Genomic DNA, 72089 nt, shown 5'->3' with positions numbered 1-72089 from the left:
GCTGGAGAGAGTCTGGATGCTATAATAATAAGAAACAGAACTCATCAATCATTAACAACACATAGAAGTCACCATCCCTGTTAAAGGTAGACCTGCTCTCATAAGACTACTGGGGGTGGGGCAGGAGTCCCAGCTTAAAAAACAACAACACCATTTCTAGTTAGCTATGAGTGTAGGAAAGAGGGGAATGAGCATCAGGTATCAAAATTCAAACTACGGTAAGTGTCGAGGTCTGCTACAGACAGTGGGTGAAGAATGCCCCAGATCTTATTTTATGTACTACAGTAACATGGGTCTGGTAGTGCAGTAGTACCAACACTCCCATACACAGCTAAAGTGGCACAGGCATGTGGAAGAGGAATGTGTTATTCATTATTGGCAATGTCAAAGACTACCCTGTAGGAGTCCATAAAACTTGATACAACTATATTACATTAAGTAATGTGGGTGTACTAGTTGGAGGGTTCTCAAGGTGGGGCTGGTGGACTTTGTCACTGTTTGGATTCTGAGAACTACTTTGAATCAAGATGGCAGATCAAAACATGTTGTGACTTCACATTTTTTGGCATATAGGTATTTGTCCACCTTTCAGTATATTGGTACCAAACTTGGCACAAGGTTCTTGAAGTGAGGTGGCAAAGGATGATGATGTTTGGTCAACAGCCACCATTCTGAATTAAGCTGGTGCACTGAAAAATCACTTTGGCGTGGCTTTGCCCATTTTTCAGCATAGGTTCAATTTGTCTCATTGCCAAACTCAATACGAAGGTTGCTAAGGTAGGGGCAGTGAATTCTGATACCATTTAGATTCCACATGCCATTTTGAATCAAGATGGCAGACTGAAGTGGAGACTTTGCCTGGTTTTTTGCCATCGGTTCAGCTGCCTCTCAAGATACTAGGCAAGGGGTGGGGGTTTGGGTGTTGGACTTCACTGACATTTGGATGCCAGGCACAAATTTGATTCAAGATGGTAGACTGAAATGTGACTTTGGCATGACTTTGCCCGTTTTTAGGCATAGGTTTGATCACTTCTCGATATATTGTTACCAAACGCAACACAGGTTTTCCTGCCTGCAACAGCCATGGTAACTGAAGTAAACATACCTTGTAAGCTACCTTATAAACAGTAAGCTACCTTATAAACAGTTGGGCCATTGGGCCATCTAACTCAATATTGTCTACACTGATTGGCAGCAGCTCCCCAGGGTTTCAGTCAAGAGTCTTTCCCAGCCCTACCTGTTTGCATGGAAAGCAGATGCTCTACCACTGATGGAAAAGCAGATGCTCTACCACTGACTTACAGCCTAAAAGTAAACTAAAGACTGACATCTCACAACAACTGACAATTTTGCATTCATAATGTATTAAAAATATTTTTTTTGGCAAGACTCTCACTGAGCAATGCAGTGCAAAGCACAGGCAGTTTTTAGCTAGCATACTGAAATTTAATCTCAAATTTATATTAATTGGGATTATATTAGAATTTTATGCACAACTGAATTTATAAAGCAGTAAAATAAGAGCACATACCAATATTAACTGGGCATGATCCATTAATGACTATAGTGACTATAAAGTGACTATAAAGAATTTTACATTAAAGAATATTCTGAGCCTTCAAAGGAATGTACCAAACACTTTGAAGAATATATACCAAGAATGCAGATCTTTTCCCTACCTCTGTCTCCCTTTCTTCTCCCATACATACCAATAATTAAACTTTACTTAACTCTACTTAACTCACTTTTTATTAGATTGGAATCTAAAAAAGTTTCATATAATTAATTTAATTCCCCCCCCCCCTTCAGCATAGGTTCTATGGTAAAGTGTTGCATTTATTTTAACTTTAACTTTTAATGAACATATGAAGATGCCTTATGTTGGCACTTTATCTTCCACACATGTACATCTTTAAACACCCATGTATCTTTTTAGCTACAGCTGAGCTAAAATGATTATCCCATTATTTTAAAGGCATTATTTTAATGGGGCAATATATAAGTATTCTATATAAATAAATTCACAGACCTAATTCTTTGAATGAACATTCAGTTGGAAATCTTCACATTTTCTTTACTTCTTTCTCAGAGGTCTGGAATGGCACTATATGAAATGAATTCAGGAAAGTTCAAAAGGGTTTCAGAAGCCACCTGTGTACTGGATTGAAACAGAAAATATTTGCATCATAATCAGCCTGTTTAACTGATACTTATCTCCCATTACATCTCATAGTTTTGTGCAGCTAAATTTTTTTTGCAGTTTTTCTAGATTCACAGACATTGATATTTAAAGAGAATGCCTTACATGTTTGCATTTTCTACCGGTATTATATTCAAATCAAATTTAGCACCATCCTACTACCTATTTGCACAAAATCACAAACATGTGTATGTCCCTTCCAACAATACTGTCAGATTTTTCTCCCCCAAATCCATGAAATAAATGCTGTCTTTACAAAGCCCTATAGGGAAGTCATGCCCTTACTGGCATGAAGTTTCAAGGGTTTGCCCAGCAGGTACTGCAGCCCATGGCCTGAATCAGGTCAGCCTCCACTACTTTAACTGGCTGCATAGTAGTGAGAATTTCCTCAGTTACTGCTTTTCGCAGCTTGGAGATACTGCACTAAATGAAAAAGCACCTAAGCGCATACAGCCAAATTACCATTTGAGCGAGTCCTGAGAAAGTACAGGTACTTCCAGGTGGCTGTTATTGTGGGGTTGGTGCTCCTCATGCATACAAGCTTGTCGCAGTGTGCACATGACATCATGGGTCTCAAAATGCCAAACTTCCCCCTATCCTCGTACCACTTTTGATACTTTTTGTGATATAGCAGTAAATAAATATTTTTAAGGTTTTCCCCTCCCTTCTGTATTCTCATTTTATTTTTCCGTTTGTATTTTTTTCCCATTCATTATTCTTTCTGCATTTTGTATGTGCTTGTGTCAATAACCATTCTGTGTGAAAAATGATGGTAATAATAAATAAATAAATAAATAATGTTTCTTACTGAATTAAAAAATAAATAAAATAATCGAATCCAGATTTGCCCCCCATAGAAAAACCCATCTATTCACAGAATCGTAGAATTGTAGAGCTGGAAGAGACCCTGAAGAGTCATCTAGCCCAGCATTTCTCAACCGCTGTTCCGCGGCACACTACTGTGCCGCGAGACGCTGGCTGGTGTGCCGCGACGTGAGGCGACGAGAAGGGCGATTTGCGGCCGCCAATAGGCAGCGCTGACCCGCCGGAAAGGAAGCCGGCCAGGTCAGTCTGGTGGGCGCGGGGGCGCGAAGGGTGTTTCTCCGGGTTAGCTGCGACGGAGCTGAAACAGGAATCAAAGAGGTGGGGTGAAAAAACCCTAAATTTGATTCTAAGCAGAGGGAAGAAAGGAATTCCTAAGGCAAAGGGTTCCTGAAACACCTACGAAGGAAATTTTCGAGGTTTATGGGCAAAGCGGCGCGGAAAAAGGGCTAAAAATCGTGCTGAGAGGTGCAGGAAGAGAACGGAGCCCTCGCGCTTTTGAGATACCCATCCCCCTGCTAGCTGCCTCAGGACGGGGCTCTGTATGTTGGCAGCTGCTACAGCGACAAGAAGCTAAACCTAGAGCAAGGTATAAAGAGGGACGTATACACGGAAAGTTTAAAATAACCTTGCTATACAAAAGAAGAGTCTAGTGGAGAAAATAAATAAAGAAGAGAAAAAGGAGCTTACTTCCACCTGGCGTACGCCGGAGCTGCGACCAAAAAAGGCCGTGGGGAGCGACAAGAGACACGGTAAGAACTTTGAAACTCAAGGGTTAGAGAAAGAAGAAAGCAGACCCCCCCTCCCCTCCCCTCATCTGGAGGGCCTAGCCTAGTCTGGAGGTACCCACACTTTTAGAAGGGGAAAGGACAAGGCGGTAAAACCAAAGCTTGCGGTAAAACACAACGGATAGAAGAAAGGAGGAGGAGGGGTGAGGAGAGCGGACACTTTCTTCCGATACGAACTATCCAACTTTGCTACACTTGGTGGAAAGGAGGCTACAAAGAAACAAAGCAAGCCCTGCTCAATAAAGCATAAGAGGGAAGTAGAAGGTTTTAAGAAACAAAAAGAACCACTGGATTTGCCCAGTCTTTTAATGGTGGTGTGCCGCGTGATTTTTTTCATGGAACAAGTGTGCCTTGGCCCCAAAAAGGTTGAGAAACACTGATCTAGCCCAACCTCATCATCATCTCAACACACCATCCCCAATCCAATTTGAAACCATATCAGGCCCCTGCTTAGCTTCGCAAGTTGCGCTTGCACTTTTATTACTGCAAAATACGGTTTCGTGTGCATGCACACTTCTTCAGATACCTGAATGCACACGAGAAGCTCATACCAATAACAAACTTTGTTGGTCTCAGGTGCTACTGGAAGGATTTTTTTAATTTTGTTTCGACTACAGACGACCAACATGGCTACCTAACTGTAGCTGATCAACATATTTCATTCATAAGCCTCTCTAGGGGGAAAAAAAACCTAGAAAATATATGAAAAAGAAATTCTCTCTGGGTGGGATTTGGTGGACCCACTCGAGGGAAAGAAATTTGAGAGGGGAGGGTTGGACTAGATGACCCTCGAAGTCCATATGAGTGTCTCCTCCCCCTCCCCCACCCCCGGCCACGGTTAATTTTAGGACGGCCTAAGCCCTAAGGGAAGATGTCGAGTGGCCGCGCCCATTTCTATAGCGCAGCCAAGGTCATGTCCTTCGCTGCTTGAGTCAAAGGATTTTATATCTGTATTATTATTGTCTGTATTGCATTAGGATAAAGTAACTGCCTTTTGGTTCCAGAGGGTACAGCTACTATTGGTTCATTTAAGCTGCTGTATTTGGATCCTCTATCTTATTGGTTTCCTCCAAAAGGCAGCACTGTGATTGCCTGATATTGTTCCCTCCAAAATGTATCCCTTTCTAGCTAGTTCCCTGTCCCTATAAATGTAGCCTTCCTGCCCTCAGAGTCAGTCTTGTTCACTTTAGTAAAGAGCTGTTACTAGAGAACTGTTTCCATCATGTTATGTCAAGAGAGCTGAAATCACAAACCCCACGTCACAACAGCCGCGCCCGTTTCTATAGCGCAGCCGAGGTCGTGTCCTTCGCTGCTTGTTCAGGGGGAACTGCAGGGGGCGGGTTGCTCTAGGCTAGGCAAAGCGCCCGGCCTCAGTCGGAAGTTCTCCTTCTCTTTCCACAAAAAAAGGCGCCGCTTCGCTTCCCACCCCCACCTCCCTCGGCGCTTTCTTTCCCTTTTCGCCCGCCCTTGCCAGGGCACCTGGGCAGGAAAAAAAAGGCGGGAAGCCTCGATGTGGCCTCTCCCTCACCTGGCCTACGCGCGGCGCTGGGCAAGGAAGGAAGGAGCGGCCCGCTCGTCTGCGCCGCGGGGGTGTGGGAGCTGAATCACAGCCAGCCAGCCATCGGGTGACTCACGAAGAACACACTCCAGCCAACCCTCCCCGTCTAACCTCGGACTTTCCCGAGGTGGGGGCCGGTACTATAAGAGAGAGAGGCGAAACTCGCTTCCGCGCCTGATTATTTCGCTCGCGCGCGATACGGACACCACACGCGCTTCGGTCGCGCAACGGTTTTTGTCCCCCCCCCCTCTCGCTGGACGTTCGAAGGGATGGCGGGAGCCACCAAGAGCAGCCGGGCGCTGCTTCTACTCTGCGCACTGCTCTACCTGGCGCACCTCAGCTCAGGTGAGTCGAGGAAGGCGCGAGACCGTCGCAGACTTCTCGCTCTTGCTCTCTCGCTCTCTCTCCTTTCTGGAACGCTTCGCCTCACCGGGTTGCGCGGGCGCGCAATCTTGCGCCGCCGGGGGAGCCAGCCGGGACGCCGCTGGATTTTTACGTGCATGGACTTGCATAAGCTCAGCCCTAGGCATGGGGAATAAATTTATTCGCCCTTTTTCCAGCCGAGCTTCTTCCCGCTTGCTTATAGTACCTGGGACAGAGGGGGTTGTGTATTAAAGGGGTGCGCTCTGTTGTCCTGGTTTGGGCAGACTGAGGCCGCAATCCTATATGCAATTGTAGAGTGGGAAGGTGCCCCGAGGGTCATCTAGTCCAACCCCCCTGTAATGGAGGAATCCAGGGGTGCCAGCTTGAATAAAAAATATTTGGGGCCCCAGGTAAGCTGCACCCCGCATAATTGATCACACGATAGGGCACAAACACAACCCCATTTGAATGGCAGTGCCCATTAACTTGGAAGGGGGCCTCCAATAATATATTGGGGCGGAAGGGACCTCAGCCCCTAGAGATGGCCCCTGTGCACAAATCTCAACTGAAGCATCCATGACATGATGGCCATCCAATCTCTTGCTTAAAAACCTCCAAGGAAGGAGAGTCCTTGTGGGAGTCCATTCTGCTGTCCAACAGCTCTTACTGTCAAAAAGTTGTTCTTGGTGTTTAGTCCAAATCTCCTTTCTTGCAACTTGAATCCATTGGTTTGGGTCCTAGCCTCCGGAGCTGGAGCTACCTGGGTACAAGCTTAGGTTTTGGCTAAAAGTTTACTCTTCCCAAAGTGGGAGGATGAAATAGCGTGAAAGGTATGGAGTGTGTTGGCTGTGTTTGGAAATAAGAGTCGCTTTAAGTTATTAAAGGGATGTTTATGATGCTCAAGGACAACATTTGTAGATATGCAAGCCTTTCCCGGTAGAACCTTTAAAAGAAAAATAACACAGAGACACAGGTTTTCAGGCATTTCCAACGGTGACTCAAAACAGATTATTCATACATTGTAAATGGGTCTCTGGCATCAGGTGTTTTTTATTTCATTGGATTTTGTGGAAAAGGTAAATCCAGTTGGAGTGGGGGAATAAGGGCTAGCAGTTTGATGCTAATGTCACGTATAAAATATGCATGCATTAGCAGCACTGATCCCACAATAAGCACCTGTCTAAACATTTTCCCCAACCCCATGTTTCAACTTTTTTCTACCTGAAATAATTTGGCAATTCTGTGGCTTAATGGCATTGTATTTGTCTAGTTCTATGTGATGTGTGACTTTGGTTCTTGTGGATATCATGTGAGTGGATATACTGGGGTACTGTCCTATACAATAAATGTATTGCTCAGAGCAGACAGTGGAATGTTGAATTTTTGGAAATTTCATGGAATCATTAATTGTACACATCATACATCACAGATACAGGCTGGAATTATGAACTGGTTGCTGGATGCATTTTGAGCTGCTTTTGTTATAATGGTTTTGTCTGAAAATGATTAGTGAAATCTTAATATTGTAGGGGTCTTGAAATAAATATTCAAGAACAATATTTTAAACAATTTGCACTGTTAGTTGCAACAATTTTATTGACAAAATGTCTGTGCAGTCTTGCCTCACTTTCTAAAGCTAGCAAATAGATCACTGTGTTATGGTTCTTAGCTGCATCTAATAAGGGTATTAGGATACTATTCCTGCCAGTTCGCTAAATCTGAGTTTTTTTGTTCTTAATTACATAGCAATGCACTACATAAAAAACCCAATACAAAACACTTAAACATAATCATTACCTCCTAATACCATCCTCTTCATTTTCTGAATAGTGTACAGTGGTACCTTGGGTTACAGACGCTTCAGGGTACAGACTCCACTAACCCAGAAATAGTACCTTGGGTTAAGAACTTTGCTTCAGGATGAGAACAGAAATTGCACGGTGGCGGCGTGGCGACATCAGGAGGCCCCATTAGCTAAAGTGGTACCTCAGGTTAAGAACAGTTTCAGGTTAAGAACGGACCTCCGGAACGAATTATGTTCTTAACCCAAGGTACCACTGTATATGTGTTTTTGTTTGTTTTTATATAATTTTCTAATTTGGGTATTGATACATCTACAGTATTCTATAAGTAATTATTGTTAAATGGATATACCAAGGAGTATATGATCATTGTAAACAGACACATTATAAGAAATTCTCACAATAATTGAGGGGAAATGCATGTTATCCTTGATAATTGGGTTAAGAATTCAGTTTATGTATAGTTTTAATTTGTAGAATTACTTTTCTTGCAATTTGTTTTTCAACAAGAATGGAAGCATGCATAACAAAAAAAAGATTGATGGCCCATATAGCTGAATGTAATCTGCCAGTTTTTAATGACCAAAATCTAAATTATTGCTTCTGAAGCTTGGGAACCCTCTTAATAAAACATTTTTGTCAAGCATTAGAATGGGTTTAAAGCTTGAGGGAAATCACAGACTGTTCCCAGAATAATAAACAATGTTGTGAAGCTGAGGCTGTGAGGAGCATATAAATGTCCCTGAATAGAAAAGAAATCTGACTGGAAGTGGAACATAAGTAAATGAACCTTCTCTGCTTATTCAGCATTGAAAAGGGGTTATTTTGCAAAGTCCATTGAGCCTACCATCCTGTTCCCCATAGTGGCCAATCCGATACTACAGAGAAGCTCACATGAAGCAGGGCATGAAGTCAATACCCTTCTCCCATTGTTTCTCCCCAACAGCTGGAGGCTCCATACATCCAGCCACTTATAAGACTAACTCTCCATGAATAAATACAATGAGAGTGTGAGTCCACATTTTCCTCTGCCAAAATCTCAGGTCAGAAATGAGAAAACTGTGGCCCTCCTGGTGTTGACTCCCAGTTCCCATCAGCCCAGCTAGAATGGCTAATGGCAAGGGACTATGGGTTCTTCTGGCACAGCAGCACACCCTTTTTCTCTTCTTCTCCCACATGCTCTCCAAAATCTTCTCCAGAGCTGATTTTGAGGGCATGGCAAGGTTGGGGCTTGGAGAGGAGGGGAGGTTCTCTTCTGCCAGCACAAATCTCTTCTGCCAGCGGTATGGAAGCATTGGACACTGCCCTGTGGAAGTTGTCGTCCAGCAAAAGGACTACGGCAATACTGCTTAGATATTTTGGGCATATCAACCATGCAGGTTTGGACTGACTTAACAGTCACTCCTGTCCAACCCTGGAAACTAGTTTTGCGATAGGAATTGGGGGTCTTGGTACCATCTATAAGCTTTGTGAATGGCCATGAAACTGATAAACTGATGCATTTTGAAGTTAAAACCCTTAGCCATTTGTCGCACACAAACAACTGCAGGCCATGGGGTAAGCCATATATTGCCTGACTAATCCTTGTTGTTTTTCTACTTTTAAAGGCAACTCTGAAGTAATGAAAGCAGTCAACATTACCTGGTCATCCACCAATTTTAAGACAATACTACAATGGGAGCCCAACCCAGTCAACTATTTTTATACAGTTGAAATAGATGGGTAAGTGGCAGACAAAAATGATGGACTATGCTGAATTAGCAAGACTTACAAGTGGGATCCGGAACCAGGGGGAAGCAAGGTTCCTAAAAGACTGGAGTAAATATGTGGACTACATGGAAAAGAACTGTAGAAGTTTAAAAACTCTTGCAGGGTTGAAGTAAATCCTGCGAATTGAGCTTAAGGGGAAGAAATAAAGAAACTGCGAGATAAGTTTTGGTTAGAAAACCTTATGAGGGGAAGGAGGGAAGTCACAATAGAGTATATGTTATTTGTTATTTGTAAATTTGATTGGATGTTTAAATGCATATTAAATGGAAAATTTAATAAAATGTTATTCAAAAAAAAGAAATAGATGGGTAAGTTGAAGATAAACATGGAGATTGCTACCACACGTCTAGCCTGGTCTTAGTGTAGTTATTTGAAAGCAAGAACAATTGGTTTCACTGACTTTGCATAAGGCTGCAATTTATTGCATACTCTCTTACCTCCCTTCACCCCCCTCCCAAAGGAAAGCCACAGTTGAGTGCAGATTTGAGATCTGAACCTTTCTAGTCCCCCGTTTAAAAAATATATCCAGCTACATAGGCTTGAATTGTGTCCCTCTTCTCGGTGAAAAAAAGTCCTTCTGATTACCACTAATTAGTCTGTTTGCATATTAAGTAGAATTTATTCCTAAGGAGACTGATAATTTCCTTTTCTCTCCACATCCTCCTTTTGCCTCCAAGGCAAAATAAAATAAAATAAAAAGTAGCAGTTTACATGTGATTAGCTTTAACATGGGTATTTGCACATGAATGTAAGTCACCATTTGGTAGTTGTAGTACCGTAGCTTTGTGCCAGTCTATCGCTGACCTGTGTAATATGCCCTGTGCTGTAAGTTGTGCATGTTCACCAGTGTCTAACCGAACTATGGAATCGCAGCAGCAGAACTTGGTACAATTGCTAATATTAGACCAGGAGTGGGAAACCTGTGGCCTGCCAGATGTTGCTGGACTAGAGTTGCCATCATCCCTGACTATTGGCCATGCTGGCTGTGGCTGGTGGGGAGTTGGAGTCAAACAACACTTGGAAGGCCACAGGTTCCCCAACCTTGCTCTAGTCTAGACTCTGCATGAGTTTCAAAGTGCCTTGGGGGACACTGTTTTTCTTCTCCACTAGATCAGCTAACACAGGGTTGTACTGTGGGTTAAACCACAGAGCCTAGGGCTTGCTGATCAGAAGGTCGGCGATTCAAATCCCCACGACGGGGTGAACTCCCGTTGCTCGGTCCCAGCTCCTGCCAACCTAGCAGTTCAAAAGCACATCAAAGTGCAAGTAGATAAATAGGTACCGCTACAGTGGGAAGGTAAATGGCGTTTCCATGTGCTGCTCTGGTTCGCCAGTAGCGGCTTTGTCATGCTGGCCACATGACCTGGAAGCTGTACATCAGCTCCCTCGGCCAATAAAGCGAGATGAGCGCCGCAACCCCAGAGTCGGTCACGACTGGACCTAATGGTCAGGGGTCCCTTTACCTTTACCTTTAGATCAGCTAAGCAAAGGGAGATGATAATCGTTAAGTTTTGAAATGATTACTTTTGGTGCTGCTTTTTTTTTGTTTTTAAGCAAAGAGAACTGGTCAGACAATACTGATGTAAATAGCATTGTACTTTGTATCTGACAAGGACTGTATGGTGGTGCTTTCTGCTAACTTTTGACAATGATGAGGTGTACATTCTGATATTACTGCAGTTAGCCAGGTATTGACACTTACCACACTGGTATATTCCCCACTGAAATAAATAAAAAAAGGTTGCCCGGAATTGTGCCTTATGTAAAATACTTACTGTTACTTTCATGATCAACATGGTATTTCTGGGGGGGAATCATCTAATTTTGTGCTGCACGGACCTTTGTAGTTAGCTGCTTGTCATTGCTAATATGAAATTTCATACTTAGTTATGTGTAATATCTAGGAATTACACTAAGGTTCTTAATGATTAACAATTCAGGAAGGGATGATAGCTCAGTGGAGAGTACACAGTTTGCATTTGAAAGCCAGATTCTGATATTTCCAGGTAGAACTGAGAATATGACCTGTCTGACACCCTGGAAAGCTGCTACCCATCATTGTCGACAAATACTGAGCTAGATGGACTGTTAGCCGGACTTGGTATAAGGCAGCTCCCTATGTTCCAGTATATCGACAAAGATATCAAAGCTATGCATTTTCTTGCTTCCTACTGTGTTTTAATTAACAAAGTTGCCCTATAAGTAAAGTTATTGGAAGTGGCTATTTCCTATTAATTCACAGGCGTGAAACTTTTATCTCCCTAATTATACTCTTCATTGCATATTAACAATCACAGACAAGCTCACAGCTGGTTTTGTTAATTTGATTGGGCCTGCTTACAAAACAGGCAAACTTCATTATAGTGAAATACTTTCATTGTATGAAATATTAACTAATGCAGTATGCTCTTGATCTTTACAGGGACCGATTAGTTCGGAAGAAGATATGCATTCACACTTCAGCAACCGAATGCGATGTTACAAAGGCGCTGAAGGATGTAAAAGATGTCTACGTTGCTCGCATATATTCTGAAGTGCCAAACAGGGACCCTGATGATTTTGATATCCCGCCTTATGAAGTATCTTCAGAGTTTATACCTTACGCCCAAAGTAAGAAGAAAAAAAATAGATCTTCTTTGTTTTTTTCACAGCATGGGGCTCTGCATACAGATTCTAAGTCTTACAAAGTGTTGAGATACTTGTCCATGCACCAGACCCGTATGAAAGTTTATATAGAGAAAGCATCCTATCTGTCCGCTATGCCGTCCTGAAATTGACAGTTAAGGAACAAAACATTAGTTGTGCAGGAAATCCATGCATTAAATGCAGCTGTAGGAAGGCAAGGGTAATTTGACTGGGAGAAGCAATGGTGAGAATACTTCCTCTGCACCATTCCTCCAGTCAAAATGGCCTTTTCCTTTGTTGCTGCTGCTGCTGCTTGCACCATGGTGAGAAAAACTGAGGACAACCCTGTACCTCTTTCCTATTGGTAGGAAAAATGGACCAGCTGAGGGAAAGATTAAACCTCTTCCCCCTCTTCCACTTCAATTAACCTGGCAATGCCCTCACAGCACACCCATATTGTATAAATAATGCTGAGATACTAACTCACATAAGTGGCTATATAAAGTGTGCTTTCTCACTAGACCATCCTACCTGGGATACTATTTTGGTCCTGCGTTTTGTACCATAGCTTGTAGAGTTTGTTTCGTAGGATTCTTGTTGATGTACATTGGTTCTTACGCAGACAGGCATGCCAACCAACATGCTGGGCCCATGGAGCAAGGAGACATAGCCAAGTTCTCCCTCCCATACAAAAGATGCCAAACAGTGTCGCCTTTCATTTCTCTCTTTCTGTTGTTACTAATAACATCATGATTTATGACACACTGTGGTGCACCGCATTGTAAGTGCTTGTACAGCAAGCAAATCAGTCTTCAGGTCAGGTTTGTGACAGGAGTGGGGAACCTCAGGCCCAGCGACCAAATGTCACCCTTTTAGACCTAACTGCAGATTCTCCCAGGCCCCACACCAGCTCTGCTATGTACCCTCAGGTGCTTTTGCCTGGTGAAAATGTGTCCTTCAATTGTAATCATGCTTCTCACTTTCCTGAATGGGAGAGATAGATATGTAGAAACCTTTTATTTTTGTGTAGCTGAAATGTAGCCTACTGTGAAAAGTGAACACTGTTTATATTGCTCTGCCTGCTCCACCGTCATGTGGCCCCTGGAAGGCTGCCTATGAGAAAGTGTGGCCCTCAAGCTGAAAAATGTTTTCCCCTTGCCCTTCTCTATGATGCCCTCTAAGTCAGGGCTGTCCAACTACCAAGAGACTGCGATCTACTCCCACTATATAAAAAAAACTGGCAGTGATCTACCCATTGGATTGACCAGAGTTAGGCCTCCCCTAAGTCATCTCCTTATTTATGCCATGAGAATATAGCGCAGCAAAGCTTTACAGCACAGTCCTAAAGGTTACTGTGGATGTTTGGTAATAAAACCTGCTAGGAAGTGCTTTCTGCTGGGGATAACCTGGACTGAATTTCCCAGGTGCCAGAAAAGGTTATTTATCCATGTATGCAACAATTGGGGCCCGTGTTTTCTTAGTCCCAAAATGTAAAGTGAGCGAAGTAACTAAAGAGGATTGGCAACTTAAGTTGACAGAATATGCACAACTTGCAGATCTAACATACATAAAAAGAGAGCAAGAAGAACATATGACTAAAGAAGATTGAAAAACATTTTTTGAGTATATGGAAAATAACTGTGTACAGCTGAAAACGCTGGCAGCATTAACATAAATTCAACAGAGTAAATAATCCTTGATGGATGTAAAAGTGGAAAATTGATTTGAATGTTTACAGTAAAATATGCAGGGGTGTATAATATGTAAAATGAACCATAGAAAGAGAAGAAAGGAAGTCATTGGATATTTTAAAGTTTGTAAAATGTTTATTTGAAATTGTAAAACAGAAAAATTAATAAAAATTATTAAATTTTTAAAAACCCTGCTCAGAGTTGATTTTTAATCGGTACAAAAACCACTTCTCTTCTAGCTGAGATTGGCGTGCCAACAATTAAAAGTTTTGAACAAAAAGAGAGAACTTTGAAAGTGGAGATAGCAGATCCTCTAACGCCTTACAGATTTGAAGGAAATGGAAGCTTTCGAAGTATTAGGGACATATTCAAAGATGATCTAGAATACACACTGTACTATTGGAAAGATCAAAGTACAGGAAAGGTGAGCATCTGTTTTCAATCTACCAAGTCTTTAATTTCCTTAATGTTTAGAATAAGTACAAAGGACAAGTTGGCAATCTAAACTAAATTTCTACTTAAAAGAAATGAACTATAGCCTTAAAAAGAGTTCAGTACTGTACATTAATATTCTCGTTGGAGGCTCGTCTCCAAGTCCCCCAGTCATCTGAAGTGTAGTGCTATTGAAGAGAGGGACTTTCAGTGGCAGCACTCTAATTTTTGGAATGCTGTCCCAAAAGAAGTTTTCCTGGTGCCTATTCTGGTGGAATTTGCTCCCACAAGAGATAGTGATGACCCCTGACTTGGATGGCTTTAAAATATGACCAGATAAATTCCAGGAGGATAAGGCTATGTTCTTCCTCTGCTGTTGGAGGCAGTATGTCTTTGAATGCCTATTGCTGGAAATCTCAAAGTGGGGGAGAGGTTCTGCTTTTGCGTTTCTCATAGATATAAGCTTAGAAAAGAATGCAGGACTAAATGGGATCTTTTTAGGTTATTATTATGCCTTTCTAGCCCTAAGTAAATACCTTCTTATCTTTACAGACTTTCAGATTAGTATTGGTCTGTTTTTATTTGGACGCAACTTTTGCAGAGCTGCTGCTTTTAGCTTATTTCTTATTTTATCGTCAATGTGCCCTCATATTATATTTCAATGGTATAATCCTGCAAACTCTATTATTTAATCCATAAAGTTTATGCCTTTGCATAAAAAGTTAAAGGAGACCAAAGTTAACATATATTTATCTTCTTTTGTTTTTGATGTTAAAAATTTAATCCGTATTAAGTACCGTATTAACCTTTGTCATATTGCAAAAAGGTTAATGTTAGGCACTTAAAAGTAGAGGCTGATGGTAATACTCTTCCTTAAATTTGTTATACATTTACAAACAGATCTATCTTTATCTTAACCTAGTATATTTAAGTATTTGAAATATGTCGAAAGCTGCTTTAAAGAAAATTGTGTTTCCAAGGTTACCTTCATTAGTAACAAATGCACAATTTTATGAACGTCAAACATTAAACATACAGTTCAATTTACAATGAAACAATCAGTTTAAACAAACCCAGTACAACGAAATTCAACAGTTACCAACCACCAGCAGCATACAACTATTAACTTCCTGTTCCTACAACCACTTTTTATTTATTTAATGATATGACTATTAAGATGAAAGTACCTTTTCTCCTTTGAGCCTTTAACTTACTATGTACTTTGGACTTGCATAAATCTGTATTCAGTGTGAAGAACTATATTACTTACAAATACATCTTCAAATACTTTTTTCTGACTATAGAAATCGGAAAAAACAAAAAGCAACCTCTTTGAAATCAGTATCGACAAAGAGAAGAACTACTGCTTCTATGTTCAAGCTACTGTTCCGTCACGCTCAACAAACCGTAGCAGTCAAAAAAGCAGTGTAAAATGTACTAGTGTTAGAAGAGACGAGCTGGATGGTATGTATCAAGACACCACAAACTTAGCCCTTGATATATAAATCATTCCTATCAAATTACTTTAAGCCCTTGCTGATGGATTTCAGTTTAGACTGCTTTCTGTGAAAGCTGTTGCACAGTGTAGGGCATTCACTGTTTTACCTATTTCTTGCTGCTGCAAAGTTGGCACTGCAGATAGTCAGAAGTAGTTTCCTTTCCCAAAATTATGTTTTCATCTGGTCACTTCCTTCCTTTCACAAGGATTGTCCACGTTTTCCCCCAAGAGCCAAATTCATATCCAGAAGTATCACCACCCCAGGAGAGCTTTATCACTCATATATGCCACAAAATTCCATACTATTTCCCAATGCAAAACATCTAAGGCAGGCATCCCCAAACTTCGACCCTCCAGATGTTTTGGACTACAATTCCCATCTTCCCCGACCACTGGTCCTGTTAGCTAGGGATCATGGGAGTTGTAGGCCAAAACATCTGGAGGGCCGCAGTTTGGGGATGCCTGATCTAAGGCATACATATGTTAAATACGTAGCACAATTCTTTGTAAGCTTTAATCAGAAGCAAATCCCAATGAAAGTTGGCTGCCATGTCAATTTGCATATGGTTAAAGCCTTAAATGTGGAGGACCTGAAAGTCCTAGAAGGGGTGTATCATGTTGTTCTGAACATGTACGCAGGTTCTAACCAACTTTTGAGTCCTGCATTGGAGCAAATCTATGTTGTTTGTTTGTTTAAGTATGAAGTGGTTTCATAAAAAATACATCCTGCTTGGCAGAAGGACTGATTCCACATTAAAGGGGTGTGGGCTTTTTTTTGAGGACTACAGACCAATAAGACGTCACAAGAATGATGCAGGCTGCTTGGTTTAAGCAACAAACATGGGGAGCTATGTTAGAGAAGGGTTCAGTTTCCATTGACCGCATTGTGTATCCCATGTTAAAACACCAACCCTGCTTATATATGATTGTTACAGACACATAATTAAACTAATGTGATGCCCTGCTTAGGACACTTAAGATGTTAGCATTCGAGAGAAACAGCTCCACATATTTCAGGTTTGGAATCCAGATTAGTTTTATTCTGAAAACACAGCCAATAGCTGTTGGGTGAAAAACATATCCTTGAACTGACTTTGTCTTTTTCTTCTTCTTCTCCTCCAGGTCTTGAATTAGAAGTAATTCTTATAATAGCAGCTGTTGCGGTTGGAGTCATTGCTCTAATTATTATTTTATCTGTGGTTGTATATAAATGCACAAGATCAAAGCCTGCAGCAACAAAAAAAGAGAGTGTGCCCCTAAATGCATAAGGGGGAGAAACACTAAAGACAAATCGGCGTTATTGCTACAAAGGTGACAGCTCAGTCAGTAGAGCATGGGACTTCTAATCTCAGGGTTGTGGGTTCAAGCCCCAAGTGGACAAAATATTCCTGCATTGCAAGGGGTTGAACTAGATGACCCTTGTGGGTTCCTTCCAATTCTACGATTTTATAACTCCATAAGAAATTCTACCCGTGGAAGCAATAAACACAGACCCTTCAATCAAGGGGCATTTGTTGTTTCTGTGAAACATTTATAGTTAAAACACTATTTTAAAAACCTGTTTTATTCGGCAGCAACTGTGATAACTTGTTTTAAAATGTGTTAGCTGACAGATATGGTGAAAATACTACTGTTTCTTTTGCACTTTGGGTGTATATTTAGATCGGTGGTTCTGGGTACATTAGCTGGTACGGGTTATAAGATGCTGTAAGTGTAAGGAAAGTGTTTTACACTCTTGCCAGACTTTATATAATGTGTTATGGTGCGAATAACATAGAACATTAGAATGTTCCAGATCCAGGTATGTGCTGTAAAGTTTGAAAGTTCTGAAACTGACCCCAAAGTTGATGACCAACATTATTGGCATCCGCCTTGAAATACCTGAATACGTACAGGATGTCATACCTGTTATGTATCAGGATTTAGCACTTTAAATTTATACTGATTATTAACTGCGGGACAGAGACAAAATTAACTATTTAAAATGCTGTATGTCTATAAACAAAGTTGATGTAATTTGAGATTCTTTGTGTTACTATGTACAATCAATGTTATATTTATGATTTTTATGAATGGGTGTTTATTTTTGTATATATTGCACTAACTTATTATATCTAATTTTTACAGAAATAAAGGTAAATGGGAATAATGGAAAATTCTTGTTTCTTGAATGGAGGGAGGGTTTTTCATCGCCAGATGCTAAATGATTATGGCTTAACGGCATGTTACTCATCACTGTACATTTAATCTCAACAAGGGCTCCACTTGCAGGCTTACTGCGGAAATGCATGGGTTGCATACAAGTCTATTTCTACTCTGGGTAGACCTACTGAAATTAATGAACTGAAGTTAGTCATGCCCATTAACTTCAAAGAGTAGGACTAGCATTGGATAGAACCACATATATAATTAAAATAGAGAATAGAACAGAACCAGAATAACAAACTTGGCTGTGATTTGATTACTGTAACAGATGGATTCTCCCTTTTTTAGTGGTATAATAAAAAAACTGCTGGCACATTTGTAAAGCTAAGCAGGGTCCAGTAAGGTTTCAAATTGGATGGGTGACTCTATGTTGAGATTCCTGCATTTCGGGGGGTTGAACTAGAGGACTCTTGTGGTCCCTTACAGGTCTATGATTCTATATCCTTGCACTATGAGCCAGCTCTGCTTTTGGCACTGAAGCAGTACCAACCTGAAGTGCAGCAGGGGACACCACAGAGATCAGGAGAAATCACGCACAGGCAAACAGATGTGTACATTTACAAAAAAGAGAGAGACCAAAGTGGAACAGCTCTTCCCCAGTTCCTCCCACTGACAATCCCTCCCCTTTTAAGCCTAGTACATCTGACCCAAAGGAACAGTTCCCCAAACCTTATTAACTACCCTGCAATAAAAATTTATAGAGCACCAACAATAAAATGCCAAAGGAAACTGCCTTCAACAAAGTCAGGCCAAGGTCAAAGTTCATCCAGCCGCAGATCTCTCCTTGACAAGGGACACCTCCAGTCCTACGCAGATTTTTTTAAAAGCAGATTTTCCAGCTGCACAAATAACCTGGCAGTCACCCCACACTAAAAACAAATGGACACAAACTTTGCTCCCTGCTTACACCCTGTATCAGTAGTGGTTTCTCCATAGGAGTCAGTAGTTATTCTCTACTAACTATACTGTCACCAACAGGACAATCCAATGGCCACTGCAGTTTACAGCATAGCTGTAAATATTGGTCATTGAGTGTATGTGCTCCATGCCTTGAGGAACAAAGTCAAATTCTTTGCAGGGTTGCCAAATTACAGGGTTGCCAAATTACAACACATAGCAGAACACTGCTATGATTCTTGCTACCATAGTGCCATTGACTGAATGGGACATCAGACCAACTGAGGCTTTGCACTAGTTGTAGAAGGAACACAGGGTGCAAGATTGGCCTAAGTTGCAAAACCAGGAGTAGTTTAAGGCTATTTACAGAGATGTGACAAAGCATTATGTGCCTGATGATGAAGTAGAAGCAGCAATGCATTAACAGCATATCCTTGCACCTGTTGATACAAAACACCCTAAACAAGCAAATTTTATACCTATGTTTTGCAATGTGGAACTTTATATTTCCTTGGGTGTGTTTAATAACTAATTGTTGCTGCCATGTTGGCATTCATATAAATCTAAAACCTTGTTTAGGAGCAGCAGTTTCATTAGTGTGTCACTAGCCACAGTAGATGACAGGCAGGCTGCTGCCAAAATGCATATAATGAAAAGAATGTGATTATGAGCTTAAGTTGGAACGTGGCTCATGTGACCATTTAGGACAAAGAGCTTATGACGTTGCACAAACCTCTCTCACACACAAACATTTCAAGATTACCAGGCTACTGCATTTCTGTGGCTTAAATCTCTCACCTACCTCATAATCCTGATGCTGAAGTGATGACCAGTTCAGCCGGCGCATGGTACAAAAAATGCTATTAGACCAAATAGTTTTGATTTGGTTGGGGGGGATTAAAGTTTCACAGATCCCTAATGACTTGGTACAACTGAACTGTTCCCTTGCATCAGTTGAATTGGCTTTGCAGACAGCTCTTTCCCAGGTTGAAGCTCTCAAGCTGCACACATAGTCTTCATAATAAAATGAAAAAAATCAAGGCAATCTCACCCACCTGGAAATTCAAGCCCTCTTCCTGCCACCTGAAGAGGGTCAGCCAAAACTGGAGACTTGGAGGTATAGCAACCCTGTTTCTTGTACTGTAACTTTTATGGGCATATTGGATCCCATTTTATTTCCTCAAAGTCCATCTAAAAACAGAGAGGGTGTTTGACAGATTTTCCAATAAGAGTTACACAGTCATGGACCACCACTAAGAAGACACTTTTTGGGGTGGGAAGTAGGTGCAAGGCAACACAGTCAATTGACCTGTAACTGCTCATGTTCTGTAACTGCTCATGTTGAAGCATTGAACATTAAAGCAAGAGCTGGGTTGGGAAGAAGAAGAAGAAGAAGAAGAAGAAGAAGAAGAAGAAGAAGAAGAAGAAGAAGAAGAAGAAGAAGAAGAAGAAGAAGAAGAAGAAGAAGAAGAAGAAGAAGAAGAAGAAGAAGAAGAGAGTAGTAGTAGTAGTAGTTTGGATTTGATATCCTTCTTTATCACTACCCGAAGGAGTCTCAAAGCAGCTAACAATCTCCTTTCCCTTCCTCCCCCACAACAAACACTCTGTGAGGTGAGTGGGGCTGAGAGACTTCAAAGAAGTGTGACTAGCCCAAGCTGCATGGGGAGGAGCGGAGACACAAACCCGATTCCCCAGATTACGAGTCTACCGCTCTTAACCAGTACACCACACTGGCTCTCAGTGTGGAGATGCCATGTGTTTCAGCCGCTTCTATTCCAATATGGCAACATACTGAGGCCCACCCATTGCTCTAAGACCAGGTGTTCTCACAGCAATGGTAGAGGGCAGATGCTGTGGTTGTGTTTTGTGACTGGTCAGGAACCCTTTGGGAGCCTCGTGGAAGCTACTTGGAATGCTCAAAGGGTGAGTGAGATACACGTAGTAACAAACAAACAAACAAACAAACAAACAAACATGTCAGTATCCGAAGCAACATCTCCTTGCTGCAAGAAGTGGAATAGATGTGTAAGTGCCATTCCTGCTGCTGCTTCCAGGAAAAATTATTTGATGAGTCTTGTATGCAGTTGTGTCAGAGCAAGATCCAGATCCAGAATTCTCCAGCGTTAAGATGGGTGGTGTGTGCTCACTGCAGTTACCCTTTGATATCTTTTATTTGTAGCTAGATGTGTGTTCAGCAATCATATTATCCTTTGACTGCAGCCATTCCATGCCTGAATCCTTGCTCCAGTAAAGTCTGAGTATACAAAGCATTGCCCCTTTTCCCTTCCTGGCCCCCTTTCTAGAATTTAGATTCTGGGAATGTAGGCTTCACTTTACAAGCCGGATGAACTTTGACGGGAGACGACAAAGAGTATATTAACATTCCTGTGGTCATTAGCAAAGATAATCTTGCCTTCATTTGCATGCCGAGGCTGATATCTGGAGAGAGAAAAGGCTTATTAAATCCCCTTTATAAACAAGGTATCTGGTTCCCGTCAATGCTTTAAACAAGGCAACCTTGTTGAAAAGGCAAATAATTGCATCATGACGCTGGTATTTCTTAAAACAGAACTCGTCTGCCTACAACTCTGCAGCACATCAAGGCACACTCCATCTTGGGTGTTTTAAAATATCAGGCTATTTTATCACTAGCTTTTGGAAATCAAAATAGCAACTTCAAATGAAAAAAGTACTACTGAGCTGTACTTTTGTGCAAGTATGATTGGATTGAACTGAACCAATAATAATAATAATAATAATAATAATAATAATAATAATGTTATTTATAACCTGCCCATCTGGCTGGGTTTCCCCAGCCACCCTAATATTCAGCAGTGGTGTGTGCATGTGGAAAGCAGAGTAGCAACAGCACACGTCCACCAACAGGACAGGACAGGATGAGATGGCAATGGGAGAGGTCCAAGTTTGAGACAGGCAAGCACCTGTGAAACAATGATGCTGGCTGCTGCCTCACCCCAGCACATCCTTGTCCTGGTGAGTGGGGATGCGGCTGTCATTCTGCTCATATCTAAGCCAAACCATGGTTAAGTGAGAAAGACTGGGTGTGTGGATAACACACTATAAAAATCACAGCACTCCGCTCCTCATCCCCCTCCCCATATCCTGCTGCTGCACTACTTGGAAGCAAGCTATGGTTTGGCTTAGCGCTACATCTGAACCAAGGTTCCTGGTTTCCCCTGTTCCAAACAAGCCATAAGCTGTTGCCAGTGTTTGTTCCTGGCTTGGAGCTCACTGTTCATTGGGAGTGAGACAAGCCACAAGCCCTGGTTTGTGCATAATGCTAAACCAAACCATGGTTTGGCTCCAGAGAGCACAGCAGCAGGATGATCATGTGAACAGCAAAGCAGTTGCAATTTTTACTGTGAGGACCTGCATGCTTGGTTAGCTGCTAAGCCAACCATAGCTAACTGGGCATTGTCTGATGTGTTGGGGGCGTTCTTTTAAAAAAATGCTTACAGGAGTAGCCAGCACAGTGCTTTACATATTCCAACTTCCATCATGCCTGGCCATTTGTCATGCTGGCTGGGGCTGATGGGAACTGGAATCAAACAGCATCTTGATGGGCTATGTTGATTTGGAAGAAATTAGTATTTCCTTATAATGACCATTTGAAAAATGAACTCTAAGGAAGTGGGAATGTTAAGAACCTCAGCTGGAGATGGAGTGAGGTGAAAGAGTACCAAGAGAGCAGGCCAGGCTTCTGCACAGCCTGTAACACCACAGACCAGGCCTACAAAATGATGAGGTAGCAAGGAGAACATTATTAGAATACTCTTCATCATCCAGCACCAATAGGGTCTATCTTAAAAGAGGTATCTCTTCCCTTTCATCTCGCTCACACCAATGAAGAAATGCCATCATGCTCAATCAGATTTCTGAAAATCTGCTGCTCATAAATTGCAACCTCTCTTCAAAGCGGGAGAAACCAAATTTGTCCTTGAAAAACCACAACTTGACAAACCAACTGTTTAGCCTTTGAGCCAACTTTGTGAAATGGGAGCTACCATCTTAATCACCACCACAGTAAAATGGCTGCACATTTCATTTGGTGGAACAACTCCTCTCAGAGATGACAAAAGGCAAAAACCTTTTGTTTTTAGAAAAGGTTCAGTAAAAACTTAGCCAGCCATCACTTTAGCGCCAGTATTTGAAGGCATTCTTTCAAATAATTTGGAAAGGACCGGTTGGTTTAGACAGCAGTTAGGCGATTTAGGGTAGGGTGGGGAGTATATGCAGAGATAAAGCATATAAATCTGAACTTCGTCAGGTGATAATTTCGTTCCAATGGGATGTAGCACATCCAAGTTACAAGCAGAACTACAGCTGGGTATCCTATGGAAGATTATAGGATGTCTGTCCTTTACAAATTACCTATTAAATGGAGGTCCTTTGTCCAATCTGTCTAAAATTTGGCAGATTCAATGCCTTGGAGCAGAATACTTGGATTAGAGATTTCAATGGCACCCAGACAACCCTCCCTCCATTAAATTACCAGCAACAGAAAACTGAAATCAACTGAAAAGCTAGAATACAATTATAACTGAAAAGACAAACATAAAAATGATTTGTTTAATTATTTATTTGCTCTAGTCTAGTACATCCCTACATAAGATTCTGAGGATCAATCACGACTTTACCAAATTTACAATTGACTTCAACAAATCCACTAGGATGTTTGCCAGCACAAGCCCCTTTTGAATGAACGGGGAACCTATTTGATGAGAAAACTACCATGTCATCCAATGTATGAGGATCTTTGAACAGCTGCAGCCCAAAGGAGATGACATGACTGGGAGAGTGTGTTACAAAGCTCAATTTTTACATACATTGTGGCTTCTGAAAATAACACCTCCTGGGCTAACAACTGACATGCGCAGGGAAGAAGCCCCCCACCCCCCGCCTTAGCTCTGCAAGCTGCCCTGTTTCTCCAGCTTGCGCAAGGAAGCAGAAGGGACAGGCCAGCTTGGAGAGCTGACACGCAAGGAATAAGCTTCTCTGAAGGTTGGCTCTGCCTGTCTATGGAGCTGCCCTGTCCCTCCTGCTTGTGCACAGAAGCAGGAGGGACAGGGCAGCAATCCTGCGCCTTTTTTTCTAGAAAAAAGCACTGATTCTCAGTACCCTGATGGCTTCATTTGGGTGTAGATAAGATACACAAGCACCCCTTTCATGTATAAATTTTCTTTCCACACACACACGGGATTTTAATTCCATGGTAGATTGAAGACATGCTTGCCCTAGTAACATGGTAGCAGTTCAGACTTGCGAGTAATAGTTTGATTTAAAAGTATGATTGTTTGTCATTGTACCGGGCATCAGCCTCTTGAAATATGAGCTACTGATCCCAAATTTGTTGGGATATAGACACCTATCTGTAAAGCTTTGGGTAGAGAACATGGTGTTCTCTAGAAGCTGTAGATTACAACTCCCAACCTTCCCAGCCAGTATGGCCAACCGTAAGGAATAATGTTGCAGTCCATAATATCTGAAGAGCTGGCTGGCTGGCTGGCCTTGCTATGAGCTTTTAAAATGTTCAGAATGAGACCAGTTTTTTCAAAAAAAGCCAAGGATCTTTGTCTCAGATTTATTATTCCAGAGGCACTTATATAGAAAAATCTTACATTTAGATAGTGTCTTTCCTCTCAAAGGGCTTTACAAGCTACAATATATTAAAGTACAGCAATTATGTCCCAATGAAATGGGAGCCATCTATGATCACCAGAGTACCAGATACCACCAGAAGGAAGACATGGAGGTGCTTCATTTGTGCTGACCTTCCCATCACCCCAACAATTCCTGTTCAAGCAATCATAAAATCAGCGATCAACATACAAGACTATAGCACAAATTCATAGCTGAACCATGTTTCTGAATGATTACTCACATCTCCAAAAAAATTCTTCAACTAAAAAGCATAATCTCAAACACTGCTTCCTTTGAGCACCGCTCTGGTTCATTTTGCATTTATATACTTACTATCTCAGGAGGTCAGACTACTTTTGATGACTTGATAAAAGTAGGGATATTGCAACTTGAGATGTCGCAAAAGCCAAGACAATTTCTGAATATGGAGTTCCCCTGGACTTTGTATCTGGTGTTTAATTCAAAGAATCAGTTTTATTGGTTAATGGTTACTGAAGTTAATTTTGTCTATCAAACAGATAAACAATGGTTGTGCTCAGTGTTAAGTCTCAAACTGCAACGCCTTTTGGCTATCTGCAAAAGATGTTCTATAAATAATGGATACTTTCTGCTAGTTAGTGACAAAAAATACAACATTCTTTAAAAAACCTCAAATCTACTACTACTCAATTTTAGTGCAGACGTTTCTGAAAAAAGAATACAAATATTGAAAAAGCTGCATTTTCCAGTCTAAAAAAATTATAGCAGTTCTTTAAAAAACAGATGCATTCAAGAAAACCATTCCCTCTCAAGAACAGTCACTACATAATATCAACTTGAAAGGCAGGTTTTATTTGGGAAAAGGAAGCTTCACTAGCAGCAGAGCTACCTGATTTTCATAGATTATATGTACCTCTGAATCAGATCACCACTAAGCTGAAACTGCTGGGCTAGACGATCTATCTGTGGAATCAGTTTAACATCAGCCTTTGCAATATGATCACCCTGCAGTAACCACATGTTGAATATCACAACCAGTATCGGAAGCAGTCTCCCCAAGTTGTTCAAACAAACAAAAGTGGGAGTACAGAAGGGCAACTCCTTGCCATACAAAATAAAGTCGTACCTTGGTTTTAAAACAGCTTAGTTCTTGAATGTTTTGGCTCCCGAATGCCGCAAAACCGGAAGTGACTTTCCGGTTTGCAAACTATTTTTGGAAGCCGAACATCCAATGGGACTTCAAAGGCTTCCGATTGGCTGCAGGAACTTCCTGCAGCCAATCGGAAGCCGCGCTTTGGTTTCCGAACATGTTGGAAGTCGAACGGACCTCCGGAACGGATTCCATTTGACTTCCAAGGTACGACTGTATGGAGAGAAAAAATTGAAATGATGACAGATAAAGTTAGTTTAATTTTTAAGCTGCTTCCAAGCTCGATCCTTCTGTAGCTCTCCACCGATTATTCATATAAAACACATGAAGAAAAATGGCATTTATAAACAGTGGACTGAAGCACCATATTGGAAGCAGGACGAGGAGAACAAAAAATTGGCAGGCGGTATCTTACTGTGAAAGGGGGATATTCAAGACTGGTGTGTGGTCACTAACAACATATGTTGATTTTACAGCAAAGGGGGGGGGAGACAGCAATCACATTTATTTGCATATGTAGTGCATGCCTTCATGTAGTGCATTTCTATGTTACATCACATGAACCCAGACACATACCTAGGCTGTGTCATACTCCATGGGGTTTCAGAAATTCCTATGGGCTTAATGGCAGATTATTGATCAGACAGACTAGTTAGGCACTGTCTTCCCAGCCCCATCTACGGGGCCACCTCTAAGGAATGCTCCCATAACATCATGTAGCAACAATAATCGCTTCACTTGGAAAACTGATACTCTTTAAAGCTTCAGTTATATGTGGTCTTGCCAGAATCTATAAGTTTGTGATTGGCTTATTATCAGTCTGGGAACTGCTTATGTAACATTAAGCATCAGAACGTGGTTGGCATGGAAGTTATTCCTAAGAGGCAAACACACACAAAAATGCTCACATAACAGGAAACAGTTCTGAAAGGCTTTGAGAACTGCTGTGTCTTAGGCAATGAATGTTGAACATATACACACACCCCAGAAAGAAAAGCATGTCACCCTGTAAAAGAAAATAAATCTGAATGGGGCAGGTGCCCTTGGCGTTTTATTAAGAACCTGTGCACAGCTTCCCAAAGCTATCAAATGGATCAGACCCACTTCTAAATGTGAACATCAGTGATCTCTGTTTTGAAATACAGAACGTGAGTTCCTATGTTTAACTTATTCTTTCTATTTGTTCTCCAACATTCCCAGCTTCCTCATTCCTCTTCATTTCCCCCCACTTCCCTTCCCAGAAGTGCATGAAGCACAGGCAACAACAGAATAGCTTTTTATTTTATTTTTTGAGCCGGATAGAAGACTGGGACCAAAAGAACAGTGGGAAGCTGTGGACAGAGACTGAGAAAGAGATCTTCACTGGAATAAGCTCAGATCTTTAGCACTTAGAAATGTAGGTCCAAGGTTCACTTCTCTCCCAACGCTGCTGCAGAGCCTCACCCACCCTTGGCCAAAGGAAAAGCTTGCTGCCCTACGTAATGATGCAATGGAACAGGCTAGTACTGCCCTGGAAAAAAGGTATGCTATTCAGTACAATGAAATGATGCATCCGGATAAGACATAGAAATTCACGTCTCTTTGCACTGGGAGCAGAGGAGGTAGTGACCCTAACTTTAATAAGGGTTCTTCCCCAGAGGAAGGCAAAGGTCAAACAGAAGTCGAATTACTTGACTTCAGAATGTTTACATCCCAGGATGAATCAAAGTTACAGTGATTTAAGCCCAATTTAATTTAGGCAGGTTTTAAAAACCACAAGAATAAGGACATTCTTAGTACATAGTAATATTTAAACCAACATATACACAAATTAGTAATATTCTACATTATAATAAATGCCTCGACAGCTTGTTTTGGACACTTTGTTATCCTACACTTAGTAATTGGTTTAAAGAATGAGCCATCTGTTAAATTACATTGTACTTTGTGTCTTTCTATGCCCCGTGCTGTTTTCGGTCGCTGAAGTAGGTTGTAGATTTATGCAGTATTGTTGTTTTTAAGAACCAAATTCAATTGTATCTTCAGTAATCCTCTTGAACTCATAGTTTCCTCTTCCGTCCATGTGAAGGTAGAACTGAGGAGAAGGAAAAATACATATTAGCTAACTTGATTTTAATATATACTCTCTGTTTAAATAAGGATTGTCTACAGAAACTCCTATCACCACATTTCTGCTTGGAAAGAACACTGTAAAATGTTGCATGTCTTATACCTCCATCTGGTGGCACTGCCAGGAGCTCGGACTATTTATTTTGTGATGATAGAGTCATCTGGTTGCTGAAGTTTGGTCTCATAACTCTGACTATGTGTTCAACTATCTACTACTGAAACATGCAGACAAATGGCTAAAAATAATGCTGAATTCTTCACATATTTAAAATTGGTTATGAAATCCTGGAGGAATCTGCTTTGGGAAATTAGGTATGGGATGGCTGTGCTTATTGCCTTTTAAACTATGGTTTCATTTTAGCTATGTGCAACTGCCGACTATCACAGGAAAATCATATAACAATTCCTCTGAGCAGCTGCTTACCTGATCACCCTTACTGTGTCTCAGCTTCCTGATCTGTGAGTGGGTTTATATAGCATACATGTATGTACTGAAGGTGAAGAAATTATCTGAAACACTTCAAGCACTTAGGAGATCCAGCATTTTATCAGCCTTGTAACTAAGCCAGGGAAGTTACTAGCCTGATTTGCCTTTTGAACTACCCTGCTGAAAGTTATCTTTTACCAGGCAGACTTGCACAACCTTTCTGTTCAGATTGGTTTTACCAGCCGAGTGTCTTCTTTTGCTGTCAGCATGGAAATGCAGCGGGCTTGCAAAGGATAAACAGAACCATTTGTCCCTCATCCACCTGTCTACACACTCACCTGCATAGAATTTCAATTAAGTTATAGTGAGCAAGACAAGTATCTGGAGATAAGGGCTGTGTTATATGAAGATTACTGTCAGGTGTGTGCTTTTTATCTTAATCATCAGGGTAGCCACAATGGAATGGGGATTCACTTTTCATTTGCAAGAAAGCTATCTGATTGGGATAGCGACAGCTCATCATTTTTTATGGCTGTTTTATGGTGTTTTTAAAAAAATTCTCTCTTCCCTCTTTTCATTTTTTAATGGCTTCCTTCATGTTTTTAAAATGGCTAATTACTGTTTTAACTTACGCTATTAACCACCTTGTGCTCACTGAGGAAAAGTGAGCTATAAATGTTTTAAACAATTAATATGCTTCAGCTGACACAATTATTCTGTAATTTTGCAAAAGTGCTGTGAAACTGTTCGTTTTATTATCGAAAACACTTGAGCTGGTAGGAACCCAAGGTATATCTTAATGAGCAAGGTATGGATTTCAGATATCAAAACATATAACTTATGTTTAAACAAGATAAATCTTACCTCATGGTGTTTCCAAAGTGATTTTCTGTGGGATACAGTGAAGAGGGTGATACCAACCTAGAGTGACAGAATATAAGATAAAGTAAGCTTTAAGCTTCATCCAAAGAAAATAAACTCTCAAAAGCTCCACATTACATGATACAGGAAAGCTGTGACTTGATACCCCAAAGTCTATTTCTGAAAGCAGCTGCTGGGGCAGGGCAGGGAAATGCAATTTGGAAGAGGGCTACGGTGTTGGGGGTCGGGGTGTGAACCCTTTGGTTCCATACCAGCTCGCCACTGCAGAGTGCCCCTGCCCAGGTTATAACTAATTTATTCCACTGCCTGTAAATTTTCAGCTCCACTGCTAGTAGCCGCTCTAGGAAGGGGTTTGGGGTGCCACATGGTTAATCTCCCCCTCCCTGTGACCCTAATGCAAAATGCATCCCCCCCCCAGCTGCTTTCAGAAAATGACTCTCTGTTCTAATCATGGCTCTCATGTGGTTTGGCTTTGCTATTAGACATATCACATCACATATATAGACTCAATTTTTAAGTCCCATTCATTACAACGGGGGGGGGATTAAAGATGCACACTATCTTTCTCATTGAGAATCAACAGAATTTGATTTTAAGAGAGTTAAACCTTGAGCTGCCTTCTAAGGAATTGTTTGCAACTCTATATATGTTGGCAAACTGACTTTTACTTATCACACAGTAAAGAATGTGCATCGTGAATGTGCATCCAATGCACCAAAAATGTGCAGAAAGTGCTAGGTAATAAATCTGCTAATTTGGATTCCCCCTTGCTCTGGGCATGTTTTGAGTATCCTGTGCTTTAGTCTAGGATATGGTTGACCCAATCTAGGTACAGTATATGAACATAGGGCCACTATAGTAATAAAATCTTATTGATACTTCTTGTTAGAATAGTTCAAAGTTAGAGCTTAACTGACAATGCAAACAATGGAATCTGAACAACAGAATGGATGAATGTATACATACTTTTCGACAATGGCTGTAGATGTAGCCTTCCACGTCGACGCTAACAGCGCTAGTACATTCGTCCAGAATTGCAAACTGAGGCTTATGATAAAACAATCTGGCCATCTGCAATGCAAGACCAAATGCAAAAGATCTAACACATATTTCTGAGACATATTTCTTGTTTACGTTTTTATTAAGCACTAGCTGGCCCTGCCACCCGTTGCCGTGGCTAATCCCTGTGACTGCCACCACCCTGTGTCGATCCATGACATATCCCGCCCCCTCCGCCCCGGGTTTTCCCTGTGATTCCCCCCAACCTGTCCCATCCCATGACGTATCACGCCCCCTCTTCCCCCCACCCCCCGGGGCATCCCTGTGACTGGTCCCACCATGTCCTGATCTATCCCGTCCCCTCCTACCCCCACCCAGGCGAGTCAGTACCTCCATTCGGCCTAATCTGTAAAGGCTTTGGCCTAGTATGTAAACGGCAGCTGAGGTGCTGTTGAGAGGGAAGGTTCTATAGATGTAGTACCAGCGCAGCCTCCACTAGAGGGCGCTGGTTTGGAAGCTGGTTCTTTTCCCAGCATGCACTTTTGGCTGAGTGGTGCGTTCTGGAACAGGTTTTTTTTGGGGGGGGTTCACCTGGCGGAGGTGTGGCATCTGTCTTTGAAAACCTTATAAGAGCCTTCGGACATTCGCTTTGGACGTTGTGTTCAAATTTGAACGCAATCGGTGAAGCGGTTTCGGAGAAAAATGGACACAAACCCACATGCCCTTTTTACATTTTTATCTGGTCCATGGGGTCACGAAGAGTCGGACACGACTAAACGACTAAACAACAACAACATATATAGATAGTACACCCAAACTAATGCATACAAGAAAACTTTTTAACTAGCCAAATCAATATGTCGTATTATATGGAAGAGATAATTCAAACTATAGCACTTGCATAGCAATACGAATTCATCCCACAATCCTCAAGAGGGCATCAGTGTCCTTAGGATTTTGGCATGTAGCACTCCAGTAAACACATTTTGCATGTAGAGCCAGGGTGGGGAACACATGACCCTCAATATGTTTCTGGACTACAGCTTCCATAATCCCTGACTACTGGCAGAGTTAACTGTGGCTGACAGGTACTGGAGTCCAACACCATCTGGAGAGCTGCAGGTTTTAGGTTTCTCCAGCCATTTAAAGGGTGAGAAAGCAGGTGATGGAGAGAACCTTGGTTGAGATCCTGGAGAGCCACTATCAGTCAGAGTAAATATTGGGCAAGATACTCAACTAGTCTCACCTGGAGAAATAAACCTTCCTAAGTCATCGTTCTTTCAGATACGCCAAAAGAACATGAGCACAAGAACACTTTCCCCTCCTGTGGTTTCCAGCAACTGTATTCAGAAGCACCGCTGCCTGCAACTGTACTCATATTTAATAATGGACAATTTTGCTCATATTTAATATTGGACAACAGCTTTGCTGTTGCCAGGCCTAAGGAATTCCCCCACTCCCCTCCTGATGGTTTCAAGGAGTCAGGAGGAAACAAGATAGCTTTAATTATGATTTATTTAGTCTCTATGATAACAGACAATAACTCACGTCTTGCCACCATAATGACGTTGCTCACTCTGACTCCTCCTCCTTCCCTTTTTCCCAGCAACATGTGTGCTCCTACAGAGTCTTCCCTTGGACAAATTCCTTTGCACGTGATGCTCTTGTACCCTTAAAGACCTTCATGTTTGAGGGGAATGTAGATCATCTATGCTGTCTAATGAAGTGCCTGCAGTCAGCCCCATTTCTGTTCCTGCTTCTGTTAAATCCTCGTAACTAGGCTGCTTGCTAGCCCTGCCTGATTATCTTGTTCATAGCTTGGCTGTAAATCAACACTCTCTCCCTCTTCCCTGTCACAGTGGCAGGAGAAGGGGGAGGCAATCTCACCCACTTTTCAGTCTCTGCATTCCAGTCCCTGACAGCTGTTCTTAAAACAATTAATGCCTAGTCCTCAGTCAAAAGGGGTGCTGGAAAATACAAACATTTTATAAAACGACAGTATAAAGACCACATACAGCCATCCTCTGTTTCTCTCCTCCACTGAGAACATCCATCCAGTCCTGAACACTATCCCAGCCTCCTTCACGGTCCAGGATCTGACCCAACTGGACGTTGTCCAAGTACTCCTTTAACACCTGGAAGCAAAACCGCATAGGTCAACAGGCTTGAAAATGTACTTGTTTTATGACTTCTTTCAGTTTTCTCCACTATCTCCACCTCCAAAGGATGCTGAGATGGTCAGGATCAAAATGTTTTATCACATACTGAACAATAACAAGCCCTGCCAGCAAACTGGAGCGAGTACACCACCACTTTCTCCCAAACCCGAGATGGGCAAAGCCATTTGCACTGTGGAGTGCCACCAAATCTCTCACCTTTCGGCCTTGAGATGGGACAGGAAGTAATCAGAACTTCTGCTTCCCATGCATTTGGGCTCCCCAATTAGGGACACAGCAGTGAGGAATCTGCCCTTTTGTGCATCTTGACTCCCATCTCAAGTGGAAAGCAGAGCACAGGGACCAGGAGATTAAAGGATGTAGCAGCAGCCATTATGCCACTACTAGGTTGGGCTGCATGTGGAGCTATCTTGCTTCATCTCCTTAAAGGCCCAGTAGCACTAAAGGAGATGTATTACACAAGCCAACTATTATAATGGAACTTGCCTATCCATCTTTCCCCCTTTCTCATGTACGCTGTGTTTAACTTCAGTGGTGCACAAGCCAGATGCTATAGCATTCACCACACTGCAACTACAACAAAATTGGTTGCATGAATTGGCCATGGCTTCAGTCAAATGAAGTTTACTTACGGAAAAGAAGCAACATACCTATGCTGTCAAACACTGTATGAAAGTGTTTTGCTGCTATTTCTAATGATTACCTAAGTTTACAGTGAACTTTCAGCTTTTACAGCAAAATAATCATAACTGGGACACTGTTTTACCTGGTCAGAGATTCCTTTCCTTCTCTGGTCATCTACGGTATCTGGATAGATGACTTGGTCTCTGAGCGTTCCAAGAGTCATATATGGTCTCTGAAAGTAAATTGCCAGGAATCAGGACAACTTGATGCACATTTTTTAAAACAACAAGAAATGCCAAAGGCTATGGCAGTTTGCTTTACCTGAGGAACATAAAACAGCTTTCCTCTCTCAGGCTTAGTCAGACAGCCACCAAACAGGGGCCACAACTGCAAAGATAAAATGAATAATAAAATTTAATGAATTGTGATTCTGTGCCTTTTGATGTCAAAGGTATACTTACTCCTGCATTTACTTACCTCACCAAGGACACGGAAGAGAGAACTCTTTCCACACCCATTTGGCCCACAAATCAGAACATTGGCACCGGACCGGACCTGGAATGCAAATCAGGCCAGCATGTATTTAAATATTTTGAAAAAAAGGACAATGAGCAATATGGGTATCTGCTTAGGTTTTATTTGTATGTCAGGTCAACCTACTGTATTAATCAGGTCTCCTTACCCTGTGAATCAATATTTCACTGAACAAAATTGTTGCTCCGCGATGTTCTTTCAAGCATGAGCACTCAATACGGAAAACTTCAAATGAGTTGCCAAAATTGTTTTTAAAACAAATTCTGAACCAACTGTGTTCCTTTAAGCCAAAAAGTCAAATTCCTCAATGTAACCTTTGCTCGGTTTCAACAATTGGATGTCTTTAGTTAAACTTTAAAAGCTAGCAACTACTTAACTAGGAATCTGAGGATACAAGAAATTACAGAAAGCTATCAAATGAAGACTGCTTCCCTAAGTGAACTTACTAAAAAGAAAATACCACTAAATTCAGATGACTACTGAGTAAACACGTTTTGCATTGATTCGTAAGAGGAGGCATATATGAAAGAATAAATTGGCTTGCTTTCCCATTTTATAATTAGTACAGCATCTCCTTATATCTAGGATTATTCTAGATGTTTAAGAAAATGCTTGAACTCCCACGTGATTATAATAGTTTCACTTTAGTGTCGCCCAACAGGGACACCTAGTGGTTTATAATTGGTTAAGATTATGATTCCAATGTACATATAATCCCTGTGATTTGGCTGGTGCAGCAGATTTGCGCACAGAGCTGCCAATAATACTTACGGTCAACAACAAAAAACTTGTTAACTGTACAGAAACACTGTTAAAAACCATATGAACTGGACTATTAGGCTAAAACTAAGGAAACCATGAGTTGTCCACATGGGTTCCTGATCAATATTGTTCCTATTCTCACATGTTCTGATGAGAAAGTTCAGATTTTTCTACCCACCTACTGAATGCTTGGAGTTAGAACCAAACTCTATGTGAACAGATGGCTCTGTCTATGGATCTTTACCGTTCCTTCTTGCCCTTCCACAGCCCCGGAAAAGCTTCTCTGGTGGGACGGGGACCCTCCTGAACAACATGGTTTATGTTATGTGGAAGACACTGGGAGAGGAGGAATCACCCCAAATCAGGCAAAGCTCTGCTAATGCAAAGTGCCTCCACCCAATTTTGGGTAACACTGGCACTCTGAAACTGTTTTAGGAGGCTCCCCTGACCTTCTAGAGAAGTTTTTCAGGAGTAGGGGATGGGAAATAAATTTGCTTCCCTCATACAGACAACGGACATATCCCATTCTTTCAAGACGATATCGCTCACGTCATGACATACCTCGAAATTAAGGTCTCTAATCAATATATCGCCATTGGGTGTTGCCAATGGAACATGATCAAACCTGCAAGGAAAAAAAACAGATACTTTGCTGTTAATACTAAGAGACCATACTTACTGAAGATGCACAGACACAGCCCTACCATGAAACAAACAAAGTAGCGGGTGATGTAAAGTCAAACTACTATGCTTTCAATCAGATGATCAATGTGGGCAAGCGTGAACCTAGTCCAAACCTGCCGTACACAAATAAGAATAAATAATAATAATAAAAAAATAATAACATTGGATTTATATACTGCCCTATACCCGGGGGTCTCAGGGCAGTTCACAGAATAAAATCTGTGATATAAAATCACAAAATACATAATAAAAATAAAAGCAACAACCAAATAGCACCCCCCCAAAAAAAACACATTTTAAAAGAGTATAGGATGTCAAACAGATCAAACAAAGGCCTAGTTAAAAAGAGGATATAATGATGGTGCCAGGCGAACCTCCCTGGGAAGAGCATTCCACAGACGGGGAGCCACCGCGGAGAAGGCCTGTTCCCGTGTTGCCACCCTCCGGACCTCTCGAGGTGGAGGTACACAAAGGAGGGCCTCAGAAGATGATCTCAGGGTCCGTGTAGGTTCATATGGAAAGAGGAAGTCCTTGAGGTACTGCGGTCCTGAGCCATTTAAGGCTTTACAGGTCAAAACCAGCACTCTGAATTGGGTCCAGAAACTAATTGGTAGCCAGTGCAGTCGGACCAGGATCGGTGTAATATGCTCAAACCGTCTTGCTCTGGTGAGCAACTTGGCTGCTAAATTCTGCACCAGCTGAAGTTTCCGAACCGTCTTCAGAGGCAGCCCTACGTATAACTCATTGCAGTAACCTTGAGGTTACCAGAGCATAGACAACAGTAGTTACGCTATCCCCTCCAGATAGGGGCATAGATGGGCCACCAGCCGAAGCTGATGGAAGGCACTCTGGGCCACTGAGCCTCGAGAAACAGCAAAGGGTCCAGGAGTACCACCAAGATACAAACCTGCTCCTTCAGAGGAAGTGTAACCCCATCAAGAGCAGGTGACTTCCCACTCATCTAGTCTAGGGAACCACCCACTAACAGTGCCTGGATTGAGCATCAGTTTGTGGGCTCTCATCCAGTCCATTACTGAGGCAAGGCACTGGTCCAACACTTCCACTGCCTCACCTGCAGATCATTGACTGACAATTGCCTGTGCTAACCGGCTGCAGCTCTCCAAGATCTCAGGCTATACAAATTATGTAAGTTATCTGCAAGCTTGTACAATTTGCATTCAAGTTCTCCTTTGGTATAATCTTACATGGTTAACGTCTCTCTCTCTCTCTCTTTTTGCTACAGCATGCCTGGTAATGACTGCCGAAATCTCTCCTTACGGAGGGGTTCTTTTTGCTCCCATGCCAAACTGAACTAGGACAAGGTCAGCTCAGAACAAACCTCGGCTGCACAGAGAGTAATCAACCACATGTCTGGGATTAGATAATTCCCTAAATCAAATATTGGTTTAGGTCACCATGGCCCGGAAATAAAAAATATAAAAAACAAGGGAAGAGCAAAGTGGTTTGGGGAGCTGCTGCAGAGCAGCATGCACATTCGCAGAGTCCTGCATTGTGGAAACAGACTGGTGAGCACTGAATTAGAAACAAAATTGTAAAAGTGTGGGTGCATAGAACTGAAGAAGGCTAATGAGAGAAAATCTAACAAGAGAATAGATACTTTACATACTTGATAATATTATCTGCGATGACTATTCGCCCGGATCCAGGTATCAGTGGCACAGCTTTTTCTAATTCTGAATCTTAAGTGAAAAAGAAACGCATGCATTAGAAAGTGCACAAGTCTGGCTATGAGTTTAAAGACACATCAAGTCCGCCATTTACCCTTTTCTTGGGCTAACATAGTCCGCTGATATTTGCCACTGTTCAACTCCTTCAGAACTTGCATTAATTCTGTAATTCGAGCTGTGAACCTAAAAGTTAAAAAAATGACACCTTATTAAACTGAAAAGGCATTACTAAATATTCTTCAAAAATTAAAATGTTTCAAAAAGCTAATTAAATAACCAAAACAACTTAAAATGAAGGTGCAATAATGCAAGCAAGTCTTATTTACATACTATATTCACAAATCACATTAAACTATTTTTTCCATTAACTATGATTTACACAGTGGACGAGGAATATGCTAATGCATGCTGTTAAAAAGTTCTCTCTCCCCTCCTCCCCAGCGCCCATTGGGAAACAAGCCAGATCCTGGTTTGTCACGATGTCTGAACCTCAGTTCCTGATTTGTTTCCCCCAAATAAACCACACGTGGTAAGCAAAAAAAACAACACCTTGGTTACCATTCATGGCTTGCATAGAAACAAACCATGAGTCCAGATTCATACGTCCCAACAAGCCATACCCTGACAGCTATACATTATTGGGAAGATAATGGCAATGGTACATATTAATGGTCTTACCCAGCCAACCGTGTCATTTCACGGCCTGCGAGAACTATCCTGCCAAGCGCTTGAGACATTCTCAGTAACATTCTTCCACTTTGGTAGTAATCCTTAAAGTGACAAAATGTGGGGTTGGTCATGAGGAAGCGAGCAAATTGCATGCTGTCCACTATAACTCAGCTCAGAAAATTATTGCTTACCTCCAAAAGTTCTGCATGGGTACTATTCTGATGGCGAGGATGAGACAGGTTCAAAAACGGACGGCTAACAACCAGATAGCCAACGACAGTCGCAAGGTCTGAAATATTTTTTTTAAAGTTTATTTCAAAGACAGCTATGAATACAAGGTTACAATGATTTTGAGGAAGATACATGAACCCAACACTAAGCAACAGCATGCAACTCTATTCTTTACTTCTCTTCAAACTCACCTGTTATACTCATTTCAGTTGGGTTTGCAGTTTTTTGGATCCAAGAAAGTGTGAGTGGAACTATGCTTGAGCAAGGCTACTTTTCCATCCCCCCCCCCTCCTGACTAAAGAACCCCGAACATTTGTTCTGAGGGTTGGAGAGGATCGTCTTTGATGTGACATGATAGAGGTGCTAAAAAGGAGTGGATTATCTGTGGAAATGAAATAATGGAGAAGTGCCCTTTGGCTTCTTCTACAAGGTGATTTTGGATATAAGCTAACCAGTAGTATTGTCAGGACAGGACTTTGGGGCAGAAGTTAAGGGGATCCACTACACAAAATGAGGAGGGCTCCCAAACACAGCAGAGTTGGCTGATGTAGTAAGCGAATTAATACATTACCATCTAATTGAGTACAGAGTCTAAAATTAGCTAAGTGCACCACTGAAGTCAACAAATTGAGAGTGAGGTTATTGTACTTATTATTATTATTATTATTTAATAAATTCATTAGTCGCTCTATCTTGCCCAGGACAACCTAAAGTGACTTCCAGCCAACTCCTCCCACCCCAACCACCAATGCAATTTCTTTTTCCTCTGGTAGCATTATCACACAAAACTCGGAGACAGGGCCGGGGGTGTTATGCACACTTACATTTGGATATGTTATGCACACTTACATTTGGCAACAATGGTATCTATGAAGCCCATAGTAAACCGGAACAAAATAAAATTGTGCAAGTGCTCTACCTATTGAAATGGAAAAAGGGGGAGAATTATTTCCAAGATATTCTATATATTTAAAGCACTGAATCAATAGCTTCTGAAACAGTCTAGTTCTCTGCCAAGTCAGCATTAAAATATATGTACGTTTGCAGGAGCAATAAGCAAATGAATGTTGAAACACACTACAGTGCACAAGAGGGAATTGTTCCACCAAGGTTGGGCACTCCATAGCCACTATCCCACTTTTGGTAAGCTTGAAATTCCCAACTTTCATTTGAAAAGGATGACTAGTCTTTTCACAAGTAATGCTAAGCAAGCACATGAGAAAGGGTAATATATATTTGCACACACAATAGTATATTAGGAATGTGCAGTGGATTATAAACAAACAAACCCAAGTCCTTGGCCAAAGCAGGGTGCTTCAGAGGGAAGTGAGAGCTGTAGGAGGTGCCTCAAAGTGAATAGGTAAACACCTCCCAAAGCACTTTCTGGTGCCTCAGCAACTTGGATGCCAAAAAAACCTGTTGCAGGCAACTTGTCTGCTAAAAGTAAAACTAATGAATCTAAGCATACCATCTCAGAAAAAGGTCAGGGTGGAGTGAGACAGTGCAGGCACCAAGGCGGGGAGAGAGCACTGAACAGCAGTGCAGCAGTGGGATGGCTGTGAGGAGTGTAATTTCCCATGGAGTTATGATGGGTGGGTGCTCAGCACTTCCTTAGCCTGCTTTCTTTCCAGCTAGGCTCACTTCCACTCTTAAAAAGCCCAGTTGGGAGAAAAACAGTTGGGGAAGAGGGAAGCAGCAAGCAGAAGAGCCCAGCACCCTGACTCACACCTTCATTGGAAATCTACTGTTGTTGGGTGGTAATACATGTTTGAAAGCACAGGTCTGCCACTGTCTTGTTCAGTTCTGCCCATATTCCAATATAATCCCCAAATTCCTGCAGTTTTTCTTTAAATCGAATACGTTTACACCAAGTCGAAGGCCATACCATCCAAATGATAAAGATACACTACCCCCACCCCCCACCCCATTTATTCTTTTGTGGAAAACTTAAATCCTCTTTCAAACCTTGCTAAATCCTTTGGTTACAAAGTCACTAAGCAACTTCTGTTTCACAACATTCATTTATCTAAGCAACCTTGGGGTGGCTCACTAAATCGAACAGGACGATACAAAATTAGTGCTTGGCAGATTGCATCCTTTTTAATGGTTACAGGGCTAGGACTTGAGGGATCAGAAATCAACCCCTCACTTAACCAAGAAGCTCACTCACTAGGAAACCTTGGGCAGATCACTATCTCTCAACCTAGCCTATCTCACAAGGCTGTTGCAAGGACAGAATGGGTAGGGGGACAACCATATGCCAAAGTGAATTCAAAGAAAAGTGGGCAATACGTGCAATAATGTAGTACAATATATAATAAGATAGCCTGTGGCAATACATTCCACGAAGTAATTTATGCACTGTGTTTGGGAAAAATATAGATTTTTTAAAAATGACATAATTTCATTAGATGATCATCTCATTAAGATATCCCTCTAGTTCTTCTGAAAAGAGCCATACACACATCATCATGCTAACTTACCAGTTTGTGGAAAGCTTTGTGAATTGTTTGTTTTTCCCTTTGATTCCCATTATAGAAAGCAATTTCTTCACTGCAGAAAGGGAAATTAAAAGAAGAATGATGATAATGCATGGACTACCTCCAACAAGAGTGACTAGAAATCAAACATGGGCTACCTGTACAGAAGAATGAGGTAGAAATCTGGTGAAAGAGTCAAGGGGTGGCAGAAGGGACTGGTCCCACCACTTTTGTCTGCAGGTAGGTGATCACAATTTTGAATGTCCCACCCCCACCCTGGTAAAAACACACACAAAAACACTCTCCCAAAATCCTTCTTGCTAGTCAAACATTAGAATAGAAAAGGGTGAACCTCTCTTCTTGCTAGGCTAAGTTTCTATGTGCAGGATTAAAGACACACACAAAATACCACATGGGAGAATTCAAAAGCATGATCCCCACCATTTGCAGAGTAAAGCACTACTCTACCCTAACACTTCGTTCTATGTGGACTATAGCATCTGTAGACCACACTTCAAAGCTGCTACAATATCAGTCCAGGAAAACGGTCCCTTCTTTGAAATGGCACAATAAGAAGCATTAAATAATTCAGAATTTTTTAGTTGTTTTAACTACAAGGAATTCAGGAGAACAGCTGATCTTGAGGATTGTGATAAGTGCAAGTTTACAAATTTTGAAAATAAAGAAACACAGAAAGGATCTTATTTCTTAGTTGGTCTTTATGACCCCCCCCCAAATTTTTTTTGCCTTGAAACAAATGCATACCTATTTGTAATGAGGCGGGAATTGACAAATCTGTACTCTCCTTCATATTTTTGTTCTGTGATAGTCATTTTACCAATGGGCCTTCTTAAACGTGTAAGGAAAAAGCCTGAAACAATCAAGTAGGCCATCATGGAAGCAGGGCCCTATAAATATGTAGGAAATATGACAAGAATTCCAGAACAAACTGGTTAGCAACCACAGTTTTTTAAATTAACATTTGCACATGTATGTGTGAAGAAGACATGTATAAGTTTGATTTTCCCTCAAGTATCTTAAGTAGGGGAGAACGCAAGGAAACCAAATAAGAGTTTTGAAAGTTTTAAAAGTATCTGTGTGTATGGCTCCCTGTAATAAAGAAGACTTTAGGAATGCTTGTACAGCATTGTTTTATATTGACAACAATATATTCAAATCCTTTCTAACCTAAAGCTGAAATCCTATCCACGCTTAACTGGGAATAAGTCCCACAAAACAATGTGAGATTTACTTCTGCATAAACACATAAGGGATTGCTCAACATAATTATTCAAGGGAAAAGTTAACTTTCTGGGGGGAAATGAACACTGCGGAAAACATTTCTCAAAGAAATATACTGATGAGACCAATAGATGTAGGACTGGTTGCAGGAGGCACGGGGAAAATTGGTAATACAATCCTATACAAATCTCTTCAGATGTTCCATTGAGCTTCAGTGGGATTTACCTCAAGGTAAATAATCTGCATAAAAACGTGGCCATAGTTAAATTTTACTGAGAGATTCACTGCAGTTCAGCATCCAGGTATACAACCGAGCAAGACTGTTACAATCCTCAGCTGCATGTATCGGAACAAAAAATTAGTATGGACAGCTCTGGCTTCTCTTTTAAGGTACCAATGAACCCATTAAGATGCAGGACCTTAGCCTGAGCTAATGGTATTTCTGTTGTGCTGAATTATGGGACAGATGCAGTGGAGTCTTATTACCAGAAAGGGATAATAATAGGCTGAAATGTGGTAAAATACACTCTTAGCACACAGCAAGCTGAACCACACACAGGAAAGAATGCAGACATGTGATAATTTCTTTTTTCACATGGTTGAATCTACCTCAGACTGGATAAGGGTTTTTAGGACAAACACTTCCACAAAAAGTGACGTTGAACTATTGGCAAACCATTACATTCACTCAGAAATGGAAGCCAATGAAAATTCAACAGATTGGCTATGATGCAATCACCTTCCAAGAGAGCATGGATTGTATACACTGGTGACTTGTTTGTCCATATATTATGAAATTAGCCTATAAAGTTTCAACTGTGGCTTCCCCTCATCTTTCAACATATTACCAGTGACATCAGCATTGACTTGAGAAATTTTCAAGAGCGGTTGTGGAATAAAATGGCCTGGAGTGTTTGTTCAATTTCTAAATGCTTTGGTTCCAAATGTTTCTGAATACTAGATCTATAGAAACTTCCCTGTTAATACACTGCTTGTGCTGTAGAACAAATGGGTCATTTGCAAAACAATTACTGTAGATGATGAAAAACGTGATCTTACCTGAGCTCCTATTGCACTTGTTAGTTTGAAGATATACAAAACGATATCTAAAAATGGCTGTTAAGAGAAGGTTTAATATTAGTTATCATGATAACTAAAAAAGCCAAAAAAAGACACACAACTTTCAAAAAGTCCAAGAAGTACACAACTTCTAAACAAAATGTCATGTTCTGCAAATAAACACAGCTAAATTAGCCCACACAACACTGAAATATAAGATTTATATTCATTCTCCAAGAAATCAGACATTCCATTCAATTTAGAAAACAAAGAGTTCAAAACGTAATGCAATAATATACACCATCCTATCTGTTCAGCCTATCTATTTTAGTTTGTGCCGTCTGCTCAACAAACCGTCTCTGAGAAAGTCTTTCAAGTACACAAGAGGACCCAAACGAGAGAGACAACAGTCTGGGCCTGGATGTGGGTTGGCAGACAAGAAGCCATAGATTGCAAACATGGTGTTGCAAGCTGCTTAACAGAATGTGTGGAAAGAAGAAGCAGCTCAACTAAAACTACTTCAGTTGCATGTGACATGCCCTAAATGAAAGACATTGAAGTCATTTGCAGTGTGGTGCCTAATAACTTGTGGACTAGAACTATCTTTGATGTGGCTGACTCAAGTAATGTGCTGGACTTAATGCAAGTGATTATGCTAAACAGTTACACGCTGATATTAATATACTTCTATCCTACAAATATTAAAATGAAGCTTAATTATGCAGATTATGAAATTACCAAAGAATGGCTCCTCTTTAAACTTACCTTGCTAAGGTTTGAATACAGGTCTACTACACTGTTACAAAACTTTTCTACATCTTGTGTCAGCAGCTGATCTGGATTGGCTATTCTGTTGTCCAGATTCCCCATTTTGTAATAGGTGTAAGTCCTAAAATGTGTGGAAATCAGAGAGTTAGATTAATGTGGCATTTTCTATGGAATCATGCATTTTATAAATAACTGATAGCATTTTTAACAATTAAGCACATGATTTATGACTGGTTTAAATTTAAATTTATATTAAATCATTAAAAATATTGGAGGGAGGGGAATTAGTCACTTACTGAAGATATTGCTCATATAGGTACTTGGTGAGTCGAACACGGAAACACAACTTAAGTTCGTTTAGCCCGTACTTCAAGAAGTTGTTCACCAGTGAGATCTATGAACAGCAGCAGTACAATGTTACACAAACTCAAATAAGCTAAATAAGGATTGCTTCTTTGCATCAGTAAGTGGGCAAAGTCTAAGCTGCATGAAACCCTCCACCTTAGGTTAGCTCAGATGGCATGTTAAAAACCAGGATCATCGCCCAATCGCTGCAATCCCATATAAGATTACTCAGAAGTATGCTTCAATAAACTCAGTAGGAATTACCTCTGAGCATCATGCATGGGATTGTGCTGTCAATCTGCATAAATTTGTATTCAAAATAGTTTTAAACAACAACACGGGCTTGGATCCAGAGAACTGAGTGGAAGGTGTATTAGTGCCATTTCCAAGAAATATCATGTAAGGTAACAGAAAACATTCCACTGACTATGTCTACTAGGGCTGAAAGGAGTTGCAGTTCAGCAACATCTGGAGGGCCAAAGATTATCCACTCCTGGATTCAAATGATGTTGTTTTGTTACCAGTGTGCTGCCAAAGCTTCCTGTGTCTGTTATGGGGTTTGTTTTGTTTTTATGATTTATTTATTTATGGTTGGTTGTGTAAGAGTTTCCAGAAATGGAAGAGGTTATATTGGATTTGGGGCTACATTTCTCATACAGCACTTTCCCCAAGGTCAGAAACAGCTCTTTGGTGAGCAGTGAAGTTTTCCACTAGTAGAACACCACCTCTGTATATAAGCCATGCTCTTTTCTTTTAGATGATGCACACAGGTGTCACTGAATCATCCCCTCTTCTCTCACATATCGAAGAGAACAGCTGTTTTAAGATGGCACTTACCATCTGCAAATGGTGAATCTGCTCATCTGTGAATCTGGGACACCATTTCAAGTCCAAGTATTCTTAAATATATTCTTAAATTGATTAATCTGATCCATCAACTACATGTGGCATCCCTAGTCTAAATCCTGCAGCCACAAAGTGATATCACTATTCAAAGGCTGAAAAGTTGTTTTTCTCTTCCACCCCCACCCCCCGGATCTCTAATGCCCACTTCTCACCAGTTGCCAATACCATATTTATGTAATTTTTTCTTCAACTAAAAATCTTGTAGAGGGATGAATATAAAAACTAACATGAATAGCTAACATTTCTTCATCTTAGCTGCTGTCTGCATTAAAAGAAATTACTTATACCCCTAAATACTCTGGATGTGGAGTATTTCACACACACCCCTCAACCTTTAAACTAGAGTCAAATTTATCTCACTGTCTTTAAGTTAAAGCATTATATTTACAGCCCTTTGGGATTAATTATGACCCTAGATGCATGTGCAAGTTTTTTTAAAAAACAACAACAACATGCCATTTCAATTTTTAAAACACAACAGCTAACTTTGGAGCTCATCTGAGAAGTTGGAATTGGTCACATTTACAAAAGCAATGTCAACACTTACAGCAGGCATAGCAGCGATGAAGTTGAACAAGTACCTCTTGAAATCTTTTCTGCTGCGGCCAATGATAGCACTGCAAACCACCACATGCAAAATGTTAGGCGTAAGGGAAGCAAAGCCCATCCCTCAATGGTTCCATGAAGGCAAAGTAGAAAGCCATTTAAGGTGAACACAGGACAAGAAGTTCAACAAAGAAAGCAGCAGGACTCTAGTTCCACCATACAGGCATACAGATGTGCTCCCACATCTGCCAACAAAGCAACAGCTGGTCTGCCGAAACCCTTCTCTGCGTTTCCACTGCAGCTCTAAAACAACTAACTATAGAAGCTGTTAACATGGGGAGGGCTGCGGGGCTTCCAGGAAGCTTTCTCTCTCCATGGAAGGGAACAATAGGGCTGTCACGGAACAAGCTCAGTGTTGAATTCCACCCCTCCGTGATGTACAGTTGCCCAACTTATCACTATGTCCTCATGCCCTCTCCTCATTCTCTCCCATTCAGCTTCTGTTCACAAAGAAATATGCATCCCAATGACCTCAGGACACCAGGACACCGGGATGGGAGGAGGAAGGAGCTATAATGGGCTACCACTTGAAGAGGCAGCTTCATTTCCTTTGGAAATAAATGAATAAATAGCATTTGGCCCACTGAGCCCAAACGTTTTGATTAGCAGGATTAGAAATGAAGAAAGGTGTGTTCCCCTCCCCCCCCAAAAAAATGTGAGGAGAAACCAAAAACAGTGGAGGGTGGGGAGAGGGCAAGCTCAGGAATGGGTAGGTGAATGGTGACAAGGGTTTAAAAATGTAGTGAGGACTGAGAAGTTCTGACCATCTGGTAATGCCTTGATCTAGAATGAGAATTGAAGAGAGGCTGGGGAATGGTTTACTTTGTTCTCTCTTCTGCCAAGTCAAAGGGGTTTGCTTTGGAAGAGGTAGAAAGCAACAGTGAAGATAACCGACACCATTCAGTACAACTTGTAAGACCATACATTCTGAAGCAATTAAAATAAAAAAATGAAAAAGCCACAGGAGCACCATAAACTGTACAATTTAGTTGACATTATTCAAACTAAATTTCTGAAGACATAAACTGGAAGGGAAAAAGCTAATTGCTTCAGTTATGCATCAGTTATCACAGCATAAAGGTAACAGGTGCATGCTAATATTAACAATATCTGTTTACCAGTGGAATGGAAACTACAAATTTAAAAAAGGATTTCTTGAATAGCGACAGATCCCTGCTTACGATTGCACTGCAAGAAAAAATGTACATAATTTAACAGCTCTGCTAATGACTGAAGAGTTGCTACCATTATATATTTTTACAGTGTACAGTGGAAACCTCGGTTTTCGAACATAATCTGTTCTGGAAGACAGTTCAAGTTCTGAAACATTCGAAAACTGAAAACTCAATACAGAAGCCTCAATACGGAAAACTTGATACGAAAAACTCAATATGGAAGTTGCGTGGCATGACTTCTAAGGTACGTTCGAAAACGGAAGCATTTACTTCTGGGTTTACAGTGTTCGAAAACCGCAATGTTTGTCAACAGAGACATTCGAAAACCGAGGTACCACTATATCAACATTACTGCTGACATGACAGGCATGAAACTGATTTAGCAGAGAACTAAATGTGCAAGATAAAAATAATAAAGTCAAATGGCATTTTGTGTACAATTGGTTCACTTTTTGTATTATGAAACCCAAACAAGAAACCAAAACTCGAGCACATTCCTCTTCTTTTAAAACACAGATAGTCTCTGAATATCACTTCTGCCTACAAAACTGTATTTTATTTGCAGATTATACCCCACAGAAATAAATTATCCTGATTTATATTTTGTACAACAAATAGGAAATTTGCCACAAATTGGTCCCTCCCCCCTACCGGTATCCTGTCAACTGTTTGCTTGGATTGAGCTTTCACTCATGACAATTATAGCTACATTGGCTTGGTTCACATATCATATTAAATCAGTAGCTAACATTCCACATACACACCTTGAGATGTCATGGACCAGAACTTCCATCAGCTTCAACCAGCATAGTTAATAGCCAAGGATGATGGGAGTTGTAGTCCCACATATCGGGGGGGGGGGGAACAGATGGACGGACGGACCATATTGGCTATTGTTACATTAAACTATAGTTAAACTATGCTGTAATGCAGACACCCCCAAACTTCGGCCCTCCTGATGTTTTGGACTACAATTCCCATCTTCCCTGACCACTGGTCCTGTTAGCTAGGGATCATGGGAGTTGTAGGCCAAAACATCTGGAGGGCTGCAGTTTGGGGATGCCTGCTGTAATGCGAATGTGTAGCATGATGAACAGTTCTCACTCCACTCCTGCTCATGCCATGTTGATGGGAAACAAGATGGTCTGGCTTGTCATGACGTCCAAACTCAGAGTGTTGTAGTTTCTTCATGCTTTATTGCTTGTGTTTTGTATTTGGAGAAAGACAATCTAAGAAACCAGATTTGGACATCACAACAACCCTGACTCTTTTCACAGTGGTGTGGTGGCAGCACAAGTCAAGGATGAATGAAATAATAACTTTTCAGTGGACATACCCAGCATGCTACTCATTCCCATTAAGCATACTTAAGTTTTTAACTATGGTTTAATGAGATGTACGAGCTAGGCCACTGACTGCCTAATGGATGTTATCGGTCCCTTTTGCGCAACACACTAAACCATGGTTTAGTGAGAGATGCATAATCTGGAACAAGGCTGAGGAAAGACTTGTGCTCCCCCTGCATCTGAAACAAGTACTTCTGCAGCGTTTAATGTAATCTCAGCTTGTGGTGTGGGAACCGGCTGTTGTGGTTTAAAACAAACTCTGTTTTGTATTCTTCAAAACAAGCCAGCTTCAAGCCACAGGGGATAAATATGGAATGTTTAAGTAACTAGAGTTTGTTTTAAACCACAGTGTCTGGTTCGTATGCAAAACCAGGTGTCTGAAAAAGTGAAACTAAACACACGAGAGCAGGAGATTATGCAAGCCAAAGTTTCACTCAGGTTCATGTGGGAGGGTGATGAAGCTATGCTTAGTCTTGTTCCAGCTTGGATATATAGCACTAAACAATGATAAGCTATGATATGCAAACAGGGCCAGAGGGAAGGAAGGGTTTCCTGCTACCAGAATGAGCTGTGACAAGCCTCAAGCCCAGGTGTTCCCCTCCTCAATGTGAGAAGAACCTGAAAACATCTGCATTTGAATTTAAACTAGTCACAGTTCCCCATGACTTCTGAACTCTGTAAATTGAGATTTCTTTTAACTATCATTAGGAAGAACAAGTCATGATCAAACTGTGGTTAATTTAGAATTCACAGCTTCTCTTCCACACAGCTACAAGAGAGAACAAGAAGAGAAATAAGAGCTAGAGGCTCTTTTTGGTTCATTCTCACAGCACGAAAATAATTTACCTTCCCATCCCATTATCTTCTTACATCTAAGTCAACTGCCAATCCATTTTATGCAACCTTTGTCCCTAGTTATTGCAATCTTATACGTCACACGGGTATATCACGCAAGGATCAAATAAGAAATGCTTACCTCTCAATAACGGTTCCATTCTGAATCATCCAAATATCACAGTATGTGCGAAGTATCAGCATCATTGCAATAAGTAGCAAATAACCTGTCTAGTAAAAGTAAAGTGAGGTGTCAGTGTTCACAGATGATCATTCCTTAATGAGTTTTCTACAAACAGCCTAGAGTCTTTCTTCAATTACAAAGGACAGGGCACAAATTTTAGTCATTTGCTAACAGTCCAGGTTCAACTAAATAACTTTCATCCAAAATACCTTAAGGACCGCCTGATTCCTTATGCTCCACCTTCATCACTAAGATCCTATGATTGGACACTTCTGGTGGCTCCCTTGCCCCTGAGTTTCGGCTGGCCTTCACCAGAGACTCAGGAAAAGTTTATTTTAAGAAAAAGGCCAGGAAATGTCTATGTGTTGGATCCAGACTGCCTCTAGGCAAATCTCAACCATGAGGTGCTACCGTATGTGGAACAATATAAATGGACTCCCTTTCTCCCTGTATGCTGGAAAAGACTGTTCTGCCCCCTCCCTGAACAATGCTGCTCTAAAGGGTTGGGTGACCCTTCAGAAAAGTCTTAGAGGCAGTGTTGGGGGCTGCAGGTAGAAGGGGAATTGGCACAAATTCTCTCCCCTCACTGGATTTCCCTCTGGAATAGAAGGACCCTTTCATTCTTGGAAGGGCAAATCTGGATGCAATGCTGTGAAGTTAAATAAAAAGCTGAAAAACATTTTAACCTGGATTAAACAGAAAGCTAGGCTAAAGAAAATAGTAGAAACCATCTTATGTAAATTCATCTATAGCCACTGCTGCGTCCCATATTTATGAGGCTCAGTTCTCACAGCAGGTCTGCAATACCCAATTTTCTTGATGTTATCAATAGATATTCAATGACATATGAATAAGGAATCATAAACATTGTGCAGCTGGGGGAAAAGAGAAAGTAAAGAGAAAATGTGGGGAGAGGGGTAATGATATTTAGTTCTATTGCATGGTGTTCATGCAGGGATTTTGTGTCAGCATCATGTCAGTAGGTTCTTTACATATATGGTGTATATACCTATATATTATTGGCATTGTGAGAGATTGGAGGTCTAGAGCTTGGTGGTTATATTCAGTTGGTTGCAGTGTGGTTTGTTTGTTTGTTTGTTTGTTTGTTTGTTTGTTTGTATGTATGTATGTATGTATGTGTGCATGGTTGGGTGGGGGTTGTATAGCCATATCAATTCATATGCTGTTGAGTGGGATAAGTCATTGTCTTGTGCTGAATGCGAACAAACTGTAAAAAAGACTATGATTTGAAAGTGGAGACACTATATGTACTTTTTCTTTTTTCTTTTGTTTATTTGCTAGTAACACAAGAAAATCTTTAATAAAAAGTATTTAAATTTTTTTTTTAAAAAAGGAATAAGTTGTATGGTCCTCAATTTTTAAGTCATCAGATATATGAGAAATAATGTATATTGGAACCCATCAATTTGAATCTAAAATGCATATTGTAAGCCATTACTATGAGCCCAACTTAATACTGGTAACTGAAAAGGCTGCCTGGAAAATAGTTTGATATAAATGACATCAGAAAGTGACCAGATTATCAGAATCACGGTGACAGGTAAAAGCAACATAATTAGACAGGTTGATTGTTCTTCATTTGCAGCTTACCTCTTTACAAAATGTTCTAGGGACCATAACGCTCAGGATTTGTCGTATTCTTGCAAAAAATACTCTGTCTACTACAGCTCGTTCCTTCTTGACTTCTTTCTGCACATGAAAAGATAACACAAGACAATTATCTTCCTGTTTTCTTTTTGCATTCCATATTGGTCAACTGACAGCATAGTATTAGATGCCATGCATACAACTGTATTTTAATCACTCTGAAACAGTCAACCCATTCTACATGAATTGCTGTTGGAACCCTAAATCTACCAAATACTACATAACCTTCCATTTTTTCAAAGAGGAAAATGTTTGCCTGCAGTCACCAGTACTTACTCATGAATGGATCCATTAGCTTGGAGGCTCCAGTTTGCCGCATAAGATTCTTGCCGGCCAATGCACACCCAATAAAAGCCTGAAGAGGACCTAGCTGGAGAAGGTTTTACTTCAAGAAGCAGTGGGCTACAGCATTTCCAATCAGATCTACTCATGAGTAAGCAAGGAATCTATTCTGTTATCTCACACAGGAAGTCTGGGTGCTTTCTTCCAAACAATTATTCTGCTGCTCATTGCAGGTGTAAACTGCATGGGGAGGAGGATTAATGATCTCTCCTTATCCTGGCATTGAAACCCATGGGTGCATGGCCCTTCTATACATCAGAAGCAGAATTGAACAATACACATAGGCATCACACTTTGCAATATTTCCAAACTAAAGCTAGATGGGGAAAAGTCACACAGTGGTAAACAAACTAAGCAAAAAAGCATCAGAAATGTTTCCTTTATGAAACATGGACAAGAAAGAAAAACCAGTATTATTTAATATATTTCAGAGTGCTCGGAAAAGAAAGGTATAGTGCCCAAGCATTAGCACCATTTAAAATATACTTTCTCTTGTCCGTACAAAATGCAAAATACAAATTTATCCAAAGTATTTTCATTTGCAAACACTACAGAAAAGCCACATTGATATTTTAGACTTCCGGTCTGCTACGCTGGCAAGAGGACGCAGAGACCTCGAGCTCTGAGGTCTCTGGCATTGCGGGGGGGGGGAATCCGCGGGGCGCGCGGATTCCCCACAAGAACCCTGGGAAGAGCGTCCCGGGGGCTTAGCAGCCCAGCAGAGCTCCAAAATTTCACGATTCCTCTGCTGCCCAGGAGACTCAGTAGAGCCAGCCGAGAGCCAGCGGAGTGGAGTTGCGGGAGCCATTTTGGGCACCACCATCACCTCCAAGAAGCGAAGCCCCGAGTCTTCTACCAGCAAGCGGCAGATTCTTCCAAAGAAACAAAAGATCTGGACAAAGTAAGTGAAATCTCTAATTGGAATTATCGAAATTTAATTGGAATTATAGGAAGAGATTCCAAAAAACGGAAGTCGATCTCTTCCTACTGTGGACTTTAGAGGCGCGAAAATATCCCTAAGCCGAAAGGGAGAATGATTGCCTTTATAACTCCAAAGAAAAAAAGCTTTTTTTTCAACCCCTTCTTGACCCTGGAGCTGGCACCCTACGAGGCTCAGCAAGGTTACTAAGAAATAAATTTGACAGCTGTCAAAAAGGGAAAGAAGGAGAAAATTTTCGTTAAGGACGTTATTTGATATTGGAAGATGTTAAAGACTTGGAAAATGGTTAGCCAGGATGGAGGTCACCGTTTTTAAGGAAGGAAATTTCCAGTGTCTACTGTCTTCTAATCTTCATTCTGTTTGTGGTTAAGAAAGAATGTCAACACCCTATTCAGCAGCCTTCCAGCAGACTGTGCTAAACTACTTGGAAATTCTAGGAGACATGAGAGATCTCTTAAAGGGACAGGAACAATTTAGTTCACCGCTGGCGAGTACAGTGGACCACGGACAGGACCAAGAGGCTACTTCTGAAAATGAAAGGGATCTCAAAAATCAAGAAGAGGATGATGCTCAACAAAAGGTGGGAAAAGAAGAAGATGAAGAGAAGAGTACTAACATCAGCAGTTCTGGGAACTCAATTGAGAAGGCAATCTCTGTGGAGAAGCATCACCCCCAATGGAAAATGATTTTTGAAAATGCGGAAACTGGGAGAAATGGAAAAGGGAGAAGTGAGATTGAGGGGGGGAGAAGGCAGAGGGAGGGGAGGACAGAGACCGGAATTTTGAACTGGGACAGATTTGGTGTGGGATGAAAAACTGGTAAACTGGTATTTAGGCTGGCTGAAAAACGGCTCTGAAATCTTGGCTTGATGAAGGAAATGCTGGACCAAATGGGGGAAAGACTCCGGGGGGGAGGAGAGGGCATTTAAGAGAATAATGTTAATATGTTTGGTTAGAGATATTAATAATATGTAACAATTGACATTTCTTATGGGAGGTGGAGGAAGGGCTGGGGAAAGAAATTTTAGATTTGTGGAGTAGTAATGCTATGTTTAGTTAGGTAGTTGGGGGGATAGCCACCTATCTTCCTCCCTATCGACCCGAAGCCTCTGGTGGCAGGGGGGGGCTCTGGGGGGGGAGGGAGGGGTGGAAGGAGACCCAACTACAAAATAGACCTCCCTTGGATGGTCGCACCACATAGGTGCCTCTTGTGGCAGGAGGGGGCCTGTGGGGAGGCGGCACGAAGGAGGTGGGAAATAATGTTGATTTTTAAGAATAAGAATTGGAATTATGAATAAGAAACCTGCCATAATTATATTAAGAATTATGAAAATCAGGAAGAAGGGATCTGAGGAAGTCACAAATACAATGTCTAACAAAGTAAGAAATTGATATTTTTTAATTGTTTGTTTGTTTGTGTATTATGCTGGAGGATATAAATGGTTGGGGGGCTACCTATCTCAATCTCTCCTTATGTCTTGGGGCCTCCTGGTGGCAGGGGGGGGGTCCAGGAGCTAAGGAGAGGGGGGTGAGGACAAACCCAGCTTCAAAATGGACTACCTTCGACTCGCAACACCCACAGGATCCACTTGTGGCAGAAGGGGACTTGTGGGGGGAGGGAGGGAAGGTGGACAGAAATGTTTTTTTTTATGTCTTGTCTTTTTGTGTTATCATATAAAACTAATAAAAATTATTTTTTTTAAAAAAAAAAAAGCCACATTGATATTTTAGATGATTTACTCCAATTGTGCTGAGATCCAATATTCACATACCTGGTAAGAAGCCCCATTGAATTTAATGAAACTTACCGTACTTCCAAGCAAACATGTACAGAACTGCACTGTCAATCTACCAGCATCACTCAAAAACAACAGGAATATCGTTTCCCCACTCTATAAAAATCTAGATAAATAATCCCTTTTCTAAGGTATTGTTTACTGAATTGAACAAAGACTATACTATAAAGCCATTTATCGAGCTGTTCGGTGGAATTATTAGATATTAGCAACCACCTAATCTGCATTAACATTGCTCAATTTAGTAAGACTCACCTCATTGCCAGGTAATGTTTTTCCACTTTTCTTTCTGCAAACAGAATAGTTATTTTAGTTATTTTCTTGGTTCAGAGGAAGAGTTATTCAAAAGACATCATATAAAAATATCAAAAACCTTAAATTGTTTCTTTACTAGGTAGAGAGAGTCCCATAGACTGCAAGAAGATCAAACCTATCCATTCTGAAGGAAATCAGCCCTGAGTGCTCACAGATCCTGAAGCTGAGGCTCCAATACTTTGGCCACCTCATGAGAAGAGAAGACTCCCTAGAAAAGACCCTGATGTTGGGAAAGATTGAGGGCACAAGGAGAAGGGGATGACAGACGACGAGATGGTTGGACAGTGTTCTTGAAGCCACCAACATGAGTCTGACCAAACTGCGGGAGGCAGTGGAAGACAGGGGTGCCTGGCATGCTCTGGTCCATGGGGTGACAAAGAGTCGGACACGACTAAACGACTAAACAAGAACAACTAGGTAGAGCAAGAGTAATGCACAGCAGTTTTTTGGAAATGAAAGCAGTTTACACAAAGCATACAGAAGCCGATTTTCAACCACAGAAGAAATGCATCCTTTATGCATTCCCCCTTGCCCCCTGGTTTTGTTGTTGTTTTGTCATGGTATGTAATTCTAGTATAAAATCAATTATTCAAGATAAAAGCTAGCAACATTAAAGCGGCCAAATATTCTACTGGAAACTTTTTCATATCAATGACATCATTTCTACTGTCTTCATGTACTGCAGACACCCTGCTCTAATTTGCTCCTGTGCTGGTTGGGGGGGGGGAGTTATACATCCTTACAACTCCCATTACTACCAGGAAATAGTCTATTCTTAAAAAAAAAGGTATTGAAGCCTGAAAACTGAACCCCACACTGTCAGGTGGACAGTTATCAGAAACGACCACAGGATTCATATGGGCCTTAGTGTTCAATTTTACATAAACAGCTGCAGGAATGTTTCAAGATTTTAATGGTTCTACATTGTAAGTCTTGAGATAAGCATTATCAGCCTAAATAAGTGAGATTTGCAGGGGGGGGGGAGGACATGAAATACATTATGGCTGGTAAGTTGGTCTCCTGATTGTATTCAGGGTAGTGGGGGCAGAAAGCATAAATTAACACTGTCGGGGTTATTTTGCAGAAAGATAGTTTTCATTGACATATTCTCCCCTGCCCTGGATATATATTATCGAAGAGCTATGATACAAAAGAACCCATTACCATCAAAAATTTTAATGAATACCTAAGGGAAGTTTATAAATTACTTGAACACACACAAAAATCAACGTTATTAATGAGAAAAATAATTTGGACAATTGAGCATTGAAAGTTCCTTTGATGTCTCAGCACTCGTTCACATGTTATAAGCATTTATGTGTTCCATATAAAGAATATAGAATTGGGGTGGGACATTTACTATCTCTCTAAGTTACACCCTGCTGGTATGGCCCCGCCCCAGCATCCACACATGTGTGTATGAGCATGATGCGCAGGGACAGACAGGTTAGGCTAGAACAGCACTAGCCGTAACTTAAAATTCCTGCCTGGGGGAATTATGGCAATACGCTTTAAAAGATTAAAAGTACAAGACGCATAGTTAATCATTCTGGTACAACCTGATTCACTGGGTGTGGCACCAGTTCACAGGTTATTTCTGGCAATGTCGCCTACAATGTGCAACTCAGTTACGAACACAATGAGATCCTTTACTCCCGTTTAGGCAGCAAGCCTATACTCCCTTAGGTGGGAGAAATCCGCACTGGACTCGGTAGAATCTACTTCTTAGTACAGTACTGCACATATAAGGTTACACTGCTAATCAAGATGTAGCTCTTGGAAGACCTTTTTTCATTAAAGGGTCTTTAAGTTTCCAGAGAGAGCCAGAAGTTACAATTCTACCAAAGGGCACAATATTGTACTTGGAAGTTTGGTACCAATTTAAAAAAAAAACGTGAGGAGAGCCTGTTGAATCAGACCAATTTCCCATCTAGTCGAGCAAGAGTCTCGCAGCGGCCAACCAGATGCCTGTGGGAACCCCCCCAGCAGAACCCAAGTGCAACAACAAACTCTCTTCCTGAGATTTCCATCATTACTGCCTCCAAACATGGCGGCAGAGAGTAGCCATCATGGCTAGTAGCCTTGAGCATTGTTTTAACTATGGAAAGGCGGCATACAAATAAAATGATGACAATGATGATGATGATGATGATGATGACTGACAGCCTTATTGCCTGTGAATTAGCCTAATCCTCTTTTAAAGCCATCCAATCTTTTAAAGCCATCTTATCACTGCTTCCTGTGGGAGTGAATGCCATTGTTTAACTCTCTGAGCTGCTTAAGAAGTACATACTTCCTTTTTGTAGGTTAGACTGACATGGGGACAAAGACACAACAAGAACCCGCCAACAGCATTCGAATAAATGTGGTTAACCTGATCTAAAAACACATGCACGGGGTGTTTTTTGTTTTCCACCTCCACCATTCTGCCCGGACACTGAGGTCCAGCACCAAGGGCCTTCTGGCGGTTCCCTCATTGCGAGAAGCCAAGTTGCAGGGAACTAGGCAGAGGGCCTTCTCGGTGGTGGCGCCTGCCCTGTGGAACGCCCTCCCAACAGATGTCAAAGAGGAAAACAACTACCAGACTTTTAGAAGACATCTGAAGGCAGCCCTGTTCAGGGAGGCTTTTAATGTTTAATAGATTATTGTGTTTTATTTTTCTGTTGGAAGCCGCCCAGAGTGGCTGGGGAAACCCAGCCAGATGGGCGGGGTATAAATAATAAATTATTATTATTATTATATTCACACACAAAACAAAGTTCACCACAGAAAATCAAAAATGTACAATCACAACCTAGGCCAACCCCCAACCTCTCTCAACACTAAAGGAACACAAACAAATAGCAAAGAGAACCTGCACAAGCGACGCTGACACAAAACCCCACACATACATTAAGTAAAATAGAAACATTGCCACCTGACCTCTCCCCACTCACCATTCCCTCCTCCACCTCTTTCCCCCTTTTCTTCCTAATGTCCCACAACGAAAGAAACTGATCTGTAGAAAATGTAACTTGAAAATGAGACATTGCACATACTTTTGTAAACCAATAAATCTTTAATAAAAATATATTTAAAAAGAAGAAGTGTCCCTTTATGTGTTCAGAATCTTCCAACATCATGTAGTGATATGATTTATCCCTTCATACTCACTTATTGGCAATCCATTTTTTTCTAGAAAAATAGGTGATGGTACTCACCATGAAGTTGTTACAGTAAGTGTTACACTTTTAAACAACAACAAAAAGAGGTGCCGGTACTGGGTACCCTTGAGTACCCCCAGGAAAGCACTACTTATTGGCCAGCTAGTGACTGAAGTTTAAGCGAGTGACTGTGTTGAGATATCAGCAAATAATTCTATTTATATTTAAAGAGAACCAATGTTTTATTTTTAGAATTTGAAACACTGTAGAATAATAACCTATTATAGGAGCATGGAGATAATCTTATAGCCAAAGGTAAGTAGCAAAAACAAGGTTCTCTCATGGTAAGCCTCAAAATTCTATAGGCTTATAAAAACCGCATTGAAATAATGACTTGAAACCTGCCGAAACATTGTCTACTTGATGAGGTCTACAAAAATGCCACTTTTCAAACTGATTAGATAATAATTGCCTTCAATACATCAAGTTGAAATGTGCTGAAAACACTTTGACCCTCTATTCTGAGTTATTAAGAAGGTACATAATGTATTACTTTCCCATTTTAGGGAGAGCTATTGATGTTTGCACTCAGGTTTCATCTGGAGCCCATGTTTTCATTGGTTTGGTGAAGTTTTGATCAGTGGTTCAAGTTATTCAGGTTTTCCAGCCCCATTAAAATATATAAAAAAGGTTCTGGAAAAATGTGTTGAACGTGGCTGAAAGCAAAAGTAAAGCTAAAATCCTGCAAGGACGGAAGTGTTTGCAGACAGAGTAACCTAGTAGATGCTATGTCCAATGACTATGTACATACAGTGGCACCTCGGTTTACAAACTTAATCTGTTCCAGCAGTCCATTCCTAAACCGAAACTGTTCTTAAACCGAGGTGCGCTTTCCCTAATGAGGCCTCCCGCCGCCAGTGCCCTTCCACCGTTCGGATTCCGTTCTTCGACCGAGGTAAAGTTCACAAACCGGGACACTACTTCGGGTTTTGTGGAATTCGTAAACCGAATCATTCGTAAACAGGACTGTTCTTAAACCAAGGTACCACTGTATCATGAAAAACTGTATCACAGTGTGGTACACTGGTTACAAAAGGGTTCATCAACCTTTCCGGGTCCGTGGAAACATTTGGAAACTTGACAAAGTGTCGTGGGAGAACCACACCTACAATAGACACACATGCATGCAACCCACTCATACAGCATCCATATATATACGCCCACATCCCATAGAGAACGCCACACTCAGAAGTTCCTCTCCCCAAGGAAAGTTTGCCAAGAGAAATTGCCAATCTCTTCCAGTATTTTGCCAATCTCTTCCAGTATTTAATTTCACAAACATGTAGTTTGCCAATCTCTTCCAGTATTTAATTTCACAACATGTGAGGAGAGAGAATGACCGCGACAATGTATGCATGTGAGATAGAATCAAGGACCTGGAAGGGACACATAGGGAATCTCTGTGCAATGGAGGAATCTAAACTAAAGCATACATGACAGATGGCCATCCAACCTCTGTTTGTTTAGTTGCTCAAGAAATCAAATCACTAGAGATGCCCACACCCCACAACCAGTGCCAGATTTACATACAGTATAAACTAAACAAGCTATAGCTTACGCAACACTCTCTTGCCCCCCCCCCCAAAAAAAATTTAATGGAAAAAACACTGGATGTACATTTCCAAAATATAAGATAAAGAAAACAAATAAAAAAAAACCAACATACAGCAGCAGTGTTTTGTGTTGTGTGTGGACCTATTAGGTCCATAAATTACCATATAGCATATATTCAACACAGAAAACAGTGAAAATTTGTTGTCGACAAAGGACAGCTGGTCATATAAAGGGCCCCATTATCTTCAGTAGTTTAGGGCCTCATCAAACCTAAATCCGGCCCTGCCCACAATCCACACTCTCAAACTATGACCTACATTGAACACCAACTCTGCCCTACACTGAGATCCCCAACAGCACCCCTAAAACACTGTTCCACACTGAAACTCATATACATCCTGCAACACACTGAAGCCCACCACATACCACCTTAGCAACACAGGGCTCAGTTGCTTCATAAAGTAATACAGGACCGGTACTATGTGGGACCATCTCTGCTGGTCCCAGACACTCCATCTAAATTTGGGCATGAGTGCATGCAGGGAAAGCTATAAGCAAGTCCAATTTGTGACACTGCGTAACATCACTGCTGATCACAGGCTATGTCTGTTAAGGCAGGTAATCCCAGAGTGGTGAGGGGTCCCAAAGTCCCAGGGGTCTCCTTCCACTAATCCTTCCCAGAGATTGGAAGCAAGGTGGCAAAGTGTTCCCACAGCCCTTTGCCAGGACTGTTTGTGCAGGTGGTATCTGGTCACTCCCTCTGTTACCGTTGTTCTCCCCTCCCTTCTCTTCTTAGAAAGTTCCTGGAAGAGGATTGACAAAGTGGAGGCATTTCCTCTCCTTCTCCTACAAATCCCACCCAAGTTGCTATAGCCAGGTAAAAAGTAGAACCCTGAGTGCCAGTGGCTGGACTGGTTGGGGGCAAGGATTTGCAACTGATACCAGTGTTGAGAGGAAGCTGCCTATGTATGATTCCAGGTTTCCACAAAAATGAAGCATGTTCAAACAAGAACCCCAAAACATTTCATTTCTGTTTCTGGCACTGGTCATTGCAATTTGTTGTGCAGTTCTTTTTAGCATTTTTTTATATTAATGAAAACACAATTTTCTTTCTACGATAGCGAAGACTTATGTACGCCTTTGGCTGCTCTACCACATTTCCTTTTCCATTTGTGTAGCATGCCAAGTACAGGAATCAAAGTGCAAAGGTAATGTAATAAAGTAATACATTACCTTTTACCTAGAAGAGCTTTCTTCTAACTATGTTATGCCAGCAGGGAAATGAGCGTACAGATTTATGCATCAGAACAGTGCACACAGACACTTGCCCACAACTGCAAATTCCTTCAACGCTTTCTTCTGGGAATATTTTGTCCTTGTTGGGTACTTACTACTCTCCAAAAACCTCTCTTGTGATGCTTCTAAAACACTTTAAAAAGCTAGGAAAACAATGTGCTAAAATACACAAACCACTGTAAGAAGGACTGTGAGCCAGCTAAAGAAAAACTTTAAGTCAATTGACTGAGTTTAGTCAATGGATAAAATCTCAATAAATTTACATACAACAAAAATAGTTCTAAATAAAAGCAAAGCTTTCTTTTTCAGTGATTTGCGCATGTCCACAACAAACACATTTTCTCTCGTACATGAAGGAATGGCTCTTTCAAGACAGCACTTGCCACCTGCTGTTCTTATAAGTACTTGCATTATGAATTGACTGGGAGCACATTTTTAGTTGATCAAACTGTTCTGAATCATTTATTCTAACTGATTAATGAAAAAGTTGCAGTCCTGACTATAATAACTTGACTCTCACCCCAAATGTATTATCTTCCCCTTTTCCATGTTCTCTCTTTGTATTCCACTGCACAATACTGTACAACCTTTGGGCTACAGTGCCACAGATTTATGCAACATTAAGCCACAGGAGCGAACAGTAGGCCTTTGTGCAAGTTATGTTCTAAGACCTCTGTGCTAGTCAAGTCTCATGATATTCTTTTGGGAGAGACTGTGAAAGGAAGAAAATGCAGGAGTGCTTTTCAGCACTACAAAGAATCTCGCTACTAGCCCAGAAAATATGGTGACTGAGAGTGGATGCTGAGGCCAAACAACAGGGGAGACCACAGTAGCATTCATGGCCTGCAGGTATACTACCCCAAAGAACCTGACTGCAAGGAAGAGAATTCTGGACTAGATGGACCTTGGGACTGCATCCGCACATAACACTAAGCCAAATCATGACTAGTGCAAATGTATGGGGTTTGTAGGGAGGTGATTGCAGCCACTTTGCTCCTCTCCAGTCCTCTTAGCTTACATTGACTGAATGTGCCATAAAAAAAAAACCTGGATCATGGTTAAGCTCTCTCTCCTCCTTAACCATGAGCAGTAGTTGAGGTTTGCTTTTAGTTGCAGGTAGTGACTGAGGAAAGAGCTTAACCACAATCCCAGGTTTGCACAACATGCAAAGCCAAACCTTGGCTTAGCTATCAAGGCTTAGTTATTAGTTTATAAAGCCCTTAACAACTTGGGACCGGTTTACCTATGAGATTGTTCCACCCTACATGTGACCATGCAACCACTTTGATTGGCAGAATGGGCACTACTGCAGGTGCTACATAGCACCCGTTCTGCATTTGTAAGAACTTGATTGTTTAGTGCAGTGCCGTGGCACCCTGGGGTGCCTTAAATGATGATCAGCGGTGTCACAGGCATCCCTGGCCTCTGTCCCTCTTTCCTTCCCTCCCTCCTCTGATTCCCTCTTGCATCTCTGCCTGCAAAAGGCTTGCACAGCTGTTTGTTGCAGCAGCCCTTAGCTACAACCTTCCCAGGTGAATGGTGCTGCTGGGCTGGCCAGGGGGCCTCGGTGTTGGGAATGGACAGAAAAGCCCCAGGCGCTATGGGGCAGTGTGAGGAAGCACCTCTCTTTGGGGCGGGAGGCAGCTCAGAGACCAGGGGCAGCACCAGGGGCTGCCCAAGGAGAGGGGAGAGGAAAGGAGGCTGAGGGAGTACTCCACACGGAAGGGTATTTGAGAAAGGGTGAAAGGCTGCCAGCTGTGCAGTAAAGGGGTGACATAACTGGGCTCCCAAGCCTCACAGGGATGCCGCAGAAAGAATGTACATGTACAGAATGTACAGTGTACTCTACTTACAAATTTAATGCGTTCTGAACGCACATTTGTAAGTCGAAAAAAATTATAAGTCAAATCCCATAGGAATGCATTGGGAGAAAAAAATTGCAAGTCGAAGCAACCCTATCTAAAAATTCATAAGTAGAAAAAATCCTATCTAAACAGCATCCAAGATGGCGGACGGAGCTCCATTTGTAAGTAGAAACATTCGTAAGTAGAGTTAATTGTCAGTAGAGGTACCACTGTAGTTGTAGTGGACTCAAAAAGGTTGAAAACCTCTGGTTTAGTGTGACAGCACCTGTACTTTGTAACTCCCTGCCTATTGACACCAATCACTGCACTCTATTCAGCGCCTGAAAGCACATCAAAGTGCAAGTAGATAAATAGGTAGTGCTCCGGCGGGAAGGTAAATGGCATTTCCGTGCTCTGCTCTAGTTTCACCAGAAGCGGCTTAGACATGCTGGTCACATGACCCAGAAAAACTGTCTGCAGACAAATGTCCGCTCCCTCGGCCAGTAAAGCGAGATGAGCGTCGCAACCCAAGAGTCATTCACGACCGGACTTAACTCCCCCCCCAAAAAACAACAACTTTTGTGTCTGGATTATTTTCACTTTTTGAAATATGGTAACCCTAAACAGTTTGACTTTACGTGGAACATCTAGCACTAATGCAGGCATGGGAAAACCTTTTCAGCTGAAGGGCAAAATTCCCGCATAAAACCCTTCTGGGAGGGAATGACTTTGACTCTTACCTTTGTATAGTAGGTTACATTCCGGACACACAAAGTCAGGTTTACACACACAGACATGCTCTATTCAGGCAAGCAATGGATAGTATGGATAGTTCAAGGACAAATTCCAGTTCAAGGACCATCACTCAAGGAGGGTGTGAAGGCAGTGAGGGGGTTATGGCCACAGAAGAGGGTAAACATGCCAGGGAGAGATCATGGCCTAGGGAGGGTCCTGAGGGCCAGACACACAACCCCGAGGCTCCCCACCCCTTTTCTAGTGAAATGAAAGACCCAATGGCTTCAGAAAGCATGTAATCTGCAAACATTCAAGGACATATACACTGCAATGCTACTATTTACAGGCCGGTCACAACAGTATTTCTCAGGTTGTCTGCCCTCAACTTTCACCTCGTTCCCCCAACGCTATTGGGGCAAAGAGTAAAGTGTATTGAATGACTCATGTTCACCAATATCAAACTTCCTACACTGTAATAACCAAGCAAAATTCCTTTCAGTAGGGGAAAGGTCAATACGCTTGCTTGAGTTTGCATCACCATTTTAACACCTACGGAACTTGGTAATCATGATCAAACTCTTGTCAGGAGAGTTGGTAATATAGACCACAAAGCCCTTTACAATAAATTGCACAATTTCCTAATCAAAGTCAACATCAAATTGGGATGAAACATTGTAAGCAAATGGATTAATTAAAACAGGTGTCCTAATGTAGGCACCTACAAATCTTTTCACCAGTAACAAGTGTCTCTTTTCTCCAGCAATAAGGACAACAAACAACACACATCCTTTCCTCCTAAGCTGTTTCTTATCTTCTTCAAGGGAGAGCAGATCCCACATGTCTCTCTACACCTTTGTGTCAGGTAAACAAAACTTTAGTGTTATGGGCAGCTGTTGTACGATAGTCCTTCTGCTGCAGAAAAGGTGTTTTCTTTCTAACCCTGAATCCAGACCAATAATTTGTAGATAGTGTGGTATATTCTAAATTCTAAATTATATACCTCACAATCCCCAAATAAAAAATTATATCCACAATTTCTTAGAGAACTTACCCATATCTTTACTAACTCATGATAAGAAAACCTTTTTAGTTTGTCCCATCTCCCTAGAAGAAATTGACTGTTATTAAACAACTAAAACCACATAAAGGCTCAGGACCTGATGGCTTCACTTCCATGTTTTATAAACAGTTCAAAGAAATATTATTACCATATATGGTCTGCCTATTTAACAACCTAATGAGAAGGGAACCCCTTCCCAAAACATGGTACCACTCCAAGATTGCAGCTATCCTAAAACCATTTGAAAACCAGCAGAAAGTAGAATCTTTTCGGCCAATCTCTCTGATTAACCAGGATTACAAAATCTTTACATCAGTGCTAGTCAACAGGATTAGTATACAGTGGTCCCTCGATTTATGAATTTAATCCGTTCCAAATGCACATTCGTAGGTCGAAAAGTTTGTAAGTCGAAAAAAAGCGGTTTCCCATAGGAATGCATTGGAAACGGAAAAATTCGTAAGCTGAGAAAACCCTATCTAAACCGCAACGGTTTTCCTTTCGGGTGTCGAAAGAAACATAAGCGTGTGACCATTTTTTTATTCGTAACTCGAAATTTCGTAAGTCGAGTACTTCGTAAGTCGAGGGACCACTGTGTTTTTGCACAAACAAATAGCCCCAGATGAAGCTGGTTTTGTCCCCCATTGAAACATCACTGAACCAATCAGAAAACTTTTAAATATAATCAAATGTAGTATGGACAACTTCCCCACTGATAGTCATAGCCTTGGACATTCTCAAGGCCTTTGACTGCCTAGAATGGGATTACTTGCTGGCAGTTCTATCTAAATTGCAATTTGACCCAAAATTTATACACATTTTGAAACAGAGACACTCTGCATCTTCTGCCACAGTAAGAATAAACACACACACAGCTTTATTGCAGTCCATAGACACAAAATACACAGTACAACAATAGTATATATCAACAGAATAAGCAAAATAAATTCATCCTTGGTAGGGATTTGACAGGGAACAAAGAAAGGCTGTCTACACTCTACCTTTTTGTTCATCCTAGCTTTAGAACCATTAGCTATATGCCTCTGAATACCACCAGACATTAAGAGTCCAAACTGAAAAACAAAACTGCATGATCAGGCTATTTACTGATGATTTAATTATTATGACCCACCTGACCCATTGAACACGGGAGCAGACATACTTCAAGAGCTTAATAACTTTGCAACACTAACAGGCCTGCAGGTTAACTTCTCAAAATCAGAAGCTTTATGCTTCAATGTACCACCTAAGATCCAAAAAGCATTCACAGAACACACAGGCATTAGACTCTGTCACACAAAGCTTAGCTATTTAGGAAAAATTGCAACAAGAAACCTTAGTAGACTGTATTCACAAAACAACACCCGCCCCCCCAATATGGCAGAAAATTCTTCAAAATTTGAAAAAAATAGAGCAAGACCCATTTTACCCTCAGAAACAGTTTAGCAATAGTAAAAATGATGATCCTACCAAAACTGTGATTTCTATTCCAATGACTCCCACTTTGGATTCCACTCAACCAGATACGAAAGTGGCAGAAAAAAATTAAATTCATTAATTTTTTTCCTGCAAGAGACTCAGAATAAATGCCAAACTCCTGTACCTCCCCACAGTGGAAGGAGGCTGTGGTATCCCAAACCTGGAACTTTATTTTATTGCTAACCAAGTAAGACATGCCATCCATTTTATTTTAGATGATACCTCAAGCAATGGGTCCAATTGGAAACAGAACTAATCGAGGGAATTAGTTCTCCGCTTTTCCTGCCTTTGTTTTTGATTAAGTCAATTCACAAACCAAGAACTTATACAATGACCACTAATAATGACCCTCATTGCGAGAAGCCAAGTTGCGGGGAACCAGGCAGAGGGCCTTCTCGGTGGTGGCGCCTGCCCTGTGGAACGCCCTCCCATCAGATGTCAAAAAGGAAAACAGCTACCAGATTTTTAGAAGACATCTGAAGGCAGCCCTGTTTAGGGAGGCTTTTAATGTTTAACAAATTAGTGTATTTTAATGTTTCTGTTGGAAGCCGCCCAGAGTGGCTGGGGAAACCCGGCCAGATGGGCGGGGTATAAATAATATATTATTATTATTATTATTATTATTATTATTATTATTATTATTATTATTATGAACCATATGTTGTAGATATTACTGTAAATTTATTATGCTATTTTTGTGATATACAAATGGCATGAGAATATTTGGTCTATTTATTCTTTCTATGTTTATTATTATTGTTCCTATGTTCCTTGTTTATGAAACCCAATTAAATGTTATTTAATAATAAAATAAAATAATAATAATAATAATAATAATAATAATTTGTTAGCTTCTAAAAGCAGAAGGGTTTCAGTTACTGAAAAGAGGATGTAAACAAGTGTATGACAACCTACTTTGGACTTTGTATTACAACATCTGATTGCATGTTATTTCAGTTTGGCACTTAAATCAGCTTGGCAAACTGGCTCTGGTGTAGAAATAAGGTTATTTTATTCAAGCAAATGTTCATATAAGTAAACACTACTTGCAAATGGGAGGTAATGGGACTAGTTTTATGCTATACCAGGATATACAAGGTTACCACATGGCATTTATAAAGAATATAGATATGTTTCAGCTTCTACAGGCGAGACAAGAAAGTTTAAACGTATGAGTTAAAAAGCAAACTTTAACTTTTTCATGGACTTGCAAAGTGCTTCATCAAGCTTACTACATCTGCCTCAGTTTTCAATATTTTTATTAGTTTATTTCATAAAATCTATACGCCGCTTGATTATGAAAAACCCCCTCAAAGATAAATAAAATACCGTACTTAAAAGCATACTAAAGTTAAAATACTAAAACAGATTAAAATCACCACAACTTTCTAGGCATCTAGGTGGGCTTATCTAAACAAGAATGTTTTTAGCAGGTGCTGAAAAGAGTACAGTGAAGACACCTGCTTGATCTAAATAGGCAGGGAGTTCCAAAGTGCTAAGTGCTGCCACACTAAACAATTGAGTTCTTACAAATGTGGGACAGGTAGTATGTGGCACCTGTAGTAGTGCCAACTTTGCCAATAAAGCAGTTGATTGGGCCCATGTGGGGTCCCAAGTTGCAAAGGGCTTTATATACTACCGATAATAGTAACACATTGAACTTGGCCCAGTAGCGAATCGGCAACCAGTGCAGATCTCTGAGCACAGATGTTATATGCTGATAAGGCCTCTCTCCTGTGATGCTGCAGCATTCTGCACTAACTGCAGCCTTCTGATCAAGTGCAAGGGAAGCCCCACACAGAGCACATTGCAGTAATCCAGTCTTGAAGTAACCAACTACTGTGTAAATTTCTGGGCAGAAATTATGTCACTTTATTGATATGTATTAACACTTATTACGGTGCCGGCACTCAAATATTAAATAGTAATACAGTACTATCTTCATAAAGGGACCCAGGTGGCGCTGTGGTTAAACCACTGAGCCTAGGGCTTGCCGATCAGAAGGTCGGCGGTTCGAATCCCTGCGATGGGGTGAGCTCCCGTTGCTTGGTCCCAGCTCCTGCCAACCTAGCAGTTTGAAAGCATGTCAAAATGCAAGTAGATAAATAGGAACCGCTACAGCGGGAAGGTAAACGGCGTTTCCATGTGCTGCTCTGGTTTGCCAGAAGCGGCTTTGTCATGCTGGCCACATGACCTGGAAGCTGTACGCCGGCTCCCTCGGCCAATAATGCGAGATGAGCGCGCAACCCCAGAGTCGGTCACGACTGGACCTAATGGTCAGGGGTCCCTTTACCTTACTATCTTCATAACAAGTCCACAGTTCCTTCTTTTGCATCCCACACTTAATCATACATACACAGTAAGATATCTTACATTAGTCACACCCAGAGTAGACCCATTAAAGTCAATGGACAAGTCAACAATAATAACGATAATAATAATATTAATAATTATTATTTATACCCATTCATTTCAGTGGGTCTACTCTGAGTATGACTAACATTGGACATCACTCACATACTTATAAGTTTATTTTTTATCATTTGAAATACTTATAATCAATAATGAAGCAAACATGATAAGCATTGGGCAGTGAGCAAAACCCATCCCTGCTGCAACACTTTGCCAGTAATTTTGCCACTCCTGGCATATGTTGTAAGTCAGTTACAACAATGCACACCAGCATCCAAAAAGGCGTTATCACCTTCTCAAATACTGTAATTTACTGTGACAATGCTATCTTCTTCTTAAGATCACTTTGGCCAAACCCTACGCCAAAGGATAAATGGACATAAATCTGACATCAGGAACCAGAAGACAGAAAAACCAGTAGGAGAACACTTCAATCTCCCAGGACATTCTATACAAGATCTCAAAGTAGCTGTCTTACTACAAAAGAATTTCAGAAATAGACTGGAAAGAGAAGTTGCTGAATTGCAACTTATCACCAAGCTCAAAACCATGGAGGGACCTGGTTTGAACAGAGATATCGGATTCTTATCTCATTATACATGATAAGCGATCTTCAGCCATCTCAACCCTTGCTTTTTCATGCAAAACCATTTGCAGTCATTTGCGGTCATCAACAGCTATCAGTCAGTCAATCACCCATTTCCACCACCCTTCTGAGTGATCCCCCCTCCCCATCCCCACCCCTCCCCACCCCTTCTCTACATAAGTGCCTGGAAACTTCCATTTCACTGTATCTGAAGAAGTGTGCATGCACACGAAAGCTCATACCAAAATAAAAACTTAGTTGGTCTTTAAGGTGCTACTGAAGGAATTTTTTTATTTTATTAAGATCACTGTCTAACTCTATAGGAAATTTGTTCCTAAAGGAACAAGACACATGGACATCAGTTTTTTGTGTATCACGGTGATGTACCAGGGGGCAGGGATGGGGATTGTTTAAGGTCTTAAGTGTTTCACTTTCAAAAGATGGCTACTATTTGGCTACTATTGTATTTTAACATTGGATAAAATATTGTTCATAGCATATCAATATATAATACTTCTCTTGAAACATTGCCTTATGGACTGTACCTCAAGACAACATAGTATTGTGCAAAATATACAATGTATAATGACATAAAAGCATTTTGAAATATAATAAAACTGATCATTGCCCAATAGTTTTGAACCTTTTGCATCAATTGCATCCAAACTTTCTCCCAGGCTTTGGCAGTCTACAACAGGCATCCCCAAACTGCAGCCCTCCAGGTGTTTTGGCCTACAACTCCCATGATCCCTAGCTAACAGGACCAGTGGTCGGGGAAGATGGGAATTGTAGTCCAAAACATCTGGAGGGCCAAAGTTTGGGGATGTCTGGTCTACAATAATGTTTGCTATTACTTTGTTGTCAAAACTTTCTGTGCCTCTGTTTTCTGGTATAATATATTTGTGTCTTTAACAATGTTGTAAGTTAATTGGAGATCGTTGGATAACAAGTGACAATAAGAAAGAAAGAAATGACACACACATGATCTAGATATGAGTGAGTCTATCTTTTAGATCTATCACTCTGATTATGCACACATACAACTTTGACTATTATCTTATTATCCCAGCTATGACAGCTGCCAACCTGCATACCATATATAAATATTAGTCTTTGTTTATCCCAAGCTGCATTCCACCACCACCCCAAACATTTTGGATGTCTCCTAGGCTGAATACATCTGCCAAGTCATTCTTCAGAATATTCATAAGGGAATTAAAATCCAGAATCACAGCCGTTCCCCTTTGAACTCATGCATGCTTACACACTGTCTTTACATTCTGCACACACACTCCTTGTGCTTCTGCAACTTTCTCTTTGGGAAATCTTGCCCTGGGCAATTTAGATAAATGAAATTACAGGAGAAAATCCAGAGCTACCTGTGCTTTATGAAGGCTAACTAACAAGTGCCCATAAGGCAATGCACATGCCTCTTTAAAGAACCCAGGTCACAGTGCTCCCCATATCCAAAGAAAAGTATAGTCGTCTTTGTTTCCTGAATAAAAGGGAACCTTCGGAGCAAACTTCAGTAGCATCCAGGGGGGAGAAATGGGGTCTCCGTCTACTAACAGCATTGCAAAGCTTAATTCCCTTCTCAGCTGAACATTAAGTGTTTCCATCTCTTTAAGTAGGACTTCTTTAAATAGTGTGACAGGCAGAAGTTCAGCAAATAGTTACATTTTGTGCAGTGAAACGGCAAGGAATTCAAAGCTTCAGCCCCACAAATTGACCCAGCTTGCCAGTTGCTGTCACAGTCACCAAAGCAGTGCATGTGAAGATATTCTGGCACTCTAAAATGCTATGTAAACACCAATTATTTATATTACGTTCTCCTATACGCCAATCTCTCAGATGTTTGAATGCAGCCAAGGGTCTAGTGTACCACTAGATATCATGGGCTACAACTTCCAGCACTCACAACCCTTGTCTGCGAGGACCAGGACTGATGGGTGTCAGGAGCCCAACAACATCTAGTACAGGCATCCCCAAACTGCGGCCCTCCAGATGTTTTGGCCTACAACTCCCATGATCCCTAGCTAACAGGACCAGTGGTTGGGAAAGATGGGAATTATAGTCCAAAACATCTGGAGGGCCGAAATTTGGGGGTGCCTGATCTAGTACCTATCCCAGATAAGAGACACAGTATCGTTAAGATAACACAAACTGGGGGGGGAGCTGTTGCACAGCACCTGTTTTGCAGGTCTACCTGCCGCAACAGGTGTGCCATCGGACCCTCGATACCTGTGCAACAGGTGCAATGTGCGGAAGGTGTGCCATTTCTAACCATCCCCGAGAAAGGAAGAGCCACGTTCTTTCCCAGGTTGAAACCCTCCACGTAAAAGGATCTCAAGGTAACAAAGAGGGCATAGAAAGATTTCGGAGCCCCTGGGCAAAGCAACAGGGATCAAGGCACAGTGCGGTTTTGACTCGGTCGATATGGAAGAGTTTCTGAATGTTCATTAAAAATGCCACGCCTACGGAGTCTCCCTTTGTTTCCCACCCCCTCTCGACCTTAAATCACCCCCTCGACTACCGGGGGCCGCTTTATTCACCCCAACCCTTCCTTTTATCCTGTCGGCGGAGGAGGCAGCCGGGAACTTACTCTCTCGGCTGCCTCCTACACACACCCCACACCCAAAGCCCCCGGCCCCCCATGAATCTCCCCCGACTGACCCGTGCAGGGCGGCCGCTTTCCTCCGCTTGCTGAGCAGGCAGAGCACCGCGCAGGCGGCGGCAGTGGCGCCGGCCATGGTGGAGTAGCGCGCAGTGAGGAACTTGCTGTAGGCGGCCATGGCGGCAGAGGCGACGGCAAGCGCAGCCCGAGAAGCAGCAGCGGCGGCAGCCGACCGGGGAAGAGGCTCGCCACAGCGCGGAGGATGCCGGGGGGGAAGAAAGAGGCGGCGCCTGTCAGCTGAGGGGTAAGGCGGCGGTGGCGGCTGAGGCCCTGCCCTTGCTCTTACTCCTCTCCAGGCCCGCCTCAGGCCCGACTCCTCCTTACACCACCGCGGTTGGTTGGAGCTGAGCGAGAGGTGCCCGGCCTGGTTAAGCGCAACAACGGCAAGCGGCCTCTGAGGGAATAAGAGCGCTTGCGCTGGGGCCTAGCAAGTCAAGCTCGGTCGCCTCTACTCAGGCCGTTATAGACGGGTCGTGTCTTGTACGAAGGATGTTAGTTCTTTAACACCCCCCCCCCAACAATATTTTAGTGAAGTGGGTTCTTTTTTAGTGAACCTATGGCCCTTCCCATTGTTGTGTGTGTGGTTGTTGTTTTGGACTACAACTCCCGGCAGCCCCAGCTAGAATGGCCAGTTGTGGGGCATGACGGGAGTTGTAGTCGCAACAGCTGGAAGGCTTGCAAGTTTCCACCTTCCCAGGGTTTATGGTGCGAGGTGGGAACTTTAGAGCGGGCGCCCGCCGTTATGGACAAGCAAAATCAAATGCCCATTGTTGTGTGACAGGTGGGTTTGTGTGTATGGATGCCTTTTATATTGCGCGGGCACATACATCTTTACCATGTGTCTTTACACTTGCACCTTCCTGTGGCATCCCTATGAAGACAAATACTGTAGTTGTTAACTCCCATTTTGAAAGCTGTACTGTATATCTATCCTGTTTCCCCCCTCCCACCCCAGACACATTATACCTTACAGTTGCACAACAAGATAGGCTCAGTTAAGGTTAAATAAGAGATCCAGCTTGTTCTACAAGTTTCTCTTCTTTCTTCAGGTTTGCAGTCTTGCAAAATGAATAACTGGGCTAGTTAGTCTTTCTTGTTTAGCAGGAAAGGCAGTCCCAAGGCTCCCAAGATTTTGAAGGGTAACTGTAGTTGCTTAAGCCCCCACTCATTTCATTTTATTTCAGTTTTTAATTTGTGCACCACCTTTCTGTATTGCTATAAACAAGGCAGTTGACAACAAAATATACAGCAAAGATCTCACACATCTTATAACAATCTGATCCAATACAAATAGGTCAAAATGGAAAATGTGACTTTAAAATACCGGTAAGCAACTTATATCAAATAGGGTAATATGCAATAACCCATTAGAATATAATAGCACACAACAATATTAACTCTAAGAATATCAAAGAATAATAATTAAACAGATAATCACTGCCAACAGTTTCAATTAATATTACTAAACTATGAGCAATAAAATAACAGCAAAGTCACAATATGTAAAATAACACAATACTTTTAAAAATCATGTTAAAATACCATACAGTACTGAGTAACAAGATAACTTACAAAATAAATTTAATTTTAAAAAAATCTGAACTCTCCAGCCACTTCTGCTGTTCTTAAAGCCATGGCTTGGTAGAGGCTGTTGCTCAGTTGGTCTTAGTTAACGGTGTGGGAGGCTCTTTTTCCCTTCTTCACACTAACTGATGGTGTTGGCAGGATGCTAGGGCAGTTGTAGCCGTTAAAGTGAGACAGCTGTTATGGCTAGTCATATCTCCCAGCCTCTCTTGGATTGTTGTACTTTTTGGTTTTTGTTGTTGGTTTTAATGCAAGTCGCTTTGAGTTGTCTTGTAAGAAAAGGAACTAACAAACTAATAATGCCTCCTTTTTTAGAACTTCAGTCCCTAAAGGGCCAGCCCTCTAGCTGTAGACAGGGCCTTCTGCACTCCCAGGCATCCTGCCTGGTGTTCTCCATGTGATATTGGATCAATGAGGTAGGCCTGGAGGCACT

The 72089-nt window shown here is 41.4% G+C and overlaps 2 protein-coding genes across 3 annotated transcripts; one reads left to right on the top strand and one right to left on the bottom strand.

The window, feature by feature from the left end:
- Positions 1–5486: 5486 nt before the first annotated feature.
- F3 (coagulation factor III, tissue factor) lies at positions 5487–19915 on the top strand. Its single transcript, XM_060276718.1, has 6 exons — positions 5487–5713; positions 9141–9255; positions 11726–11913; positions 13859–14043; positions 15356–15515; positions 16672–19915. Exons 1-6 carry the CDS (start codon positions 5638–5640, stop codon positions 16815–16817), a joined length of 870 nt encoding a protein of 289 aa, XP_060132701.1. The 5' UTR covers positions 5487–5637; the 3' UTR covers positions 16818–19915.
- Positions 19916–24237: 4322 nt separating this feature from the next.
- On the bottom strand, positions 24238–70359 carry ABCD3 (ATP binding cassette subfamily D member 3). Of its 2 annotated transcripts, none has more exons than XM_035121924.2 (23): positions 70072–70359; positions 53173–53206; positions 49784–49882; positions 48131–48219; positions 45752–45821; positions 43073–43170; positions 42774–42897; positions 42009–42065; positions 40473–40615; positions 39711–39780; positions 38077–38146; positions 37188–37285; positions 37006–37097; positions 36422–36510; positions 36267–36339; positions 34517–34580; positions 33137–33214; positions 32981–33046; positions 32802–32891; positions 31874–31993; positions 29826–29930; positions 28842–28898; positions 24238–27515 (listed from the first exon to the last, which is right to left on the bottom strand). In XM_035121924.2, the coding sequence occupies exons 1-23, from the start codon at positions 70188–70190 to the stop codon at positions 27438–27440; spliced, it is 1983 nt and encodes a 660-aa protein (XP_034977815.2). In that variant the 5' UTR covers positions 70191–70359; the 3' UTR covers positions 24238–27437. The 2 variants fall into 2 exon arrangements, with proteins under 2 accessions (XP_034977815.2, XP_034977814.2); XM_035121923.2 differs by lacking the exon at positions 45752–45821 and adding an exon at positions 44575–44644 and having other exon boundaries at positions 70072–70358.
- Positions 70360–72089: the final 1730 nt, after the last annotated feature.

Source organism: Zootoca vivipara, chromosome 7, assembly GCF_963506605.1.
Source record: "Zootoca vivipara chromosome 7, rZooViv1.1, whole genome shotgun sequence".
NCBI lineage: Eukaryota > Metazoa > Chordata > Lepidosauria > Squamata > Lacertidae > Zootoca > Zootoca vivipara.
This window is presented reverse-complemented; position numbering and strand designations above follow the sequence as displayed.

Excerpts from the sequence above, each read along its gene's own strand:
- F3 (XM_060276718.1), top strand. The coding sequence starts at position 5,638 with ATGGCGGGAGCCACCAAGAGCAGCCGGGCGCTGCTTCTACTCTGCGCA. Across the intron at positions 5,714-9,140 it reads CCTGGCGCACCTCAGCTCAG|GCAACTCTGAAGTAATGAAA; the intron begins GTGAGTCGAGGA and ends CTACTTTTAAAG. Across the intron at positions 15,516-16,671 it reads TAGAAGAGACGAGCTGGATG|GTCTTGAATTAGAAGTAATT; the intron begins GTATGTATCAAG and ends CTTCTCCTCCAG.
- ABCD3 (XM_035121924.2), bottom strand. The coding sequence starts at position 70,190 with ATGGCCGCCTACAGCAAGTTCCTCACTGCGCGCTACTCCACCATGGCC. Across the intron at positions 33,215-34,516 it reads TTAGAGACCTTAATTTCGAG|GTCCGGTCCGGTGCCAATGT; the intron begins GTATGTCATGAC and ends TTTGCATTCCAG. Across the intron at positions 33,047-33,136 it reads TCTTCCGTGTCCTTGGTGAG|TTGTGGCCCCTGTTTGGTGG; the intron begins GTAAGTAAATGC and ends TTATCTTTGCAG.